The sequence below is a fragment of the Leptosomus discolor genome, chromosome 9 (assembly GCF_034619465.1).
Source record: "Leptosomus discolor isolate bLepDis1 chromosome 9, bLepDis1.hap2, whole genome shotgun sequence".
NCBI lineage: Eukaryota > Metazoa > Chordata > Aves > Leptosomiformes > Leptosomidae > Leptosomus > Leptosomus discolor.
In genome coordinates this window covers 29,958,067-30,019,014 of record NC_141399.1, presented here as the reverse complement: position 1 = coordinate 30,019,014, position 60,948 = coordinate 29,958,067, and the positions used below count along the sequence as shown (strand labels likewise).

At 44.0% G+C, this 60,948-nt stretch overlaps 2 protein-coding genes and 1 non-coding gene across 11 annotated transcripts; 2 read left to right on the top strand and 1 right to left on the bottom strand.

The window, feature by feature from the left end:
• Positions 1–1,227: 1,227 nt before the first annotated feature.
• Positions 1,228–16,530, bottom strand: LOC104340681 (P2R1A-PPP2R2A-interacting phosphatase regulator 1). Its single transcript, XM_086469934.1, has 10 exons — positions 16,385–16,530; positions 12,795–12,873; positions 7,876–7,932; positions 5,755–5,798; positions 5,621–5,675; positions 5,102–5,194; positions 4,473–4,561; positions 3,728–3,792; positions 2,585–2,681; positions 1,228–1,407 (listed from the first exon to the last, which is right to left on the bottom strand). Exons 1-10 carry the CDS (start codon positions 16,498–16,500, stop codon positions 1,251–1,253), a joined length of 852 nt encoding a protein of 283 aa, XP_086326060.1. The 5' UTR covers positions 16,501–16,530; the 3' UTR covers positions 1,228–1,250.
• Positions 16,531–20,468: 3,938 nt separating this feature from the next.
• Positions 20,469–32,319, top strand: PABIR2 (PABIR family member 2). Of its 9 annotated transcripts, none has more exons than XM_086470582.1 (10): positions 20,469–20,584; positions 21,061–21,139; positions 22,463–22,519; positions 22,899–22,942; positions 23,020–23,074; positions 23,301–23,402; positions 24,728–24,813; positions 25,387–25,448; positions 27,818–27,914; positions 28,819–32,319. In XM_086470582.1, the coding sequence occupies exons 1-10, from the start codon at positions 20,469–20,471 to the stop codon at positions 28,967–28,969; spliced, it is 849 nt and encodes a 282-aa protein (XP_086326708.1). In that variant the 3' UTR covers positions 28,970–32,319. The 9 variants fall into 9 exon arrangements, with proteins under 9 accessions (XP_086326708.1, XP_086326717.1, XP_086326714.1 ...); XM_086470591.1 differs by having other exon boundaries at positions 25,384–25,448; XM_086470588.1 differs by having other exon boundaries at positions 24,725–24,813.
• Positions 28,596–28,736, top strand: LOC147414905 (small nucleolar RNA U109). Its single transcript, XR_015183809.1, has one exon. It is a non-coding gene; the product is annotated as a small nucleolar RNA U109 (small nucleolar RNA).
• Positions 32,320–60,948: the final 28,629 nt, after the last annotated feature.

Here is a 60,948-nt window from a genome sequence, read left to right as displayed (position 1 = left end):
GAAACCACCCAGTACAGAGTGGACAAATGGGGACCCAGCTGGGGAAGTTCAGCTGTATAACAGGAGTCAACAAACAAAATGAGGTTGCCACTGGAAAATCTGAAGCATCTGTCTATGGTGGGGTCTGTGGATTATTCCTCCTGTTTGGGGAATTTCAGAATTGAGATCAGGATGCCTCAACCCACTGACTTTTCAAATACAGTACAAGAATCCTGAAACATCTCAGATTATCAAATTCTAGTCTTCCAATCGGCATCTGAAGTTTACATCAGCAGAAATAACTTGATGCCATAGTTTGAGGAAGTGACATCAGGACATTAAACACAGATTGAACATGTTTGCCTCAGCCTGTAAAAAAGGCATTCAAGATTCCTCACTGTATTTGTCCAACAAAAAGTCTTACATAAGGACGAATACTGTCTGTTAAAATAATGCACTCCTGAAGCGCACTAAACACTAAAACCTCAGGATGTAATGTTTTGTTCCAAACATTATTTCTTTTTTTACCTATTAAAAGATCTTTAACAGAGCATCTCACATCACAGTAGAAGAAACAGGGAAGAAAAAAAAATACCAAAACCCAGAAGAAAGTTCTACACCTAATTTGGATTTAGTCACAACAGCAGTCGTGATCATGAATAAAATCCAACACATAAATTTAAGTTGAAAATTCACCAACTTGTTCTTTTGACATCTATTAGAACACAGAATTGATTATCAGCCAGTCATAACAGAGCACAAGAATCAATTCCCCCCCCCAATATTCCCCCTTTCATATGAAGAACAAAACACATAAATGTCTAATGCTCAGGGAATAAAAACAAATTAGTAAGCTGCTTCATTGGTTTCAGACTGAGGACAAATGTGGAAGTTATCTGCTACTACACAAGCACCATTTCATGTCAGTGAGGACGCTGTCTGTTGGGAGGATGGAAAGCCAAGTCTTCCACAAGCAGAATGCGCCACGGTATTTGTAACTTAAGCCAACAAGACAATATCCATTGTAAATCAACAGCTTGCTTACTGGTGTTAGCATCAAATACGTTTGCAATTCAAATGCTTACTGTATTTTAGTAAATGTCATACAAACCACTAGAAACATGAATTCCTCCTCAAGGAACTATTCTGGAAGTTTTCTAGAAATAATGACATTTCTGGAAGTTCCTATGAGGAACAGAATCAGTTACACGCAACAAAGTCTTATTGATATCCAGCCTGTTTCTTGGTGTCCCTTAGCAGACTTCTGCTTCTCAATTAATAGGCAACTTGGCTGTAAGATCTACCGGCAAAAAAGGAGATGTGGAGTCAGAAAGTGAGACTGGAGAGTCTGTGTTGGTGCCGACTTCAGCTGGTGAGTCACAGGAAGAGCCTGCACTGCTTCTGTTATCAAGAGCACGTGACGACAGACTGAAAACAGAGTAACATCAAGATACAAGAAATGAGGTACTCTTTCTGTTAAGGTTCAAATACTACCTCCCATTCACTATAAAGCCATTTCAAAACCAAACGCACAGCTTTGAAGGAACAGTAAGCCCTGTGATTTGAAAGAGACCTGCAACTACACACCTTGCAGTCACTTCCAGACAGACAGATAACATTCTGCCAGTTTCCTCCTTCAGCTCACCCAGAAACAGCAGACAGAGTAGAAGCATTGGGCTGAGCAATCCATCACGAGCTTTACCCCACCTCCGATAAGGTCCTGGGCTTGCCTATAGCCGGAGGTCTCTTTTGCCAGGAGAGCCGATGATAAACTGTACATATTTTGGTTGTAGCATTCACTACAGATTTCACAGGACATGAAATTATAACTGTAGGTGATCTATCATCATTGATAGCATCAAAGTGTTTTCTAACATTACTATCTCCTAAACCAAGATGCAGCAGCTGAACCTGCATTGCTATGCCTACTGCAAATAGGGTGTGCAAAAGTAAAGTTCCTTTAAAACATCGATTTTTACTAACACCACTGCAACAGGCTCAAAGCTTGTGCACAGCTACGTACATTAGCTGATGCAAAACGGAGAGAAGTACTGCAAACAACCCTGCCTTGCTAGACCTGTGGGCGCACCCTATGTATTATTAACCTCTCGACTAAAATACCAAATCAAAATCCCTTGCTATTTCAAGTCATTACAATTTTTAACACAGTATTTTTTATCTCCTCCCAGCAGGGAGGGTCAGACAGACTAATTTTCCTACACAACCAAGAGCAATGAAGAAAAAAAAAAAACCAACCAAAACCACCACACAAAAAAACCCCAATCCACCCACAAGCATTAGCAATCACTTTTGATTGCAACTTGAAACTTGACTCCAAAAATTGCCAGCCACGAGGTATCTTTTCCTAAACATGCTCAACTCCTATATACATGAAGCATTAACAGTCAGTCCTAGAAACTGTAATATTGTAGTGAATATTACTGCGATAATTTCAGTGCTGCAAAATTACGAGCTGTCTGTATTGAAAAAAAAAAACCCAAACAAAACCAAAGGAAACAACTTCAAGCACAACCATTGCTAGATGAAAAAAAAAGACCTGTAATGTTTCTGATGACATCGACACGATAAATAGCACAGCATTTACCATCCCCCAAGGTCCGTCTGATGGGAAACTTCAGAGGTAAGCACATTGGTGGATCCTTGGAATAATCTTTTTGGATGATCTTCTATCTCTGTAACACCTTTGGTAAGAGATAAGGAGTGATAAAAAATTACTTCTTATTTAAACTAAAATCTACTTTCAATGTACATCTACAGAGCAAACAGAGGTTCAAGTTTATTACGATAGATCGAGTGTTATTTTATACGTAAATCATAGAAGTTCATGCTGAAATTATAAAGGCTGTTCATTTCTTGGAAATATTTTAATCCAAGCTTCAGTAAAGCTTAGTGAGTTATGAACTGGGGTTTAGATATCAGATATTTATTCCTCGGTAGCGAAAAATAATCTTTTTGTTTCAGTTTATGCAGCTACCAGGTCACTGACTAGCTCCACCAAAGCAGAGAAGCTGAAAATAAGGAAAACTTGTTTTCCTCTTGCAATCAATAAAAACAAGGTCCAGGATTATCACTAAACTTATATATTGACTTCGATTTCCAAATACTCTAGAATAAGGAAGCATAGATATACAGTTAAATATGCTATGACAGAACTCTGGTAAAGGTATTTTAAAATTTGTCATGGATCCAGAAGTGTTCTGTTACAAAGATGAAGCATGGCGATATAAAAACAGATACAATAAAATAACCAGAAGTTAAGCTTGAAGAAAAATGTAAGAGGATAGAGAAACATTTCCCAATAAAGCTATAAGGTGTCTCCCAGGTCTGCATCGCTTTTGAAGAGTGACTTTAAATCCACATTACCTGTGTGCTTCAGTTAGCCAGGACTTTCAAAATCCTTTGTTTGTTATGTTAAATATATCAATAGTTGTATTTCTTGTTTTGTTAAGCAGGTTACATTTATTTCTTATAAGATCTATATGACTACAGCAATGGAGAGGTGTTAGAACAGAACTACTATTAGTTTTATGGAATAGTAAAAACTAATTTATCAATCTCAGTTTTACCACAACAAACAGTTCTATTTATTTGGTCACCTGTAATACCTTCTACCTCTAGTCACTCTTTGAAGTATCAGCCAATTGAACAGAATTATGAAGAATGCTATATGAATTATTATAAAATTAACAAGTAGGGCTATTATATTAGTCAAAACCAAATACTGTACCTTTTCTTTTTATTGACCCAAGAACACTTGGTCGAATGCAGTTAATTGGACTCTGACTTCTCCTGCTAAAAGAAGGCATATGCTATACTGGTATCAGCATTAATAGAGGAAGCCTGAAAACATGTAAAGAATTAAAAGCTACTCAGATAAACTACTAAGTGGAAAACACTAAGAAAATAGCCATTAAAGCAGCTTATCCAAAGTAAGTCCTTTTTTTTTTTTTTTTCCTACCCTGACGAAAGACCTTAACAGAAAAAGTTTAATCACATTATTTCACAGCTAGGCAGTCTAAAAGCTCACATCTAGGCACTGACTAGATCTCAGTTGACAGACAGTCCTTTGCTGAACTGTTAGGGCCTAATAGAACTTAATTGTATGCCCACATCACTGAAAACAACCAATGCAACTAAAACCAGAATCAGTAACAAACCCTAAATCTGTTTGTTTCGGGGGTTTTTTTTCCACCTAGAATTCATTTCAATTACTTCAGACATGATTAAGAGCAATATAGAGACTACATTGAGAAGACAGATGCCACAATGCAGCCCGCTTCCCTAACGTTATGACATGAGGATTTTAAGAATTACTTTAGAGCACTGTAAAACCTAAGGTTTACATGAATACATAAAGTTGTATTTGTGATCAGAAATGAATTACGTATATAACAAATCCTGGTATTTAAAAAGCCTTTCCTCTGTCAACAAGCTATGCCAGTTTTCTACTATTGATATGATCTGGTACCTACCTTGAAAACCGCCTGGTTGGACTCGGGCTAGGACTTGGAGGTAATCCACTGCTGCTCACCAAACTTTGCAAAGATGGTGAGAAGCATTGCTGAGAGTAAAACAGTTTGCATTATTTATGTATAAACACTGTATCACACCTGTATGGTAACAACTGATCTTTATTGTGGGTAAATAAGCAACCCACTATCAATTCAAGCAACCAGTCAATACGGCTGGGGATACTGAGATACCATTTTTTGTCATGAGAAAAAAATAACTAAAAAACGGGACAGGTTCCATTTTCATGCAGAATACATGCAAAGTGTCAAGGATTTATTTCACTATAGTCTGGTTAAACAGACTATAGTTCACAGAATAAGAATGTCTGGCCCTTCCTCTTATTCCAAGAGGAAGGCAAATAAAGAATACGGTTTATTAACCACAGATTAACAGTTGAATACCCCACAGAAATGCACATCCACAAGATAGGCAACTGCTAGCTGGTATTTTCTGGTTTGGGGTTTTAGGCTTTTTTGTTTACTCTCTGTTTTCTTGTTTGCAGCTGAGGTAGAAATGAGCACGTGGCTAATTCAGTTGAATTTATTTAGCACTACTCAAGATAAAACCATTACTACCACATTTTTCTCACCTTCCCTATTCCTCTCGTAGGTGAAGGAGCTGGAGAAACTGGGACAAAGTCTACTTGCTTTGGTGATGATGATTTTTCAAAATCATTGTCGCTCTGTAAATAGTGCATATAATTAATCTTATGAGCAAGCACCTTAACATGAAAAGGACTGATTGGTGTGGAATTGAGTAAGATTCCAAAGTTATCCTCCATCATATTAATAATTTTTAGGTAGCCATTTACGACCTTACGCTCAACAACAACAGCCTTAAATGTTACTTGGTGAGTATCAGAACATGGAAGAAAATTTGAACAGGCAGACATCCATGCAATTTGCTTTTGACATACCAGCCCAAGGAACCCACCCTCGAACAACTGATAATTTTATGCCTTGTTAGTGTGAAAAATTGCTGATCAAAAGCAGTGATATACAAACACCTTAATGGTAGGTGAAACTATAAAAGAAAATGTTGACATGAGAGAGTCTCTAGTGTCCTGATACTGATAATAGAAACACAGATTAAAGCATGAATGCATTACCAGGCTTAAGCTCTCCTCCCATGAGTGGCTCATCTGCATTGCTACTTGCACTTCTCTATAAAGAAGAAGAGATATGTATTGTCCCAGGCCTACAGGAGACCGCTTTAAGTATTCTAGTTTGCCTTAACGCTTACCTTTCACGCACTGTTTCTCTGTTCATCAAATTCATTCCTTCTTCCTAAATGATTAGCAGGTGAAAAATTAAGACCAAAAAAAGGCTTTGCTACAGCAAACCAGAAAATATCATGTCACTTCATTTTGTTATATAGAAAATGTAATTCAACTCTGTTAAACAACAATAACCTTAATAACTCTCACTACATGAAAAGGAGCGAGGGGGAGAGGATGGGAAAGTGATGTAGAAAGAGACGCCATCACATAAGTAGTGCTTACGGGAGCTGGTTGTTTCTCAAGCAGCTTCTTTATTTTCATTACTATTGAAGACGGAGTTACAAAACTGAACAATGATAATATGAACCAAAAGTTCTGCAAATGCTAGAGTATCTTTATGAGTGTTGCATAATAATATTTAACACAGTGGAAACTAGTACAGATAATCCTCAAAAGCACAGCTGGATTCTTACCTTATTCTATGAATTAGTAACTAACTAGACACTTGTCAGCACTTCATTTGCTATACAGTGCACTGTACACAATAAATTTGGGATTTATTGGTGGTTTTTTTCCTAAAACATCCATAAAATATTATTAAAATGGATCAAAGATGCAAAATTAAACTAAACATTAACACCAAGTTAAAGTACAAATTTGACTCAATCCCCTCTTAGGTAGACACCATTCCTCAAAACTAACTAAATGCTATCCAATCTGTTGAGTAAATGAGTAGATTCCCTAATTCAGTCCAGTTCAAGAATAAAAGTTCAACTTCACAGTCTTCATCATATGTATGAAGAGTCTTACTAACATAGTTCAACTGTGCAATTATTTGCTAAGATTTGAAAGACATCAGAAATAAATCGCACAGGTTCCCATCTGTGCCAATAAGTATACAGGACATGGAATTTCAGTTTGTGAATTTAATCATCGAACACCAAATATGAAATGTCATTTTTTGCTTTAATAAATGTACAGAACAATTATGAACACAGAAGTATTTTTTAAAAAAAAAAGGAGTTATCAAACTTTACTTCATGTAATAGAGCAACAGAACCACAGTAGTTCATCCCCTTGCTCTCATCACATTTACATATTAGTCCTAACTTTTTTTAGGTTGATAAAACAGCTCTACAACTGACTGGTGTGCTTCAGAGTCTCTTTAAGCCTGTAAATTATTTACATAATGAAAGCAAGCAGTTACTGTCTTCAGGATTACTATGCGTGCACCTTAAATATCTGAGGCAGGAAGCAGAAGTGCCTTCCATCACTTCAGACATCATACCCTGAAAATGCCGTCCAAAGCATTAAACTGTTTTCTTACTTTTCACCCTGTAAAAATCAAGCCTATCCATTGAAAACCAGCAAGCTAAAAAAAAAAAAATAAATTGTATTTAAAAAATCACACATCTTCAAGCCAATTTTATAAACATTCTACTGTCAAAAAGTTGACAGCTAAAATGGAGGAGCCACAGGAGTTTGAGCTTGTTGATTTTAAAACTTGAGTCTTCAGACTGTGGTCTGTTGGCTGGTAGCAGTGCTATTTAAGCCTACTCAGATATTTGCCACCCGCCCCTACCCCCACTCCGCAAGTGTTTGCTCTTGTGCCCTTCCCCCTCCGCTCATGCTGTGACAGCACAAGTACAGTGATCTGGATAAGAAAATTATACAGACGAAAAATAGCCCAGCCAGAAGAGTCCAAACAATTTTTCAGCCAGAGTGCTTCCTTATCCAGTTCATTTTCTGGCTGCACAACAGTCTTGTGCCAACACAAGTTAAGGAACACTTTGTTATTGGCCCTGAATATTTATGCTGGCACTACTGCCAAAATCTTGGTGAAACTTTACCCTAAGGGTTTACATTAAAGGTTTCCTTTATAAAATGTCAATTTTAAGATTTCTCTTTCTGCTCAAATCTTCTTACTATAAAATACATTCTACTTTCTGAAATTTAGAACTCTGCAGACAAGATAATGCCTTTACTTTTGAAAACACCTTGAAGTGGTAGACTGCAGGAGACTGTACCACATTTTCAAAGTAAAATATATAGTCATTTGAAGGACATTATATATTAACCGCAAAAACTCCAACCACCTATAAAAAAATAATCAGAATTTCAAAAAAATTAGAATCTGTGTTTACCTGTTTGATTTGATGAAGACGGCTGCTAGGAATTCGGATGGGAGATGATGGCACAAACTGCAAAAGAAAGCCATGTCCAGTTGAAACACACTTAGAAACTACAGGAGAATGAAGGCAAAGGTGCAAGAATGCTAGTAACCACTCTACAGTGCTAGCTCAAACTTAAAAAAAAAGTAATTAAAACTCCTCAAACTGTTTCTAACGTTCTCAGTATACATAAACTACATTAATTACTTGCAAGAACATGATAATATGAATTTCCATATTACACTGCTTTGTATGCTCACAGACGCTAATTGGCATCAGCCTGGCTTTCACTTCATTTCCAGGCAACTAGACCTCACAGCCTTCTCTACAGAATGAAGCTGCATTTAACTAGCACACTGCTGCCCTTAATGTATATGGTTATGTAAATATTTTCATTTAAGTGATCCAGAATATTTTCATTTAATAAATCTAGAAGGCTCCCAAATAGATCTTTTAAAAATACAAAACCAAAACAACACATTGTGCAAAAAGGTTTCTGGATTGTTGTCTGCCTCTAAATGAGTACTTTGACAGGTGAAAAAAATCAGCTAGTAGAAGGCTAACAGAGTTAAATACCTTCTTTATGGTTTCTCAAGAGCTTCACCAATTCAGGTGAAACCAGAGAGGATGTCACTAAAACCAGTTGTCTGTTAATTTTGTCAGTTTTGCACCAAGATTTCACTGGAATATTATGATCTAAAACCACATACTCAAAACTACATAATTAAAAGTCATTTTATCAAAATAGAATTTCCTTTCACATATTTCCAATCCCTCAAATGTCTGACCCTCAGTTGACTTTTGTCATAACCCATTCAGGGATCAAAAATTTAATGCTAAAGCTTTGAATACAGGTTTAACTTTTGTAAGCTGACAACCCTTCCAAAATCAAGGTGTCCTTAAAATGGATGTGTGTTCAGCAAGTGAGGTTTGTATTATTTAAGTGTTTTTATCCTTTATGCAGAATGAGGCTTCATTAGCTTCACAAATCACTACTAGAGCTCTTCAGTATGCCAAAGTTGGAGAACTAACAAACAATCAGTTAACCATTTACTGCACCATCTTCTAGTCAGTGCCATGGATAATACAGAGATTTTGCTGTCTTACACAAAAGGTTATGGTAAGTTATCACAGACTGTTAATGCTTCATATATCCAGAATCCTCCCTCAAAAACAACTCAAACATCAAGACATCACGCCCTTCTTCCAACAAAAGATATTAGACTATCAGACTCACACAGAGGAAGTCTAACCTGATGTAGCTAAAGATGTCCCTGCTCACTGCAGGGGCTTGGACTAGACGGCCTTTAAAGGCCCCTTCCAATCCAAACTATTCAATGATAATGTTTGTGCCAGAATTTAGTCATCATAATATATATTACTAAAGTCTAACAGCTGTAATATTTTAATTTGCTACTTCTTGAGTCCAGTTTCATAGTATAGGTCAGCTTTATACCAGGCTCCCAAAAAATCCTATGCACCTAACAAAAGTTCCTCCAAGCTGTACCAGCCAACACAGACCTTGAGTCGACCTTGATTCTCACAGAGAGAAAAGGATTTGGACAATAGTACATTCCTGCCTATTCAGACTGTCACTCCACAGTAGAAATGCATTTGTTCCACTCATTATATTCTAATTTTATGACTGTGATCCACATACTTTAAGGTTTGACATTAATAGAATATATATAAAACCAGCGGCTCACAGCGGAAAGTAAAAATAACAGAGACAGCTAAGTGTTCCTCTGCAGGATCTAATGCACTAACAAAACCCACTAACTCTGAGGGTCCTACATCTCGTCTCCAACAAGTCACAGTCCTTGCTTTGACAATGCTTAAAATTCACTTTTTCCCTATTCATAGTCCTTTGATTTATTTTTTGTGAGAAGAAATCTTGGTACCTTTTAAAGGATGCTTGCTAAAGCAGACTGAACTCATTGTTCAAATTACACTACTCAAATCCTCAATGTTTTAAGAAAGCACAAAACTTAATAAAAACCATTACAAACTATTAGACTATCACATGGAAGAGAAACACCTTCCCCTTCTCCAGTATGTTAGACAATCTTTTTCACCGAAGGCGAAGTTCCAGAAGTGCCAGTCTGGCAGGCAGCACAGCCAAAGTAAGCAGTCACCTGCCCCCGGCACCCCTGCCCTTCCACTGCTGTCCTTGCAGTGCCCCCTGTCTTCTGCCAACACAAGCCTTTGTGGGGCCACGCACTGAACCATCACAGGGAACTTACCGAGCTTTAAAAAAACAAAACAAAACGAATTTTAAAAAAAGTTTACAAAATCAACTTTTGCTGAAATCGTACCTTTTTTATTTAGCATTTAACCACAGACTTTTAGTTTTGCTTAAACAACAAAACCAACCACACAAACAACACAAAAACCCCCAAACAGGTACTCACTAGATGCCACTGATATCTTCTGGAAGGAAATAAACAGTGGACATGGAGCCTAGTTGACCCTTCCTTGGCAATTGCATCTACTGTCAGAAAACCGCAGATTAAGCCCCAGCCAAAATGGCATAGCTTGCCCCTGTAGTCATCATTATAAAAGAGTTGGAGTCTGAGACTCAGAGAAGCTACTCGAACAAGAAAAGATTCTAGAATTCATCTGAGCAACTTGGACAACAGCAGCCCTGAAGATGGAGCCAGACAGAGCATGACCTTCAGTTATCAGAGCATTTTAACAACTCCCATGACAGTAAACACAACACAGATTAGAAAAATACTAGTCAATGTTTTTCGACAGTTTAACAAAACATAAAATTTCAGCTATACTCATAATATTAAATTATCAAAGCTTCAGTCACCTCCTGAATCTTTTCACCCTCTTTATTAGAGCAATAAAACTGGGATTAGTTTTCCTAAATACAAAAAAGTGGGTTTTGAAGTACACTTCATCACCTACTTATTGTAAAATTTAATTTACCAAAGTAGATGTCATCTAGCTCCTTAGAATATCTCTAACACAAAACTACACTCACTTCTTTGCTATAACAAGAATACTAGATGAGGTTGCTTAGGGTCCTTAGGTGTCGAAAGTTTAATTATTTTCACAAAAACATTTATCTGCAGATGATCCTGGTTTAAGACCACAGAAGGATGAGATAATCTCTAAGCTCCTTTCCAATTCCATCCTCCCTGTCATCTTCAACAGAACCATAAACCAGACCAAAATTCAAAGAAATATTTCCAAGTGGACAAAGGCACCGATCTAGCACTGAGCACTTGATTTTCAGCATAAGCAAAATTTCAACTGTATTTTGTCAGCATCTGGTCAGCCGACAGCAAAGAAGAAAATCAACTTTCAGGATGCTTTTTAACAACCTTAAAGCAAGGTGAAGGCTTAAGAACATCACCCCATGAAGATGGGAACACTGGTTCTGTCCAGAAGACTGCAACATCTATTAGAGGCAGCCAGAAGAGCTAGCCCTTAGTGAACTAGCTCCTGCTTCCCAGCAAGTTCCAGGCAACGCACCCTAAATTAGCATCTTTTTTTGCCCAACAGTTGAGGATGTTCAAAAAGTAAACACAATAAACTGAGCTTTCGCCTTTGTTTGTTTGTTCCTCCTTCCATCTGACCACAAGCATAAACAAATTTATCCCAGGCTGCCACCCTAAAAACTTACATGAACAAAAGAGACTTATTTAAAGAAATCTTTACCATGATGGGTTCTGTTGGGTTTTATACCCCAGCAGGAGAAAGGCTTTTCTACCAGTCTTCCTTGACTTTTACATAACTATCCACATTCTGTTACAGATGCAAACCTTTGCTGAAGCAGTTGTCTGTCCCAATTTTAAAACAGAGTTTTAGCTAAGGAACATCAGCAAAGAAAATAGGAGAGTAGTATTCTTCAACCATTAACCTGGGGCTAATAAATAATTTCTAAAGCATCTTCCAAAGGTAACTAAGAAAAACAGCATAATTGCTGCTAGTATTACAGGGACTTCATTTCCCATACTTAAAAGAAAATCGAGACTACTCACCTCCTACCCCAGCATAGCTTAAGTTTTCCAAAACATTAATAAACAGCTGAATGCAGCTGGAAGTTATCTTGTGTCTACCTGTTTCTTAAGGCTGTCTTAGGGGGAAGAGCAACATTTCTGGTTATATGTGAAAGTCTGACCAGAAATGCCTTTTGGTTAGAGGAAATAACTACCCCATATACACGAACCCTTTAAGGGTTAGCAAACCATGCTGTCTATGTGATCCTGTGCAAGTGGTCTAAACCAGTCAAAAATCACACTATTTGTACAATTCTGAAATACAAGATATGCAATATTTTCTCTGGGTTGAAGCATCATGGGTTTAGACTAGTATTTTAAAAATTCAGATTTGGGGAGCTGTAATAACAGAAGTCTGACAAAAGTTGAAATTGTGAATGAGCATCTCTAAGATATATGGAATCATTCATACTGGAAGTCTCAAGATTCATGTTCTATCAGCCAGTTCTATCCTGTTGCATCAGTTGATGATTACAACAGTCTATTCTGTCATTACTATATAAAAGGCAACCTAAGATCAGAGCAGCACTGCCCATTTTTTTTAAACATCAGAAATGGTTAGCACATTGATTACCGAACCACAACGCATCTACGCAATTAGTTTTCCTTGTGAACTACCTTCCTCGCTCTATCTTAGAACATCTGCTTGCATTCTATAAACAAAATTGTGATCACAATGAAACATAAGTACTCTCCAAGGCCAAATGGTCTATAAATAACATTTCACTATAGCTACAGCATATTAATGTCACAGTCTGGAGCCTTGTTTCTGAAAACATGCAGTATTAGTTTCACAGACTACAATCTTATTTTCTTCTTTAATCCTGTTTGCACATTTCTGCTTTGGACCTAATGTGGTTGGTCTAAGAGTTTTCTTACCAGACTATGACGATTCATAACTGTGGTACTGTTCCTGCGGGTTCGCAAAACGTTAGCCTGGAACACCTGTGAGTTATCGCTGTGAAAAGAAACACTCGTCAAATGCAAAAGCCATTTCCTTCCTATCAAAAAGTACCTCTTAAGTTTCAAATGCTACGACAACTATCATTTCAAGACAAAGCACTCAGGAGACAGGTACACAAGAAATCTTTTAGCTTGTTGGCAGAGGATGGAAAACAAATTGCTCTTCTCCCAAGTCCCAGCTACTTCAATTAATGATTTTGATTAATCATATTGAGTCTTCAGAATAACAGAAAAATTGTTAAGACTGATTATTTCTGCAGGATTTTATGATGTTTGGAATGGTTGCAGCTTGTGTATCGCTTCAAACATCATTCAACAGAACAAATTTATAAATGGTATAGCAAGTAACTGAAACCAGCTTCCACACCACAGATAAAATAGAATTAAAAACCCCACAGTACCTTGATAAATCTTATCACTATGAACATCTAATAAGATCTGAACCTTTTTGTAGGAGAGGTTAAATTAAACATACAGTAAAACCAGTTTTTAAAGCCCTAAGAATCTGACCACAGTCACACTTCTACCAGGAAGCAGCACATGCATTTAAATAATGCAAATCAGTTATTTTATATAAAATTAGTGCCTTTCTCAAGGCAATTTTAGTTCTATTAATTCCTAAAGTAAGTTTCACCGGTCACCACTAGTGTTATCAGCAGCCATTGAAGGTCACTTAATGAAGACAAGTGCAGAAACTAAGTAAGTTTTCTGGTCACTAAAATAAAAATTTTAAGCCACAATCCTACAATCTCCATGCCTAAAAATCACCGAGGAACTGCACAGGCAAACAGATCCAAAAGTAAGATTGTAATTAGATCCAAATTACAAGAACTCACTGGGTTGTATCTTTTTGTTTCAGCTCCTAACTTGGGATGAACAAAAGCACTACACAAATACAATTTCTTAAAACTAATCTGACAGATCGCAATACCTTGTTCTAAAGACTGATAATCAAAATGCACTTCAAGACACATCACTATCAGAATCCTCAAGTTTAAAATGCACTAGTTAGACACATAAGTTTTAGATTGCTTTTATCTAGCTATAAATAAAGATAAACAAAGCTTACTCTGCAAAATAAAAGCCAATAGCTTATGCTTGGCATAAGCACTGAGCTTTTCACCAAGAAGAAAGCATTGACTCTCTTCCTCTGAAACGTCAAGTACAAATGTCCAGACATCATTTACAATTTGCAAGAAAGTTTTGCTCAGTTTACACTCACAAGAGATCAAACAGTTGCCATTTGATAGGAGGTGGAACAGGAGAAATTTAAGGAATCCATGACATGATGTTTAGAGATGAGTTTTATTGGCTGAGGCCAACAGCTACAACTTCTTCTTAGTGCAAGTGTGGTGGTTGGTATGCAAACACGACACAGACAGTACACCCTGAAATCCAACGTTTGAATGGAGAAAACAGGTTGGAATGATTTTTTACACATTACCATAGGCTGAGTCCAATATTCAGTGCTATCTAGAAGAGAAGAGAGGGAGAGAAAAAAACAACCCTACAATATCCTTATCTTTAATCTCCCTTGCAAAAACACTAGAGCTGGTCAGATCTCAGACTTACTTTTCACAGAAAATTCTTACAGTTCCCATTAAAAATCAATTTTACTTGGCACAAAAACAAGAATCAAAAGTTCTGTGAAAGGTAACTTCTATGGTCTAAAATATTCCACTTAAAAATGTTCTCTGGCTCTATGGTAAATCATGCTCCAAGCTCCTTATTAAATCTGCTAATGAAGAAGTCAAACAGAAGGCAGAGTAGAAAAAGCAAGCTGCTCAAGAGCAAGAGCTTTTGTTTCAGTTTAGCCAACAAAGCCATTCTGGGAAAAAATGAAGTTTCTTGCCAAGAGCTGCAATCTTGAAAAAACAGTATTCTGCTGGAAAATTCCTAACTAACAGGCAAACCACTGCAACCACCTCAAATTAGTTCAATGGCATTTCACTTTGATTTGTATAAACACCTACCGCACAGTGCATGCACAGTTTCAGGCTCGTCCCCCTACTTGCCCAAACCCTGAATTAAATAATTTGTTTGCAGCATGGTTATGGGATACTTTTATTTTATTTTAAAGAGTTAAAGGTCTCACAGTTTGTAAGAAACAACTTATAAAAGGCTGAGACTATAAAAACATCTCGTCTCAGTTACATAATTAGTTTACCTGCTCAGAAATCTCCCTGTGGAACAACTGCCATTCACTTCTATATTGCATGGAAATGTAAACTGGTAGTTGTTTCATTATGATTATGTAAAAGAATCACAATTGTGTTTCCTTAACATTAAATCATGACTGAATAGGCAAGAATTAGCATTTCCTCTAAACCATAATGTACCATTAACCAGTTTGGTATAAAAGATTTATAAGATATGTTCATCACTTGGTATCTATTTCCTTACAGAAACATTAAGTTTAAGGAAAACAAACAAACAAACAAACAAAAAGTACTTATGTATTACACTATGTTTTATAAAGTTTATTATCAATATACTCTCCCAAACTGCAGACGTATTACTAGTAGCAGCACATGGACCACCTTGAAGTTAGATGTCAGCCACATTAAGTAGCAGATGGGGGCATCTACCAACTTCATGAGAGCCCAGAGGGGGCAAGAAATAACACTTCGAGTTATAAACTTGCCCAAACACAAACCTATACAAGAGACCATGCGTATCTGAGAGCTTCTCCCTAGCGCCTGCCTGGGACTGCCACTGTCTCTGCCCTGTCAGCTGAAGAGGGCTAGACCTGGAACACATGGCAAACGTCCAGCCACTCTTGCAAATACCACCTGCCACAGCTGGATGGCAATACCCAAGCAAAACCGTCTACACAACTCCTTGTGTTTTTCCCAGTATTACACAGTAACAAAATCAGTATAATCCAGAAAAACTGCAGGACATCCGATACGTTATTTTACATAAAATGTAAAACTTAGGTATCTTTCAAGGTCCCATGAAACGATCTTCACGGAATTCACCCGATTGTTCCGCAAGCATTTACTGTTGTAATCATACACAGTGCAGTGATTTTTTTTTTTTTTTCTGATCAGACTTAAATCACTACAGAAATCACAGAGATTGCTACTCTATCTATAACAGCCACAACCTTCACGCTGCGCGCTGCGTGTTTCTCGGCTACATAACACACAGCAGACCTAGACGAAAACAAACAAACAAACAAACAAAGCGTTGCCAGCGCGTCCATCGAGGCTTTCTTGCACTCCTCCGCACCCAGAGGGATACCTTGCCTAAATCCCTCCCCGCTCAGAGACCCCGGTCAGGAACCCGTTCCCCACTACGCCCAAGGCGCCCCAAAGCATCACCACCGCCCTGCGCTGCGGGCCGGGCGGTGAGGAGCACACTTCCCGGGCGGGCTGAACAAACACGGAGCAACCCCCGGGGCTACAACCGGGGCGGCCACGGGCCCCGCTCCCGATGCAGCGACGGCCAAATCCCCACGTACCGGCAGCCTGACGCGGGGCTCCAGGCCGGGCCGCGCTCACCTGAGCCCGTGGATGAGGGGGGCGCTGTTCGATCTCCTCAGGCCGCCCCCGTCACTCGGGGCCGCGGCGCTCCCCGGCGGCAGCTCCAGGTCCAGCTCCATTTTCTCCTGAGCCATCGCGGCACCGGCGGCTCCGGCTCCTCCCGCTCCGCCGTGACGCCCATTCACTGCCGGCGGCCCCCGCGGCTCCTCATGCCGCCGCTGCCCCCGGCCGGGCGCGGCGCGGCCGCCCCTACAGGCCCCGCGGGCGGCGCCGCAGGCAGAGGCCGGGGGCGCGCCGGGCCCGGCGAGGGGGGCGGCCCCAGCAGCGCCCCATGCCGGGGGGCGGCCCGTTCCCCCTCCTGCTGTCAACGACGGACAAGCTCCCCGCGGACGGTCCCGCCGCCAAAGGAGAGCGAGCGCCTCGGGCCGAGCCCCCCCCCGCCCCACAGCACGCATGCGCCACAGGGAGCCCCCGCACGGCGGGCCCGAGCCGGTGGGCCCGCGGCGGCAGGGCGCATGCGCGGAGCCCTGTTGCGCGGTCGGGGCCGGCAGTCCGGTGCGGCGGGTCTCTGTGCCGCCGGTCTCTGTGCCGCCGGTCTCTGTGCCGCCGGTCTTGCGGCCAGCCCGATGTGTGGAGGGGCGCGGCATTGGTGCTGCCGTTCCCGCCGAGCCCCTCAGGCGAGGACAACCAATCACTGGGGGACTTGCGGCGGGACGGAGAGGCGAAGCCCCCGCCGCTGAGGTGAGGTGACCGAGGGGCCGGCGCTGCCCTGTGCCTGGAGGTGTACAGCCGCGGCTCCAAGCGGTGAGAAAGCTTAAAAACCGCTTGCCCCCTCCCCGGGGTTGCTTGGTCCGGCTGCTGCGTGTGGGAGCAGCTTGGCCCGGCCCCCACTGCTAAGATTACTGAGGCACAGGCACTCGGTGCCATGGAAGACCCTTCTCTCTCTGTGCTCTGACAGTTTCTGTCAAGCCCAATCTAAGCGTTTGTGTAGAGAGCAACTCTGCCCTCTTGCACTTAGTGTCTTAGGTGTCAGTGTCAATACGTACCTGTCACCACGTACCCATCCATCTAACTGCAGTTAAATCATTTTATCTAACTGCAGCTAGGTACTTGCAACTCAGATGTAAATATATTAGGTGTCTAAAGTATGGTCTTTAGTACTGTCTTGCTAATGCTACAATGCTGACCTTTACATGTCAAAAACTAAGCATTTGAGTTGATACCTAGCCATTGTCACTCCTCAGAAATAAAGTTGGTGGGTTTTTGCAGGCCCAGACAGCTCTTCATCAGTTTATATTCCAGATGAGATTTTTCAGGCAGTCTTAAAGAACAAAAACAACCAGAGAAGAATGGTAGATAACGTAGCTAAAACAGTTTTTTCACAGATCACGCTTACTAATTTGTCTGAGGCTGATGGCATTTTGTAACTTTGAGTGGCTGTGTTTATTTGACCTGCGGGGATACTTCCCTGATACTATCGAATACCTCCCACTCTGTAGCCCACGACATAATTTCATGCCCACCAGTCCTTCTGTACCACTACACCCACCTATCTCATTCTCCCAGTCTGTTTCCCCACTTTTTATCTCCATCCTTCACCGGTATCCTCCAAGGCTCTGTTTAACATATTCTCTCCTTTCTTAATCCCTCTTGCCATGGTCATTTGCACTGTTTCTCTAACTCAGCAATTTCTGATTTCCTCTTTTCCATCTTTCACCTCATTCTATTCCATGGCACAACTCTCCAGAGGCACATCCCCTTTTCTCTGCCTCATTACCCTCCTTGGGCCTTCAAGGGTCACCCTGACAGTTCCTACTTTCCCTTGTACATATGCTCCCATTAAGGTTCTCTTGGCTATAGTAAACCCTGGGCGGGCAGTAGGTTGATGTGTCAGTGCCTGGCACTGGAAGGTTTGGGTACATGAGGCAGATGTTTTTGAGCCCTTAGCCAAATTTTGGATATTGGTGACTTTTCCCTTAATGGTATCCTTGCACACAGCATTTGAAGCTTTTTGCTGTCTGTAGTGGCAAGGACATAATATAATAACTCTACAATAACAATAAATAATAAAATCTACATAGTTTGGTGATGTAGTCAGATTTTGCAGGTGGCTTTCATATTCACACAGCCAATGTATGTGTGAGTAGGTTCAGGGCTAGGAATTCTGCTAGATGCTGTCACTTGACTTGTCTTTTGGGTGTCCCCCAGCTGTCGTGCAATGCCTGCACTGAAGCGCTGGCCAAGGAGAATGGTGCAGGTTCTGTATAAAAGCTCAAAAGTCTGGTGTGGCTTCTAGTGAATGGTGGCAGAGAGAGGTGATGAACAGCTTTTCCCTTTTGCAGCAGCGGATCAACTGATCATAGCAATTAGAAATTAAGCACAAGACAGTTTTAGGCTGTTTATCGTTGGAGGAGATGGCAATTCTCTATCATGTCTCAGAAAGGTGTCGTTACTAGCTACGATATACTGTCCTGTAAGCACTGTCATGGGGCTGTGAATGGTTTTCCTTCTGCAGTAACACAGGACAAGGAATTTTGTCTCCAGGTTTTTCAGTATAAATACATACTGGAAAATCCTGAAAATATTTGAAATGTAATTTTGTGGGGCTGTTAGCTCCTCTCAGGAATCTAATAGGCACAAAGGTCTTCATTAATAGTGCCAGTATAATGCAAGAAATGTTAGCATCAACAAAAGCAGTTGATGAGACATACCCACTGTCTCTGGAGGCAGAAAAAATGGAATATATCCAAGTGAGTCTTGAATAATAAAAAAATACAAGGAGGTACTGTAATGAATAGCAAGCTCTATAAGCAATAGTTCTACTCAGTTATATAGGAACATCTATGTTCAATCATTCTGAAGTAAGAGAATAATAATTCATGTAGCCACGTTCCCACTTAAGAAAGTTGAAATGATGAAAAATCCTAACTTTTCCATCTTAACTGTTTTTGTACCTAGCGCTCTGGAAAAAAATTGCTGATTCTCAGGAGAAAATGAAAACCTTTCAAAATTTGGTGCTGGTGCTGACCCTGACGACCCCTGCATATAAGAGACAAATGTGGATGTTGCAATTGTTATTACAGAAAAACATTAGAAAATAAAAATCAGTCAGCACAAACTTAGACACTGTGATCACTTGGAATGGAGCTGTAAAGGTCAGTCCAAACGTAAATACAGCCGAGAACAAGATCACACGTCTCATAACAAACGCTCTGCCGGATTTCTGCAAGCGGCGCGTGCATGAGAGGCTCGCGTTCTCGTTAAAGACACGTTACGTGCTTCAGCAGCCAAAGGCGGCTGGGAAAAACGCCGGGAAAAGCGGCGTGATCTAGGCTGCAGGGAGAGGCTCTCACCCTGAGCGCCGCCCGCCGCCGGGGCAGGGCAGGGCAGGGCAGGGCAGGGCAGGGCAGGGCAGGGCAGGGCACGGCACGGCACAAGCCCGGCCCGGGACTGTCCCGGTTAAGAACGCGCCGTGCGACCTGGCCGCAGTCGGACTCGAACCCTTGTCTCCCTCCAGGCCACGCCCCCGCCTGACGCACCCGTGCGCCCATTGTGGCGTTTCTAACACACCCCCGGTCTCGCCATCGCGAGCTCCCCCTCCGGAGACTCTTGGGACTCCGCGTGCAGCCGAAGTCGGTACTCGGGCCTGATGCCGGGCTCGTGGGCATGCGCGGCGGCGGGACGCCGTCGCAGGACGCATGCGTTGTGGAGGGCGGGTAGCTTAGCCTTCGCCCCGTATCCCGCGCGTGCGCGCCGTGGGGCGGCGGGCGCGGGGGTGGGTCCGGGCGGAGACGGTCCCTTGCCTGCGAAGGAGGAGGAGGCGGCGGCGGGCCCGTCCGCGGAGAGCTTGTTCGTCGTCGACAGCGGGAGGGGGAACGGGCCGCCCCCCGGGCCGCCCCCGGCATGGGGCGCTGCTGGGGCCGCCCCCCTCGCCGGGCCCGGCGCGCCCCCGGCCTCTGCCTGCGGCGCCGCCCGCGGGGCCTGTAGGGGCGGCCGCGCCGCGCCCGGCCGGGGGCAGCGGCGGCATGAGGAGCCGCGGGGGCCGCCGGCAGTGAATGGGCGTCACGGCGGAGCGGGAGGAGCCGGAGCCGCCGGTGCCACGATGGCTCAGGAGAAAATGGAGCTGGACCTGGAGCTGCCGCCGGGGAGCGCCGCGGCCCCGAGTGACGGGGGCGGCCTGAGGAGATCGAATAGCGCCCCCCTCATCCACGGGCTCAGGTGAGCGCGGCCCGGCCTGGAGCCCCGGCGGCGGCTGGGCCCGGAGCCCGGGAGCGCCCTGCCTGGCGAGGCTCGGCCGCTCGAGCAGCGCGGGTGGCGGCCGGGCGGGCACCCTGCGCTCCCGGACGTGCCGAGCCGCGCTGCTGGCCGCGCTTCGTGCAGGCCCTCAGCGCTCCCTGCGCTGTGGCTGGTGCGCGGTGGAGGCCTCTGAAACGTGTCACTTCTTTCTCGGAATGCTCGAGTCGAGGCGGCGAGTTACTTCTTGTAACTGCGGAGCCGCAGCGTGGGGCTCTGCGCGGGCTGGCGGGAGGAAAGTGCTTGCTGGGCTCCTTCAGTGACAGTAGTGCTTCTGTTGAAGTAAGATGAGCGTTTTTAGTGCACTGAAAACTGGAGCGTGCATCATAGCACTGTGTAGTTTTAAGTGAAGCACACTTTGGAAAGTTGTTCACAAAAGTTGTTGTTTCTTTTCCCTCCAGTGACAACTCACAGGTTTTTCAGCCCTATGTGTTGCGTACTCGCAGGAACAGTACAACGGTTATGAGCCGTCACAGTATGGTAAGGAATCTTAAGCATGTTTTGTTTACATCTAACAAGAAATAATTAGGCCAGAGAAATGAAGTTAGACTTGATTTGTAAGCATCCTAGCAATCTTCCAGGCTGCAGAATGTGCTTTATTTCCACCTGTAATGGTAACTTGCAATGAAATAATACTGGTGTATTAACTGTTTTTCCCCAGGAAGAGAACAGCAGCTGAAGCTATGTGCAATTCCCAGTATTAAGGTCTTAAAGTTAATTTGGACCTGACCATGTGTTGAAAGAGAAAACTGCTGTCACAATGAAAAGTCTTGAAAGTGTGTTTTAATTTGTTGTAAAAATGGGAGAATCACAAGTCTGCGTTGACCTGTTTGCTGTGGCTGCTCTTTTTTTGCAAAGACTGAACACTAGACATCAGAAAGTCATTTAAAGAAGAGTAATTTGTTTGCTGGGTGATATTCTGCCCTCTGTTACACGAGTCTGGCAGTGTACAGTACTGAGTTGTTTAGCTTTTCAAAGATGTTGCGTTTCTTTATTTCCCCTTTCCTTGTCAACTCAAGGATCTATATGCTCTTTTCCATTAAAACTTTTCTTTCTCGTCTGAGGGTAGTGAAGATTTAAGTATTGCTTTTCTGAAACCTGTAGAACCTAGTCCTGAAATAGATTTCTTCTGTGTCTTCTGTTCAGAGAAAGCAACATGGATTTTTAGTTCAAAATCTGCTGTTACGAGCTTTCTTAAAAATAAGAATCCAAAACTTTGGAACTCAAAGCAGTAGCTGTTACAGTAGACACATGGGTGTCCTGAGTGGGAACCGCTGGCCTGTTTGTGTGTGACGTTAGCCAAAGTTCTGGAGGAATTAAATGCACAAAATTGTATGCAACTGAAAAATTGCAAAAGTAAAGTTTTAGGGAGTGTTGTTCAAGACTGATCTGAAACATGGACATTTCTCCTTTCTAATAGCTGACTGGTTGACTAATTAGTACAGGACTTTGTTGTCTTACTCTAGGCGGTAGGGAATTGTATAATCGTCGTAGTTTCATTTATAACATCTCACTTGTCTAAGTGGCATACGAGCTGTTTGTGCATTTGAGGTGCCAAGCAGTATCTGCTTGCGAGTCTGAGGTCTGTGCCACTTGCTGAGTGATAGAATGGATCTGTAAGTGGTAATACAAGTCTTTTCTCTTGAAGGTCAGTGTTTTCTTTTTGTAACGTGATTTGAGTCATCCCCATGTAGTTGTACGTCTCATTTTTAATTTGGTTAAGATGTAGGTGATGGTAAATGGGATGTATGCAAGCTGCTGATGTGTGATTTAATCTTTGTGGCTGTCACTTTTTTTTTTCAGTTGTTGTCATCATCTCCTATTCGTATTCCTAGTAGCCGACTTCATCAGATCAGAAGGGTAAGAGTAGTTTTTAATCCGTATATTTAGTAACAGAATGAAAAGTATTATATAATATTGAAGTACTTACATAATGGGAGTTTCTTTCCTATTGAGTTTTTCACGTACTGGAGGAAACAGTCATTTTTAAGACTCAGTTTCCACAAGGAGGTGTTTTTGCAAGGCTTCTTGTAGTCACGTTTAAACTACCTTGCATTTCTTGAAGTGTTTTTTCATTCAAGAGAAGTGGGGAGCTGGGCTGGTAGCAGTCTTTTCTTTCTGGGGTGGTCCTACTGTTTGTATTTCAATTCTAATGGCAAAGTATTCAATCACGAGTGTTATTGTAAGTACCTGTGATGAATCAAACATTATGGGAAAACTTATGACGTATCTCCTGCAGGAGGAAGGAGTGGATTTAATGAACAGAGAAACAGCACATGAAAGGTGAGTGCGAAACAAGATGATAAAGTAGCCAGAGTTATCATCTTTGTAGCTACTGATGGGATTTTTTTGTATTCTAGGGAAGTGCAAACTGCAATGCAGATAAGCCAGTCATGGGAGGAAAGCTTGAGCCTGGTAATCTCTTTATGGATGTTTCCTATTTAATTCTACTTTTACACTCAACTGATGAATTTAAGGGGAAGAGAGGAATTAACTGTGAAAATAATCTGAGAAGAGCTTACGTTCATCTGCTTTAGCTATTTTGCACGTTTGGCCCAATGACTTTCCATGCGAAGGTTCTGCCTTGGATTCTAAGGTAATGTCCTGTGCCTGTGTTAAGTCTGAAACCTTATATTTACAGAGCGACAATGACTTGGACAAGTCAGAGAAATCTTCCTCCCCAAAGAGAATAGACTTCATTCCAGTTTCTCCCGCACCTTCACCTACAAGAGGAATAGGAAAGGTAGGATAAGTGAGATACCAAACTGAGAGAACATTTTAGACCAAGGTGAACTGTGAAGACATGTAACTTCCTGAATTGTTTGATAGTTTAGAGAAAAAACACAACCAAACAACAGAAAACTAACCCCAAACCCCATTTTATTGGTTTATAAGAATCAGATCGTTACCGTCTTAAGAGCCTGCAGAGTTTTAAGCAGTGTGCCAGCTCTGTCACACTGAATGTTTTCAGTTGCTGCTATCTGTGCGATATTCGGACAGGTTAGGGTTCTGATTCTAGGGAAGCTGGAAGAGGGCATTAGAGTAGCCAGGTTTGGACATGATCTTCAGCTGCGTAAGTGGAGGGGTACTGGGGAAGAAGCACCAAAACTGGAATATGTCATATGTGTAGAGTAAAAGTGTAGGCAAAGACCCACAAATCTGTGGTGCTGCAAATCTGTGGTGAGGAGGGTGAAAATCTGTCCATCAGTTACAGAAAGGAAGGCGTAAACTCCCAGTGAAGAAGGGCTCAGGCGTGCTGAACTCACGCTGAAGACTGATGGCAGATGCTGGAGAAAGGGAAGAGATGGATTGTAGATAAACTACTTTTTCCAGAGAGGATTGGAAAACTGAAATGTAGCACAGAGAAACTGACAACTGTGTTTAAAGATGGGCTGCTTGACCTTGTCTTCACCTTCTTTTGTGGCTCCGCTTTTGTACTGCTACTATTTAATTGCATACCTCTACCAGTATTGATGCATGGAGCAGCCACATACTGGTGCTGGGTGAATGTGTTCCTAGTATAACACTGATGCTGGCAGCTGGTCCGGTACCTTTGGAGCCACAGCTGTAAAGCAGTAGTAGATACCTTGACAGAAGCATTCTTGTGCTTAGCTATGGGCATTCGTGGGCTAAGCTGAGATTAGCTGCAGAACCGCAGATCTAAATACTCTGTTCTACTCTGGAATATTGTGTTAAATTTTCAGGTCAAATGTACTTTGAGTAAACTCAACTTGTTTGTTTAACAAACGCCTTGAAAAAAATTAAGGCCTGTACTGCTGCTTCTAAATGTAACAGAAAGAACAGAAACAACTGTCTCATTTAGAAAACAGTCTCTATTTCAAGTTCAGATTTCTTGAATTTTAGGTTATTCTGAGCAGTATTGCATTAGCCAGTGTATTTTTTGCAAGTTAAGTTTTAATGCTTCTAAGATTGTGTTTGATCATCTCTGCCTTACTCTGTTACTAGCTTTTCTTTATCTGGGAGTGTTTTATTTGGAGGGTGGGGTGAAACACCGAAGTATTTAAAAGGAAATTCTGAAGCATCTTAATGTGGCTTTTTCTGCAGCAGTGTTTTTCACCATCATTGCAAATGTTTGTGAGCAGTAATGGGTTACCTCCAAGTCCTATTCCCAGTCCCACAAGGCGATTCTCCAAGTAAGTAATATCTGCAAGTAAAGGGAATACATTGACTTAAATTCCAAAGCTAGCACCAAGATTAGTTAAAGCTGATGTTAAGGCATTAAAAGAGACTTTAGTTTTACAATAGCTGAAGTATCACCACATAGAAATGCTCTGAAAGTTCAGCCTTTAGCAATGGTAACTTTATGTGGGTGCTCTTACAGGAGCCTGTGTCAACTTTAGACTGAACTTGGTAACTTGTGGGGAAATTCCTAGGTACTTCAGATGAACTTGATTAAATTTGTCAGCATATCAGTTTTATGTAAATATTATGCACAGTTTAGAAATGGGTGGTAATGAGGATGTGATGCACTAAGGGGAGGAGAAAACCCTAGAAAATGTTCTACAACTTTGTGTGGCAGATACTCTGCTCTAATAGGCAGCACTTCTTTGTTATCTATGTATTTAGATTCCCTAAGCTTTCCAGTTGTGCAGGAATAGTTTTAATGAAAGTTTCTTATGCTGTGGTTGTGTTGATTTGATGCTAGGTAAAGTGGTGTTCAGGCTTAGAACCTTTCCAGGCCTGACGGAGTATTCTCTCTCTAGCAGGAGGAGTCAAAGTCCAATCAACTGTATCAGGCCCAGTGTTCTTGGCCCCATTAAAAGAAAAGGTATGTGTAGTTACATTACCAGGTGTTTTAATGTGGATATGGTTTTGCAGCTGGTTACACTTCTCTCTCCCATATTTTTTGTTATTGTTCTGTAAATATATTGCACTTACATCCACAGTGAGCTGGAATTTGCTAGTCATAACTTAAAAAAACAATGTAAAGTAGCTAGTCTAAAACACAAGAATAAAAAAATTTAAAAGCAGCTGCTGCTTGAAAGAGGCAAACTTTGTTCAACATCGAATTAAATGTTACAAATATTTGTAAGCTTGGACATTCCTAAGAATACCACTGTATGGTGCACACCCTTCAGATCATCTTAGGAATGTTGCTTATCATGCAGTATCTTCTAAACTTAGTACTGAATGTTTGGTTTTGCTCTGAAAGTTCAGAAGGTGAGTGTTTAGAGAAATGGATAGATCAGTGCCCTTTCCTCCTGAAGGGGGAAAACTACTTTCTTTCCTGGAAGTGTTCAGTGTTAAGGATATTCAAAATATACCTCGGAACAAGTCTGCATAGTAGAACTGAAAGATCAAGATATTTACAAGTGTGCCTCTAGCTATGCTTACCCTTTCTGCATTTTTTTTAACTTAGGCATTTTTAACTGCACCAAAAGCATGTTCTTTTATTTATAAGACTTATTTAGCCTTCAAGAAAAGTTACCCTTTTTTTTTTTTTTTTCTTTTAGGGCTGCTTGTCCTATCAGATAAAGAATGTTGCCTGATTTATAGCGAATTGACAGCAGGGAGAGACAAGTTTTCTCATAGATGTCATTTCTATCTTGGCTGTTATTTTCTATGAATTTGAGGCATTAAAAGTTAAAACAAAAGGCTCAATGATCAATAGGGAATAGGTATTAATACTGCATTGTTTTACTTTAAATGTTTTACGGTGGACTTTACACAGATTGTATTAAAAACAGTTCAGGTAAAGGGCAGGCTTTCCTCACCCTGTTCATGTGGAGTAACTTTTACAAAGTAGACAGAGGAGTTTGCCTTTTTTACTCAAAATATCAAGGAATTTCCAAAATGTTACTTAATTTTAAAACATCTAATCCATTTAAATGAACCTTATTTCTTTTCCTAAATACATGATCCTGTTATTTTCTGAATTTTAACAGTAGCTTTACTGACGTGACACCATAATATGTAACAAACTGACACCATGATGCCTGAAGGGAAGGAAGCTATGTATTGAAGATTTCTCTGCTGTAGGGAATTAATACTGGTAGACTGTGCAATGTGTTGTAGCAGTGCAGTTTTGTCTTTGTGAAATTTCGAGTGGCAAAAGTGTTACCTAAGTTGGTGGTTTTGGTTTTCCTCATTTTTGTATAAGACCAAGTATTTTAGAACTTTTTTTTGCCCGTTCTACTTGATAGAAGCTGCTATTCCTTCCCTTCAAAGAAGAGAATGTATCCACGCAGGCCGAAGGAAATACGAAATTTTAGGGGGGGATTGTATCAGCTTTTATAAAACAAGTTGCAGTATAATTCTCTTGCATAACATGTTAGTATATACTGGTTTGATATAATGCTTAACCTCCATCAGCTTTTCAAACTGACACCACAACTGCTGTGAAGTATAGCTAAAAAGCCAGAAAATTTATTTCTGTTTTGTATGTTTTGTGGCCAAACTAAAAATTAAAATACACTGTAGCTGAGAGGTTTTTCTTTCTTGAAGCTTGTTATGGGCAAGTTCATTATATTTCCAAATGTGTCTGTACAGAAGCTATTAATGAGCTAGCTCGTTGTCAGGGCAGATTATACTAAACAGATCATATGAATTCTCCCCATCATGTTTAATCTTTTAATGTCAGTAGATGATTACAGGTACAAAGACAGTCTGATCCATGATGAGTAAGTGGCAGTGCATACACACGCCAGGTTTTTTCTGTTCAGCTTTTCTGTAAAAATGTACATATGCATCAGAATTTGTTGTAGGCGGGAGGGTAAAACTGAACAAAGCTGGCATCCCTATTTTCACGATCGCATAAGAATTTTAATCTCTGTATTTTGTCTTATGTCAGCTACCTCCTCTCAACTGCCTACTTAAAATGAAGTCATAATCATTAGTTTGCTTTAAGTTATTTTGTCTGATTGTTGTCCAAGTAGCAAGTTTTATGTCTTGAGATCATTGTAGCCCCTCAGATACTGCTGAAGCATTAGTTAAATGGAGGATGGACTGCATGGTTAAACAACAGCTAGCATCAAATTAATGTCTTGCCCGAGTGCTTTGTTGGCTGAATTAGAGGACTTGTGTTAAAAATGCAACCTTACTCCATCATGGGACAAACCTATCTGTTACAGTAGGCAGATATTAAATGGACGTTCCAGAGACTCAAGTGAGTTTGATTATTTGTGCTATTTTCCTTAGGTGAAATGGAAACTGAAAGTCAGCCAAAGAGACTTTTTCAAGGAACAACCAACATGCTTTCTCCAGATGTTACACATCTGACAGATCTCAGTTCGTGGTAAAATATTTCATGTGCCCTCAAATGCCAAAACGGGGAATACACGTTTATCACAAGCTTTCTTTTGTTTGCTCTTCCGGAAAAAAATACTTTGTGTGTGTCTTGCATATGCATATTACTGGGATCTATTCCTGTGGTGGTATAGTGTGACAATATTCCTGCTCCTTTGATTGATTCTACCTGAGCAGACTCTAGCCTAGATTTTGTGTATCAGAATTTTTATGCTGAATGTAATTGTTACAAATCCCTGTTGGTTCATAAGCAAAGTTACTTCTCCTCAAAGATGCTTCATCATTTCATTGTGCTGTAGGCAGTGGTCATACAGTATCTGTGCTACTTATCTGGGTACTTAGACAACGTGTGTGTGAATAGTTACTGCAGTTACATAGTTCATGTTTATACAAACTGCCTACGAGTGGGTTTTTTATGTTGCTTCCAGCTAAATTGCGAAAGCATCAGTTTATGTGCCCTCTGGAATCTTGTATCGAGACTTCAAAAACCAAGCACAGGAATTCCTTGCTTACCAGGGAAAAATATATTTCAAAATCGTGCTTTGAACATTAAAGAACATAGTAGTTGATTCGATTCTTATTACTCCTTTCCTATAATCTTTTAGGGTTTTATTCTCATTAATTGTCACCTCCTTTCTATGTCTGATTAAAATCAGAGTCATAACTTATTCTGCATGTTAAAAAAATAATTCTGCTCCTCATTCCCGTAAGGAGCATGAATATATGTATAACATGCTATAGAAAACAAGGAGTTTTCAGGGCTGCCAGTCTTGAAGTAAAGACTGAGTGGTAGTATAGGTCTCCTACATCTTCTCTGCAAAGGCGAAAGTACGTTAGCTTGGTATACAAAGTCATCGTGCCTGTTGCTAAATAACCCTTTTTTCCCCCCCCAGCTTGTCTTCAGATATTCTTGATGGGAGTAGCAGCAGCGTTGGCTCTTCCTCTGATTCACTGACTAAAGGCAGCATAACCACAGAGTCTCCCGTAACATGCTCAAACTCATGCTCTTCCTTCATTTTGATGGATGATCTCTCACCTAAGTGACTTATGTTGCAAGTCAGTGTCTGGCTGTGCTGTTCCCTTACTGTACACTCGTACAGAGAAACGAACTCTGATCCTTGAACCATTAACATGAGGATTATTAAAATGAAAAATTGTTGTAACTGTAATCCTTGGTGACTTTCCATTGATTTTGATTTATCCATCTAATGGACATTGTAGACCATATTAATGTCTGGGTTTGCGAATTTATTTTTTAAATAAGATGTCTGCTCAGATTATACTAACTTTTTGCTTTCAAGAACTACACATATATTTTGATTCCAAGAATAGGTAGATACCAATTAGTGTTGCAATTTTTAGGAAAATACTTCTATCATTATCATGGTCACTATGTCTGGGGAAATAATTTGGTTTGGAAGGATTTGAAAATACTAATTTATTCTCTGGCACTTCTACTGTTGAGTAAAACTATTCTCCTTGCTTTTTTTTCAGTCACTAGCCTCAAATTCTCCTGTGGAAAGGAGAAAAAATATTTTCTTTTCTTAGTGCTGCTGGTTGTTTTTATTACAGAAGACCACAGTGGATGGGGAAATCTCACTCACTTACATTAAAAAAACCCACCACAAAATAACTAGTGACTGGCACTTTTGCCATCAGTGAAGAAATAACAATATGAACATTGACTAAAATAGCTGCCTAGTTCTCTCCCCAGATCCTTTGTCCTACAGGTTGTATGAAATAAGGTCAATATTCAACAAGATTTGGCCAAGGAAAATTAATCCATGCCTCGGTCTAAGACGTACAGTGCAGATAACTTATTTAAACTACTGTGTAGGAGAACCATGTATGGCACCATCGATGTCTCCTGTGGCATTGAGGTCATAGGTATTTTTGTGCCTTAGGGGACATTGTTACAGAATTATGGAATGTAAACCAGAGGGGGGGGTGGGAAAAGTCCTTTGTGTACAGCTTGTTTATAGAGTGCTGACCAGAATCTGTCGTCGATGCTGCTTTCCTTAGTGTTCCTTTCCGAGGCGTGTGCTCTGTGGCAAGGTGCCGTGGGCAGTCCCAGCTCTGCTGTGAGATGGTGGCCGAAGTGACGCCCTTCGCAGCTGCTGTGCGCCACGGTTGTGCCCTTGTCATGAGTGGGGCAAGCAGCAAAGTGAACATTCAGTTTCTGAGGAAAGACTTCCAAGTTTGAATTGAATCCGAGCTCTGCATATTGTTTGGCTGAGGAGTTTTATTCGAGCTATGGGTAGTCTTGATAGAGTACCTTGGTCAGTCTGAGGTAAGACAATAGATATTTTACTTTTTAAAGACTTTAACGGGGCAAAATAAATCCGTTTGTAATCTACTGTGTTATGCTATTTATTATTTATAACTATGTAAAAAGTCTGTGGTGATGAATTATAGTATTTTTTTATGATTGAATAAGTTTTTTATGTTCAGTAATTGCTGGCTGGTTTGTATTTAATATGCAACATTGTCTGCCAGAATCATAAGCTTCCATTTTTGAATGTTTGTAACATAAATGCTTTTGTTACCTAAAAGTACAACTTCTGATTTTTCTGAAAGAAAATAGCACTGAATTTAAAGTAAGATTATGTGCTTTAAAAGTGAGCACAGTCTCTGGCAATACTGTCTGGCTAAAAAGGGGAGGGGAGAACCATATTTTTTTCTGTTCTGAAGAAGTCGTTGAGTTTCCAGAAGATGTGTACATACTAGATTACTTTTAAAAGTGTTTCCATTAAATTGTAAGAAGTACCGTAATGGGCCAACAGTGGCACTACTATTTGTATTCGCCTTTTCATCTGTGGAGCGTTAGTTCCCCACCTCAAATAAATGTGCATATTGTAAAATATTGTCCATTGGTGCCATTTTTGAACGAGCTCTACAGTATTGAATGTTAATTTTATTTGTATATGCACAGTGCTATTTCTTGAATTTTTGATGTCTTAAATAGCTTAATTATTTTTTTATTCATGCTTGTATCTTCTCTGCCTTCTCGATGCTGGAAGGCGGCTGCTTTTACATTCACAAAATATTGATAAACAGTCTGTGATAAAATTCAACCTGTTACCTGTGCCCCAGTTTCGTCCATACTGTGCTTTTATTGGTACTGTGATTTAGAAATTTGAACAAGGGGTGGCAGAAGGGGGAAACCTGTTGCATGCTTTCTTAAAACTGAGAAGAGCATAGCTGTTGCTTATTTTTGGCTGACTTACCTGTACAATCGATGTATTCCAGATTTGTTTGTTAGTGGAGAGTCTTATATAAGTGCTGGCCTTTGTAAACATTAGAATGTAAGCTTCATAAAGCGAACGCACAAATATTCACTCTTGTTACAGCATTCTTTTTTAGTGTTCTGGCTATTCTTCAGTCTTCAGAAGACATTGCTCTTTTATAAAATATATATGTAATATGCACACGTGCCGTGTCTGTTGTTTCAGAATGAATGTCATTGTGTAATGTAATTGGTCCCATCTAGGACCGTGTTCTGTTTTGCGTAAGACCACTTGTTCATTTAAAACTAAGTTTTCTGATATTTCTCTGAGACCTGATATTTGCACTTAGCTGCATGTGGGTTGCTGCTGCTTACAGAATCAATCTTTGTTGCAGTGTAAAGGCTGGTACAGTATACCCTGACTAAAACTGACTAGAAGTTGCATTTCTGGGTTTAACTGTCTTGTCTGCAATGAATTAGATACTAGGTTGGGGAAGAAGGCAAGCTGGTGCTGGTAGTCAGCTGTGTAACTGTTGACACTTCACACTTAATGACTGTTTTTTTTATGACTTCACCAGACTTATTTGTGCTGAATTGCTATGATGAGTGTCTGAGAATTCCTGTCTTTTCTTCCCCTCCTTTTTTTTTTTTTTTAAAAAAATAAGGAACCATTAATATATGCATATTGCTGAGAATCACCAGTGATGACTTACCTTTTAATGTTGTGACTGTTGAGAAGAAAGTTAGAATACCAGCAAATACCAGCATAATTCAAGCAGTGTTTTAGAGGGATTGTTTTTAATATGTTAATTAGCACAGTATTACAATGTTGGTCTTTGTACGGCTCATTGACTAGCGCTGCCTTTAGATCATATCTGAAGCATGCTGAATCCTCATTTCTTGGGCTTAAAATGCTGGAAGGATTTTACCATTGGTTTAGAAAAATGTGTGTGTCAGCTGTGGAACTCTGTATGTTTTGATAGTATCAAGTGTTCTGAATCAGGAAATGGATCACAGTATGCATGTTTCATTCTCCTTCATTGAATTTCAAATGGGGAATCACGGGCCCAAAAGCCTGTATTTAAGGGGCTGTTTTTCTGACTCTATGTGATTAAATACTTTCTCCTACAAGGAAAGTAATTAAACTGTCAGTGGGTGAGGATGTAAATCTGAGTCCTGCAGACTTTATTGGAAAACTCATTGTTGAAATGCACAGGGAAGGCTATTCTGTATGAAAACAGTGAAGTGAGAGGGGTTTTTTTGAGTCATGATAAAAAGAGAATACTCATTTTAACAACTCAAAATGCTAAAACCATTTTAAATGTAAGAATATAAGGCTTCAGCTTGGCACATTTCTCTAGACAGAACCACACTGGGGGCTGTACACAGGTTAACTCGAGCGGGCTTAGGTGGATTTGGAACTCCTGTATTCTGGTACACAAACACAATAGTCTTGGGAAATTATTTTTTGCAAATGTTCATGTTCTTATCTGTAGACCCTGCTAATATATTGTGTGACAGCAGAGACAAGAACTTATTTTTCCTGGGGGAATTTCATCTGTATAATCTTCCCAGTAACTTCATAATAAAAAAGCTCTACATTAACATGGGTTCAAAAAATTCATGAAGTCATAGGACTGTTTCAATTGCCCCTTTGGAGTAAAGGCCAAGAAATATTTTTGGAGCTACATAAACTGCCCTTTATTCCAAGGCTATTACCTAAATGGCAACTGTCCATAGCAAGTGGAAAGGGACTTTACCTACCATTCAGTATTTCAGTCTCTCTTGAAATCTGTTATTAAATAATCCTTAGCAAATGGTGTTTGATGTAAGATTGGGTCACTGAAGGTTCCAGATGACCCAGTGAGAAGGATGTCGTAACTAGCTCCTTTGACTATAAATTAGACTTTTAGCCCTGGATGTAGACCTCATTTATCCAACTAATTTTCAAATGAAAAATGTATTTTTTTCAAGCAAAAGAGACTTTCGAGAGGGTCTGTGCTGTTCAAATATAGAGGAAAAGACTCCATGTTGGCAAGTCTAGGACTGTTTTGCTGGATCCACCCCCAGAAGAGCAAGCTATGCTTGCCAGTCAAAATTAGAGTACCAGTTGTCTCGGTTTCAGCCGTCTTTGGAGAGGGCAGGGAGTTGGTGGTTGGGTTTCTGTAAGGGCTGGTTATCTAATTCACGGCTAGGACCTTTGTATCAGGCTAAAATCAAAAGTAGAAGCTGTTCCAGGGCAAGTCTGTTTGCGGGAGTGAATAGGCTTCAGAGCTGGTTTAAGCATGACAGCCTGGGTTTGCTTCCTGCTGTGGATCAAGGGTCTTCAGGCGAGTGGGTTGCAGTCACCAGGCTGCTGACTTGGCGCTGCCCTTCCCATAGATACAAATGCACACAACTTCCACTCTTAACTTGCACATGTACCTCAAGGCTATCCTTTTTATTAGTGTACTGGGTACTTAACGGAAGTCTCTTGTTTCAATCCAAACCATTTTGCATTAAAGCTGCTTTTTATTACTTGCTTTTAGATCTTAAAGCCTTTTGATATGGGGCCTGTTGGGCCTTGGGTTTGAGTTGTGCCTCTGATGAGCATGCCAGGGCCAATGTTCTGTTTTTAAATCTAGAACAATTTGTTTTGTTCTTGTGTTATAAAATTTGGAGATGCCAAGTAGGTAGGTTCTTCCTATGAACAAAAAATGCAGATTATGAAAACTGTATTGTGCTAGAACTAGATTTTTGTTGTGCCAAATAATTTGCAATTTAAATTTGCCATGAGAACTCTGACAGTTTATCAATGCAATGCATGGTCAACAGTTTTTTCAGTATGAAAAAGTTGGGATCTGTAATACACAGGTGGGAAGCAGGTGGAATGAAAAACTGTGGGCCGAAGTAGCATAAAGAATGTAGCTAAAGTTAACTGGTCCAGGATCTAAATCTAAATGTTGGCTCTGACCTCTGACAAAGCAAACTCTTTGCTCTACAAGCCCCTGAAATTTTGGATAAAATCACCTACTGCCATGAACTTAGCAGCTCAGTCTCAACCCTAGGTATGTGTCAACATTTCTCTACTTAATGACCAGAACCTCCAAGAATTTTGAAGAAAAAAAATATGTGAAAGGGACAATTAGAATAAAAATGCCTCTGTGGCTATGATGTATGAGTACTGGTTTGAAAAATGATACAGAGAACAAAGTACAGTGAGTTGGGACAAATGTGCTTTAAATAAGAGTTGAGGATGTGCTACGTATAGTACGTGTAACATCTTGTTCGTGTGCAAGAACAGACTGTGAAAGAAAGAGTTTTGTGTGGGAGTAATGACATCAAAGAGCTTGAAAGAACTAGCACTGTAATAGGAAACATTTGCTTTTTGAGGATTGTTATTGCTGCTGGTCACCTTTTTTTCCTTCTTTTTTTTCCCTCCTGTATTACGACCCAGCAGTGCGAGCAATGTCAGGCAGCATGGATAGGGTGGGCGAGATGGGCAACAAAGAGGGATATGGAGGGCTAGCTGAATTTGTGTGGACTTTCACAGCTTTCCTCCTGCCTCCTTTACACTGAGTCTGCATCAGCCTTGAAGGTTATAGTTGCATTTGGCTGACCAAAGCAAGCTCGGATGCTCAACTTCTTGCCTTCAGCAGTGGAGTTACTGAACAGGATTGCCAGCTTCCGTCAAACATGTCCCAGACATTAGTGGGCAAAACTCTTTGGTGGGGGGAGAGGTGAAGTGTGAGGTGAATGGAGAGGGTGTAGGAGTGGGACAAAGATGCCCCAAAAGCTGTGGGTGCAGGGGGAGAGCCTGGGGGACCTGGTGGGACAAGGCACTGTGGAGAGAGCACCATAGCAGGGCGGGAGGAGGAATGTCACCCCGCAGGAAGCACATGGCATGGCAGGAGGCTGGTACACGCGCTTGGTGTGGAGAAAGTGGTGGTTTTCCTGTGAAGTGCACGGTTATCCTTGTTGCCAACAGAAGGCTCATGCTGAGGAAGGAGGATTGTGGTATAGCTGTATGCGGACAGCAAGCCAGCCATGCCGCAGCCACATCTTGCAACTTGCACTTACTGGCGTTTATCAGGTATTTTTCGGAGAGTATCTGAAGGCTTTCAGCCTTGCTTTGCATTGGCAACAAAGAGCATAGTGTGTGTAGTACTTAGGATGGATGACGATAAGAGCCAGCACGCACAATGCCTGTCTAGCTGTGTTGGGTGCTTTGGACCAGATGTGAGAAGTTCCTGGTGATCTGGATGACCACAGGATGGCGTATCGTGGCTTGCAAAGCACTGAGCGGTATTTCAGGAGCAGTGGTAATACTGGCTGAAGCGCGTCTAAACTGCGTTCATCCTGTAACTTCTATTGCTGGAAACTATTAATGTTTTCTTTCTTCTCACTAGCAATGTAACCTCTCCCTTTCAGAGTAAATGCTAATTTTTCAGAGTGAGATTTGGACTTAATTGTACTAACAACCTTAAAACTGATTTAAAAAAAAAAAAAAAAAAAAAGCAAATGCTCGTTGGTTATAAGAATAACACGGTCCTGTGCTAGAGGAGACTTTGATCAAATTTACTGACAGTGAAATGAATGAAAAGGCCCTACTTGCAGCAAGAAAGCTTTTCTAGGAGTATATTGCATATTGGCTGTTTTCCCAGCCCCGTGAGGTCTTTTAGAAGCATGCTATGACATATTTCAGTTGTTTTTAGTGAATTGCAGTGCACAAGCTGGAGTTTTACCTGAAGCGCTGAGGCTGCAGTGTTCCCATCAGACCGCACACAGAAAGCATCTTCCTGTTATTTCTCTGTGTGGGTACACACAGACCTGGATCTTGGGAGAATTTACAGCGTCTTCAGCTTTGTAACCTGCGGTGCAAGGGGAACATCTGCCTGCGAGGAGCGAGTGTCCGGCCACGTAGCTGTGCTCCGGGGCCTGTCCAGGTGAGTGCTTGGGTAAGGCTGGCTAGAACATGTCTTGGTGTCTGCCGCTGCTTTTGACATAGGTTGGATTATTTACTGAAAACCAAGATGTAAAAATAAGCAAGCACCAGCCGTGGGCTGTGTGCTGGAGAGCTGCCTGCAGGGTTGCAGCGTGGGTCTGGGAAGGTCAGGGTGCTGCCCTTCCAGCTCTACAGTCTAACCCAGCCTAGCCAGGAGGTGGGGGAAGATGGGTGAGCCTGATCTTCACAGTGTGCTTTGAGAGCTCTCCATGGCAAGTGCTGTGCAAGGGCTGAGTACTATCAGCACTGCTGTTGCTGGGAATTCTGGTTTGGCCCCCGGATCAGCCACTGGCCCTGTCGTGCCTGTGCTGCACGTAGTTTTGACTTCAGTTGGGAGCGGTTTCTCTGCTCTTTCATAGTTTGCCTTCTCCTTTGCACGTCTCCAACAGGAAGTGCAGATTCAGCAGGCATTGTATGCTTCAGCAGCCTGCCAGCTGCCTTGCTGAAGCTAATTCACAATTCAAGTCACTCCTGATAAGTTTGCAAACAATGTGCAGTGATTTCTGAGCTAGATAGCAGCTGAGCTGAACTCCTTCGTTTCCAGCCTGTCAGTTGAATGAAGCTGTGAATTTACTTTGTAAAACTCATGGGTCAAACCTGATCTTAACATTTTGTGTTGTTGTGATGTTTCATAAATTTCTTATTTGTTTAAGAATAACTTGAAGTGAGTGTCATCATTGTTATTAAAACTTCCAAATGAGTATGTGGAGGCATAAAGAGGGCATACGGTTAGTTTTGGTTTAATATGAGCTAGAAATTAAACCCAGGACTTCTGACTTGCAATTTATTTCTTTGATCACTGGATAATTCTGCTACCCCTTTTATAACACTCTGAAATAGCCTGGGAATAACTCCAGTGAAAACAAGAGTAACATTTTTTCTTAGACTAACTTCATGTGGTAGCCACTGAAAGTGTGCACTGAGGAACTGGCCCAGAAGAAGTGACTCTGCACTCATGGCTCATCAGCCCCGGCAGGAAACAGCAGGTCAAAGTCAGAAGGAACTTATTTAAAAGATAACGAGTGAGTGGCACAGCAAACATTGAGAGAAAGCACGGTTCAACAACCCCTAACCAGAGGAGCTTGAGGTTCTCTATCTCGGTCCTTATTCCACTTGCTCTCTGTTGGTTCACATCTGTTTAACCGGAGAGATACCAGGGTGGTGATCTGTCAGATAAGGATTTGTAGGTGAGACTGTGCTCTCTCCTGACCTGTGCACAGCTCTCCCTGGAAAATGGGGTCAGTACAAAACATACACTATTTAATCTGACTCAGTATGTTTGTATGAAATGAAATCCTCATGACTTTATATCTCAGCTTGGCAGATATTATTTTTTTCAGACCTGTAAGGTCATTAGTCACAAGTGTAGCAGCCTAGAACTGCAGATGAGTTTGACCATTCTGTGCAAAAATTGGTACAATACAATACAGTGTCAGAAGCAGGAAAATAGTGTTGCTCCTGCCAGATGACAGGGGGCTTTGCTTATAGGTAAGCTGGGGGAAGCTCACCTTGGTGCACTTTCCAAAGGGCGTGAGGTCACATTATAGGCTGACTTATGCTTTGAAGTGCATTTTGTTGCTGTGCCATATGTTGGGGTTTGGTTTTTTGGGGTTGTTTTTTGCTCCTGTTGTAGTACTGGAATTGGAAATTCAAGCTGGAAAAATGTGAAAGCAGTTGGGCCTAATCCATTCCTGTTGTTACTCCTTTTGTTTTCACTGGAGTTACTCCAAGGCTGAATTCAGCATATGATGAACAACTTGTTCTCCAAAGTTGGAACTTAGGGGAGAAAGTTTAGGGATGATCACACAACTATGAGGCTCCTTCTCAAGCAGCTGAAGCTCCCACAAAAGGAACTTCAGCATTCGGTTTACTGAGTTTAGTACAACGTTCTGGTAATAAGCCCTCTAGTCATAGTAAGACATTATTATCCATTAGAACAATTACTTGAATGAAACCCAGCTGCTAGCTCACTTAGATTGGATGGAAGAATCCTAGATGTTGAGCTTAATTGCTAGTTAGCTGAACAGATACTAACCACGAATAAAGGACAAATGGTTCTGAGCCTGGTAATCCCCTTCCCACTTCCCTTTGCTCTCACCTTTTCTGGATCCAGCTCCTCCAAGGTTGCCACTCGTGAAATGTTGCCTGCTCTTCATGCACTATCTCAGCTGCAGCCCAGGAAAGTCTCCAAAGAGGTTACAAGCCCTAGGTCTGTTTGAGTTAGATGGAGAAAGTAGGGTGCTATAAGCTATGGAGAAGCTGCACACTGCCAGCTGAAGACGAGATATTTATTTGGGTTTTTTTTTTTTGCAGGAGGGGGGATATTTCTGCTAAGATCTAAGATGAATCTCTTCACATATCTGCAAGAATGGACCAGTCCTCACTGCTGGTTAATCCCTCCTGTGTTCCCATGGGCTGTTGGAGGGCTTGTGGCAGACACGAGATCCCCCTGGTAAAACTAAGTTTTTCTTTCTTGGAGAAATAACCATTACTCTCTCTCTGGCTCACTCAATTTCATTTACTTTCTAAACAACTTAGATCACAAAGGGATCCAGGAGGGGTGCAGCGCTTGCAAAGAAAAGGCCTGGATGATATTCTCCATTTAAGAGAGTGTTGTGAAAGTTATGCTTCTTGCACTTGCCCAGAGAAGAGGATTTATAACAGATGCTCCTGCAGTCTTCACTGTGTGTGATTTGGAGGATGGAGGATCCACGAAGCTTGCCCTGCTTGGGAGGCCGGGATAGCTTTCTGTTGAACAATGTGAGTCCTGTCCAACTAATGGAAAAATTCCTGTCCCAGAGCCCAGCTGGCAGTGAGACAGGAGGTCTTCTTCTTGTGTCAGTTCTGCCCTGTTGGGGCATATCTCCTCTGCATCTCTGCTCAGACAGTTTTCAATGCCACAACCACAGTACGTCCCTGGTCTTGCTGAGGTTGAGCATTTCTCTGTTACCCTTTGGATGTCATCTTCTTCCTCCCCTACTTTGCTTCTGACCCAGGGAGTGGATGCTAGCTGCTCTGCCTACCGCTTCTCCTTCCAGACACTCTCTGTTTGCAGTGATCCAAGCTGCGGTCAGTACCACCCCAGCAAACTCCTCTGACTAGGGATGGTACAGAACATGCCAAGAATAGAAACAGCATTACAGGAAGGGGCATTTATAGTGTTTATTATAGCTAACTGGAAATAGAGGAAGCACTTCCCTAACACCTTGGCTGATGCACAGGGTAAAAACCTTTTCTTTAACGGTTATATACTTAATAAGCGGGGAGGAACAACCCTTTACTTTCCATCACAACTTCCGATCTTACTTGCCTTGACTTATTTCTTTCCACAGCAGAAAATGCACCACTAGTAGGTTGGTCAGTGTAATGGTCAATGAGGTGCTGCTTTGCTTAGATCTGAGGAGGGTTTAGTGAGAAGGCAGAAAATTTGATGTATTCCACACTTCACACACATTCCACCTCGAGGCTTAGTGGAGCAAACACCATATAGCCAAGGAAAACAGAAAGGATAGTTAAAAATCTTACAAACCACAGCGCAGAGGGATTATCACACCAAAGTTTGGTTGACCTTCACATAGCAAAGAGGATCTCTGTCTTTCTAGGGACTACAGCTGCTACTGTTTGTCAGACATGCTGGTCCAAGACATAATCTCTTCCCCAACTCCACCTGATCATCAGGAGTGCTGTACTTTGGACCAAGACTTTTGGAAGACTTCAAAATTAAAGCAAGCATGTTATTGCCTAGCTTAAGCACAGGGGAGGAAGGGGTGTATTTTCCTTTCTGTGACTATATTTCTGCAAGGCACCCAAACATGGTACAAATGTCTGGATTTGTACAATGTGGGTTTGACAGAGTTCGAAGGTGAGACCTGCTTAGCCTCCTGGTCTGCAAGCTTTGCCTTCTCTGAGAACCCAGCACCAGGTAAGACTGGAGGCTTGTGCCTCCAGCCCTGCTGTACTCTTATTTTGTCTTCTATTTGGGTTTTTGCCTCACTTCCATTCAAACATTTGGCTCTAGGAGTTGGGGCATCTTGTCTTTCACTTTAAAATTCTCTGTCCCTTCTAGCTATTGACCCACCTGGGAAATGGAAATCCTAAGAGTTTGGAAACTAGAAGATTAAAAAAAAAAAAAAAAAAGCTGTCAAAAAGTGTATTGTCTTATTTCCTGGAGGAGGCAGGTTGTAATTTATGTTCCTGGATGCTGCGGTTAGGTGGTCAGCCCATTTCTTCTGTAAGCTAAATATTTTTTTGTTTGTTTTACCCAATGAAATAATAGCCTAAGGACTTTCTTCTATTCCCAGGTTTGTAGTAATGCCTGTGGAAAAAGACTAACTGCTTCTTAAAAAACTGAATCAAATCTGGGTGGAGGACACAGATAAGCAGCCTGGCCTGGAGAGTTGGTGGGGCGTTTCGGATGACTTATTTGTCCTCAAGTGTCACTATCCCACACTGTACTCATTCAATTCAGGCGTGGGTTCTGGGTTCAGCTGTGAGAGCCAAATATCACTTTCCAGAAATGTGGAAATTGAAATAAACTCCTTGAAATAAACCGCAGTTCAGTCTTGGCCATCAAGGCACCAGATTTCTTCCTTGATGCTCCTCTTAAGCCCGCAAATGCCCCTGTTTCAGAGGGGCTGTGACCAGCCATTTTGGGGGCTGTTTGTCAGACCTGTCTGCAGAGGCTGCTGGAAACGAAAGCGTCGAGAGGTGAACCTCTGGGCCAGGCCCTGGCAAGTGCTGAGGTTTTTGGTTTTTTTTTCCCTTGAACTTTGCTGAAATGCATGGCCGTACTTCAGGACCTTCAAGGGCTGCTTCTCTAATCTCCCCAGAAGGATTACTGCTGCTGGAAATCATGAGGGCTTGGACTAGCTATCAACTTTATCAGGAAAGCTTCTTTCCGGCCAAGCTAGTAAGAGCTTTGCTAAGCGGGAATCTTGGGTTGAAGCTGCTCTTCTCGTATTTCACAGATGGCCTCAATGAATGATTTACTAGGAGAGTAAAAGATTAGCCAGATTCTTCCAACTGCATCTTGAGTCATATAAAGTGCTGACTTTTATTGGGGCCTAGGCAGTTCCTAATTCTTCAGCCTTGTTAGACTGTTTTACAGTGACTAATTGCCCAGTGCTCCCTTCCCTGAGAATCAGGTGGCTCCTCATGAGGAACCCAGGCTCCTCGCATGTGCCTCACCCGTGGCTTTGAAACAGCCGTGCCAGTGGAGGCTTCTCCATACAGTCAGGTACCCAAAGACCACAAGACATTATGTCTCTAGTTGTATCTTATTGGAGATGTTAGTATGCTTCTGGGAGGGAGATGGTAAAGGGAATACTTAAAATATGCAATGAGGTGTTTCCATAAAATTATCAAAAGCTTTGCAGAATCTCCCTATGGAGAAGAGACATTACTGGAGAGTTCACGTGAACAGTGGTTTGCGTAGGGCAAAACCTCTTGCTTTGATGCTTTGGCTAGTCTCGGGGCTCGGATGAGCTTTTCTGAGGGAAGGGTGGTTTCCCTATGTTTGCCTGTTATGGAGTTTCTCACATTTTTCTCCTTTACACTTGGCAGCCAGAACTCTCTGTCTGACTCTGTGGCAATTTCTACAGAGTTTGGCTGTTTTAAAGGACAGCAGTACTGATTTGGACATCCAAATTGGAAAAGCAGGGTTTAAAGTGGACCTACTTTTTCCTTTAGAGTGAGACTTGTTAAAGATCTTTATTAAATTATTTACCAGTGGACTCACAAGATCAACAGATCTTTGCATTTAATCATTTGCATGGCTTCCATCATGCTTTTCTGCTTTGTCCTCTAAATAAAAATACAATCACAAGATCACTAAAGGGCTTACAGAGATGGGTTGCCCATTGCTATTGATATATGAAGTGAACACGCCATAAAGTGTAAAGCAATATGGACATGTGCTGATCTCATGTAAACAGCCTTTGGTTTATAGCAGTCTGAGATGAGAGCTCTGAGACTCGCTGGGGGAATCAGCCCCTAGCAGAAATGTTTAAAATATTTGGGGTTTAGCCAAGAGGCTAAGAAAAGAGGTTTTTATATCTTCCTTTTTCACTGCTGTGATCTCCTCACATATGATACTAAAAGTTATGTAAGAAACAGGGATGAGAAGAAACAGCCCTGACAGTCTTGTTCCCAAGGCATCAAAAGAGGTTGAAGATGCTCAGTCTGTCCCAGAATTACAGGGATAGTAACATTTGCTACTTTTCTGATTTTTTGCATCACCATTTATATGCATAAATTGGGGCTGAACCTACTCCTCAGCGGTCCCTTTTGGTTGAACTTACGGCATAAAGGAGACAGAAGCAGCCCCTGGAGTCCCCTTGATAAAAGCTCCCCCACCACAGTTCTTCAAGGCTGAAGTTTTGCCACAAGCTATAGCAGGGTGGGGGAAGAATTATAAGAAGTACAGGAATGCAAAATTCTGTCCTTTTCTCAGTGGAAGTAGAAATAAAATGTGTGTGTTTTCAGGATAGCACATAATCTACCATTAGTTGTGTCTAGTATAAATGAACTGTGCATTGCCATCTGTTGTATGTACAATTTTTCAAGAGTATCACTTAACAGAACAGCTCCTGCACTATTAATTTTGAGATTACTATGTCCTCTCCACAATGCAACGGACCTGTAGGAACAGAGTATTACTATTAAACACTTTAAAAGCAAATGTGATCTTTTGGTGTCTAAAAAGAAAAAGTCAGTATTTGTCAAGCCTGTGCTTATGAGGACAACACCAAATCTCAGTGAATTACTCACCATGGTAATTTTTGAGGATATTGAGTCACTCACCCAGATTTTATGCATAGATTGCCAGACCAGGGGGATCCCTGGGGTTTCCTGAGTGTGATCTCCCACCAGGGACCATCGAAGGTCCTGTAAGACCTCATCAAAGACTCTGCCTCCACTTCTCATTGCCAAACAGATGGGGCCGTTGATAAGGGTTTGAAAAGGCACAGTCAAAGATGGGGCAATTAACAGGAAGAATTGAGAGTCATGAAAGTGAATTTCCTTGATTTTTGAACATCACTCTCATTATTTTTAGATGTACAATCTTTTTGCCAAATGCACCAAAATGGACACCTGGAATCCTGATGTCTTACTCTGCAAAGGCAGCAGTCTGTGATTCCAGCCTTTTGCTGTGCATCCCACCATGTTTACGTGTTTGGAAGTCTGTGTTGGCAATGGTGGGACAGCTGTGCAATATACTCCTATAAAACATTCCTCTTGCAATGTTGTCTTGCTTTTTGTTCTATTCTTCCTGGAAACTGTTATTGCCAATGCAACAGCAGATCTGCTCCTACAGAAAGGGCTGTTCTCTTGTGTCTGCCCTCATCCATGCACAGACACTGAAGATACCCCTTTACAAAACCAAGCAGGAATCAAAAAGAATAATGAGCTAAAAATGAAATGAAACTGCTAGTGAATTTATGAGATTCCTTAAAATGCTTATTTCTCACTGATTTTTATTGCACTTTGTCAATATCCAGTCTCAGCATGGCTGGGAGCATAGCAGCCCCGGCTTGCTCACTGCCATGGGGACTATTGCTCAGCAACAGAGACAGGCAAGGGTAAGAAAGGAAACAGCTGTAATCCCTTTTTGGAGCGTTTGCTCTTATTCATCCCCTTAGATGTATCCCAATGTAAATAACCTTTCAAAACCCTTTACAAAGTGATTGCTAAGTGGGATGGAGGAGAAGGTATTCTGTAATGTAATATTTTCTGTCTTTTCTCTTTATTTTCCTGCTTGGTCATAGAGAGGAATTCTGGCTGTTGTTAATCTGAAAGCATTTGTAGTGGTGATGGCATAATAGATATGAAAGTCCACGGGACCGTGGCAACTACTAATGTATTGAGGTTTCCAGACGAAAAAATGAAAGCTGCCTGTAAAGGATTCCTGTTTGTCATGAAAACCCCAGAATACCATGGGACAGCTGTTTGCCTGGGATCTGTATCTCAGATATAAGGAACCAGAACAGGCATGTGCTCCATTGTACAAAGACCATAACCCCAGAGACAGGTAAATCATTCTTTATAAGGAAAAAACATCATACAGAATTAACATTTTCTATAAAAGATGCTTTTCAGGTTTTGCTTGCTATTCAACATAATTGAAAACATTTAAAATGCATGAATTATGGTCTTTTATATTCTAGTGCCCTAGTAACTTCCTCTGGAGATGGATTCAGCCCTGCTGCAAGTGTGGCTGGATAGCTAGTGGGGTCTGTTTGGGCTCTCCCTCTCCTGTTGTCATACAACAGCACAAAGGTGAAGCAGGTGATGAAAGTTTCCTGGGAGATGTTGGGTCTAGAGTCTTTACTCCCTTCAAGCCAGTCTGGGCTTTGCCTCATTCCCCATATCAAATAATTTGATGAGTTTTCATTTGAAAATCAGAACGGGAAAAAAAAAAAAAAAAAGCCTGGGGCTGAAGCTTCACCAAGGAGCTGGAAATTAGGAAAAGCCAAGCTATTATGCAAAGGTAACACAAATTTAATGCAAAGGGTGAGCTCCTGGAAAATCTCCCCTTGCATGTCTGGGTGTGCTTTTAGGTTTTGCTTGGTATCTTTGCCATGGCTTCAAACACAACATTGGGCTTAAGTGTGATCAGGTTGCCTGAGAGTCCATCAGGCAAAGGTCTTTTACCAAAACAGAGGTACTGCCCCCTGAGCTCCCCATGAGTGTCCCTGTTGGTATATTTTTAGTGATGACTCTTTTTAGCTCATTCTGTGTCAGGAAATTCTGCACTGAGCTTCCCACTGTGCTGGTACGTCACAAGGGCAACGCGCGTCTGCATCGAAGAGTTTAGCTAATATGAATTAGACCCAAAGATTTCCTCCCATCCTTCCTTCTCTCCACTTTTTGGTTATTGCCTCAAATGAGCAAGGTAGCAAACCTTGTAAATAAGGGATGACAAAAATATACAAATAAAATGGCAAGATTAACTGAACTGTGGGCTCAGTGTGTGCAGGCATAGGAAAGTGAAAGAATCATGAACAAAGCTTTCAAAACTTTGTTGCTTTGCCAGAGCTCAATCTCCAGACACTAATTTAGCTCTACTAGTAATGCATTTAAGTCTGTTCCTCTGTTCAGCAATATATTCCCTACAGAGCAGCTCTGGAGCAGCTGTTAGCTACAGGCTTTCCGCAGGCTGAGGTGTCTGGGTCAGAAACGCTGTATCTTTCACCAGCACATCCCCCTGCATGGCTCCACACGTCAGTGATCTGTCTTCAGGCAAGGTGAGTTCTGGGTTTCAAAGTGCTTTAGCTCAGTTGGCGATGCAGAGGCTGAGGTCAACTCAACCACTTGCTGCTCCTGCCAGAGAGCGCCATCATGTCTGGAGACTCAGCACTGTCTCTTGTTGCATCTCAGCTGAAAATAATGCCGACTTTGCTGCAAGGAGCTATGCTTGGCTCACCACAAGTTGCATAAGCCGCTGCTCCCATGCGTTCAAACACAGACACCTTATTTTCTCTAAGGTGGTACAAGATCTTCCTTTTCCAAGGTCTTCAGGCATGAAGTCGTGTAAGTACACTCCATGGCTTGCAGAGTGCCTGTAGCAGGCTGAGACACCAGGGCTGAAGGAGGACAATCTTGATTTTGTTGCTGCTAAAGACAGAGATTATTTTTAATGTAAAAGTTATTGTCTCGGGCAGCCTTTATCTCACCAGTGCACAATTGCAGAATGCTTTAAATTAAGTCTGGAAGCTAAAAGTGTGTTAGTCATTGCCCATACATCTTAGGGAAGCAGCGCTCTCTAAAGTTATTGTTAGCATCAGGCATCTGGTTTATGTTTATAATGATTTATTCAATGATGGGAGACAGGTAAGGAACCATCATGGAAGACAAACTAGAAAATATTGGGGTTTTTAAAGCTCTGAAGCCATTGTTAAATCAAAGTTGTCTGACTTCAAAAGGAATACATAACTTGATTAGATTCTTTAAACAATGTACAATGCTCACAAAGTTGGCAGATATTATTAGAGGCAGAGTTGGTAGCACAGCCTGCTCTGGAGGTTGCTTGTCCCTTCTAAGTGCAAGATTCTGTTCTTTTATCACGACACTGACTTCTTCCTTTTTTTGAGACTATTTCAGCCAAGTATTTCAACCGCCTGTGAGAGCCAGGGCAGAGAAGAATACATTGTTTTTTCAGTGTTAGAATAATTCAGGAAATCCTTTCTTTGGAAAGATCTAATGCTTCCATACTTTGAAACAGGGACATGAAATCCAAGGGGGGAAGATAGGCTTTGTGCTAAAGATGGGCATGTTGCCATTGCCAAAAGCATCTGACCATGGCTGTTTCAGTTTTATGAGCCTCTGAATAAGTCTAGTTTGTGTATGTGAGTAGGGCTTTGCAAGAGCTTAGCTAAGATTAAAGAAGAGTCTCTGCTTGTGTCTCCCGGTGCCTAGCCCTCACCAGCCTGCATGAGTGGTGAAATTGGTCTTTCCTGGTAAGGACTAGCTCTTGTTAAGAGCAGGACTTTGGGAGGGAGAAGAGAAAGCCATCTGCTGCAGTTTCAGGCATGCTGGAGCAGAGATAGGGACTGTGCCTGGAAGCAGGAGCTGGTGGGACAGGGTAGGTTGGAAAGAGTAGGCTGAGGGGTGATGGATCCGTGCCCATTTGATCCCCTCTCCTCAGCCTGACAGGGTATTGCCTTTCTCTCCTGCCAGAAAACATCGGTGACACTCACAAGCAATAATCCTCATTCCCTCCAGGCACAGATGCAGGCGAAGGGTAACGACACCACTGCTGCAGGCACCCCGAGTCATGGAGTACCCACCCCAAGGGGGCGGAGGACAGCCCCAGGCATTCAGCGGGACATAGGCAAAAGCTGTATCTGGAGATCCTCAACTCTTCCTCCAGCTGAACTTATCTTTGTTCATCTCACCCACTTTTTTGGATAAAAGGTGCTCTCCTGGGTTGCAGCCAATGCACTCAGCAGGTTCAATCCTCCACTGTGGCACCCCCAAGCTGTTGGGCAGGGGCTTCTCACTTTTCTTTCTGTAGCATAGAGTACATAAAACATTGTTATTGCTCTGTCCTCTGCCTTGTTTCAGAGCAACTCGCCTTCCCGCTGCAGAGACACGGTGAAGGGATGTGTGGGGCTGGGCAGCCAGACATGCCAGCTGCCAGAGCAGCCTGGAGATTTCCAGTCCTGCACTTTTCCTGCAGGATAAAAAACAGGTCTACACAACTATAACTGCACGCAGGCATGTATTTTTTTTTTTTTTTTACTTTTTCCAAAACACACCTTGACTCAAGGGATGACCCAGCTGGGGTTTACCAACCTGCCAAGGAAAGAGTTCAATGAAAAGTTGTGGATTTGGGGGCAAAACACTGCTCATGGAGAACTTTCCAGGGCTCTGCTATAAACTCAGCACCCCTGTCCTGTCAGGTTCAGCCAGGCCTGGGTAGTGTCACCTCTTGCCATGCTGCTGAGATCGCAGCCATATGCACTCCCCATGGGGACAGGTTGTTTGGGGTGACTAACATCTGCCAGACCTGCAGCCACCCCAAAATGGATATAAATAATCCACATTTTGCATTGGTGCCATCCACCTGGGGCAAACCCTTCATGCACCAACCGGCCTGTTGCTCTCTGCCCTGGCCAAAGCACTATCTGACAGATGTGCCTGGGTTGGGGAAGAGCATGAGGCTGGGCACAGCGCACACCCCAAACACCTCCGAGTGATGTGCAGGCCATGCCACACGTACGGTATGAGCACCAAACTGACACTCCACATGGGAAGTTTTGGGAGCTGCTGGAAGAGAGTCAGCAGCCTGTGTCTGCTTGAATTCGAAAAACGTCCCAGCACTGGATCCACCTAACTCAGCTAGAGCAGGGCTATTTGGCCAGACAACAGGACTGGCTCTCTCTCCAAAGTGGATGTGTGCCAAAGGGGATTTTTAATTTCCAGATGCTTTTCAAATAAAAATAAAGACTCTGCTGTAAACTGGCTTTGAATGGACGCCTCTCCTTCAGCCAAATAGTTGACTGATATGGACTAGATGACTGGGCAATAAAATCTTTCATTGCAATCTGGTGCATCGTGAGTATGGCAAGCCCCTTACCGAGCCAGGCAGCCCAGCCGTGGCTCCCTGCACAGCCTGCCCTCCCCAGGCGGCTGCTCTCCAAGGGCCCTCTGTCCCCAGATAAAAATCTTTATGCACTAATTGATTCCTTTTTGTTCTTTTGGAGGGAGGGGGAAATGCTTTGGGAGAAGACAATTGGCAATAGCGGGATGGGAATTGAAAGGTTTGGGGAGGATATTTTCCTGAACGTGCTGCAAAGTGCTGCTGGGAGCCAGGCAGGGCTGGTGACAGGGTGACGTTGCAGGATGCCTCACTGTGTGCCTTGCTTTGGAACTGGCCAGACACATTTCTAAGCAACCCCTGGGTGAATCCCTCTGCAAGTAACTTGAATCTGGCAGCTTCCAATCAGCATAACGAGACTGGTGAATTGATTTCGAGTGTCTGTAGGGGTGTATCTACTGGGACAGTCACCCAGCTCTGCTCTGGGGCCCTGGGAGCTGGGGCAATTCCTCCACAGCCCCCCCATAACCCACATTTTACCTTCACACCAGGTATTTGGGCATCCCAAGCCTGCAGAGACAGCTGTTTCCCATAATCTCATACCTACAGCTCAGCTTTGTGAATGCAGCCTGAGATGTACGCTATGGCTATAGGATGGTAAGGGAGACGGCTCCCATCTCTGTGCAGGTCATGAAGGGCCGTGGCGGGGAAGGGGACGCCCAAGACCAGCTCTGTAGGCAGAGGACCCAGCAGCCCACTGCCCGCTCGCTCACCTCCTGCTGCCAGTCATCGCCTGCCCGAACTGAAGCTCACCCCCTCCCCAGCAGCGCTGCCTGTTGCTTTATCAGCACAGATCTTGATTAATTCCATACTGCTGCAGGCACGATTGCCTTTTCTGGCTGTCTGTGTTTCTCTGTGCCATGTTTTATCCCATTCCCGGCACCATGCCGGCCCGCGTGGGAGCCAAGTGAGACTGGGGCAGCGGAGCCAGAGATGCCAGCATGGAGGGAGCACAGGGTGATGCAGGGTGACATGGGGACAAACAGGGGCTGGAGCCTGTATGCAAGCCCAGGAGCTGCTCCCCAGCAGGTGCTCTTGGAAAAAAAGCTGATTTGGGCTGTTTCCACACCCCGTGTCTGGGTGCAGCAGGCAGGGAGCGAGGACGGGCCTGTTGCAGGCAATACCAAGGCTGTTTCAGCAGCGCTGGGGCTGGCTGAGCTTCCTGATGGCCATAAGAAAACAGAGCAAGCCTGAACCTGCTCTACTGTCCTGGAGTTCAATGGTACCAGCAGAAATGCCTATGATGAACAGCTTCACTCACCCATCTCACTGATCCAGAGGAGGAAACACAGCTATTACTGATGGCCTTTGGGAGACAGATCCAGCTTGGTGACACAGCAGGACCACCAAGGACCAGTCCCTCTTGCCGTCCTCTTTCTTGTAGCTATTTTTTTTCTTCTTAAACTAATTGCATAGAGGCAGTTTTTACAACCTGTTCTCTAACTTCTTTTATTCTGCATTTCCTGTGGTGATTTTCAAGTAGAGCCAAGGCAAGTTGCTCTGCTTGATGCTTGAGAGGGAGTGTGTTCACACCTGGATGAGACCACAGCAGAGGAGCATGTCTCTTTGCTTCTTGCCATCACCATCTGCAAGACAGCCTGGCATGACATCGAGCCCCGGGCAAGGACCAGCCACATTTTTCCCCCTGGAGAGCAGGGAGATGTAAGGAGTCATTGCAGATATTTTCTTCAGCAGCAGCAGCATTTTTGGTGTCTCTATGGCATCTCTATTTGGCATTACCTTTCTGTGGGCCAAGGTGTTTGCACAGTCCTGGTGTGATCCAGGACATGTGTCCGCAGCCATGCAGCCCCACGTGGAGCAGACATCCAGCCAGGAGCTGTCCCTGAACAGCCTCTCACCCGGCAAAACGGGCTTTTGCCCCTCTCCCATGGTTTGGGGCTGAGCAAATCTGTGCAGCTCAGAGACATCTGTTCAGGTGTGAGGGAAGGCAGAGGTTGAAGGCAGCACACCTGGGGTGCAAGGTCACTGTGCTCCCCTCCTGCAGCTAAGGTGATGCCGGGGTGTGCGTCACCTCCTGCAGCTACTCTGCCTGGACATTGTGCAGCTGACATAGGGGGTTTCTAATCCTCACTCTTGTTTCAAATGTCATTTGATTCCTTGTAGTATCTCACAAAAGACTGAATGGGCAACAAGCATAAAGGCAAAATAATCCTTATGCTGGGAATGTCTTTGAACAGCCCTGACCTGCCTCTGCAAGCATCTGCCAGCACAGGGGATGCCACGCAGCTGTCATGTGTCTCTAAAGTTTTGAAGATGAGAGACAAGATCCTGCTTAAAATATTTGCATCTGGATTAGACTCTCAAATGCCATAAAGGGCATCTGTGTTTGTCCATTTTACTCATTTCTTCCTGACTTGACGTGCCTGGTCATTGGGTAAAAACCACAACAAATTTGCTTTTTCCCCCCCTCTTGTTTGGCTTATTAATTACATCTCCTGTTACACTACACTCTGGCCTCAACAGACTCATTTGTGATTCTCCTGAGATAAGCGTACTGGAGCAGCAGATAGTAGCATATAATCATTTAACATATGAATGCTGTCAAACAGTTTAATCAAATCTGAAATTGCCTGCCTTTGTGCCCTGTGCTAACTCGTTGTGACTGCAGAAAGTGAGCCCGGCTCCCCTAGACAAAAGAGCAATTGCAGCCCAGCTCTTTGTCTAGTCTCTTTGCATAATTTCCTGAACCCTGCCCTGTTCCACCTGCTCACTTACGTTAAGCTTATTTATGGATAATTTATATGCAGCCCACTCCGCAAATGCATGCTGGCGTGCCTCTTGCCATGCATGTTCCCCTCCAGTTTGTAAGACCCAAAGTCCAAATGTTTCATCAGCACTTCCTGAGCCTTCCCTGAAGCAGGACTTGCAAAACCACAAATGTTATGGTCCTTGCACTAGCACCCCCCCGCCAGGCGGCTGGAAATTCAAACCCTCTTTTGGGGGGCTAAGTAACAAATCTTTTTTAAATTGTTGTTATTTTAAACAAAGACGCCGGCAGGATGGCTTGGCGGGATGCTCACCCCTCCAGCTCGCCAGCCATGTCGAGTGCAGGGTGTTTCTGCGGCACCCGTAACCCTGACCTTGGGGCTCTCGGAGGAAGCGCACGGTTCCTGGAAAGCATTGTTCCCGCGTTTGTTTGTTCCGCGTCCTCCCAGCAGCCGCTGAGAAGAAGCAGAATAAAGGGCAGTGCACAGGAGCTGGCTCCCACAGAGGAGACCTGGGCGGGCCAACAGGACTGCATGGCCTGGCTGAGCCCCCGTGAACTTTCTTGGGCATAGCCTGCACCAGCACCCCTGCCCGTGCAGCACAGCCGGCACATCTCACTGCTGGTCCGTGTGTGAGCAGATGCCTCAGTGCATGGTGGTGCCCATGGGCCCTGAGGGCTTGCCTGCAAGGAGAACAGGCAGAGTTTTGCTGCCAGAGGGTCTCAGGTATGAAGACAGTGCAGCTGCTGCTGCATTCGGAAGAGTGCTGTTTCTCTCCCAAACTGCCTCTCCAGGTGTGCCTGGTTCGGTCGATCACACTTTGCAATGTGAATGCAACCTCAGAGCTAGCCGGGCTAATGCTGGTTGTGTTGCAGGAAAGCCCTGCTCTTTCCTTGAAGTAATTCTTCAAGGTGCCCATCACCCTCCTGGGACACCAAGGAGGAGGCTCCCAGCAGCTGCCTATTTGATCCATGCCCGGGGGCTGTGCTGGTGGCCTCCCACTGTTTGCCTGGAGCAGGGCGAGCCCTGGCATCCTCCCTGTGGGGAGCACCTATTTCAGATCAAACAGTAGCCAGAAGCAGGACCGCCAAGCCAGAGGTGAACGGGTGTCTCCTGGCTCCCCTGCCACGCTGCAGGGATGGTTAGAAACAACATGTGTGGCCTCTGCCAGGGCCCGAGCTAACTGCTCCAGGGCTGCCGGTGAGCCCTGGGTCACCTGGCCAAGCTCCAGCCCATGGACAGCAGGACGTCCCTTGGTTAGAAGGATCTGGCCACCCTCAGAGGAGCCCTGCCAGTGTGGGTCAGCCCCAAGGTGGCCGTTGCAGCCAGAAGTGCTCATTAGGAACTGTCTTTGCAATTAGCCCACTGGTTCTGTCAGCATTTTTGGGAACAAGGCTGCCCCAGGATGGTTGCAGCAGAGGAGGGGGGTGGCCTGGAGGGATGCTTGCCCAGAAGCCACCATGGGATACCGCCTGCCAGGGCTGATGCAGGAGCACTGCAAAGCTCCTTTCCACACCAAAATATCCAAACCTGACTCCAGCAAACATCTAAACCAGGTGCGGATGGTGCTGCCAGGGGGAGCATTTCAGACGCAGTGGGGTTTCCTACAAGGCAGAGCCCAACAGTGGCCCCTCCACCCACTCAGCAGTATTTCCCACTAGTTCCCCCGGTTTGCTGTTGAAGAACCATTTGGTGTTTTCCAATGATCTCTTCAGCCATCCTACCAAAAACTGGCCCGGTAACATGCCCCATACTTTGAATGCCAATTGCTTTTGCTCACAAGGTTTTACAGCCCAGTGAGGAGCCCTGCAAGCAGCAGCATTGGTCCCTGCCAGGGGCCGGACACTCCCCTGTGTCCCCCAGCCCTCCAGGCACCTCTCCTCACCTGGGGGCTGCAGGATGAGAGCTGGCAGTCAGGACGGAACCCTGGCACAGCTCTGCTGGTGCCTGCCTGAGCCAGGGAGTATAAGCACATCTTGGCATGCGGAGCGACGCATTGTACCAAAAATAGGGCTCCCCCATTGTATTGTTACGCAAACAAGTTCTGGGAGTAAATCAAAATCCCTGGGATTTTCCAAGCTGACTGCCTGGGACTTCTCATGGTCCTTTCACCCCAGCTGCCAGGCACACTGAGACCCTAAAGCACAAAGCAGCCCTGGGAAAGGGTGGCACAGAGGAGGTCTCCTCGCTTGCTGGCCTGCCCCAGCGAGCACAGAAGATGCCACGGGTCCCATCAACCTGCTGCCAAGGAAATGCAGGTTTCTGTTTCTACCACTGGTTTGAGCAGAGCCTGTCAGTGCCCCCCAGAACACACATCTCCTCCCAGTCCCCCAGGCATCCTTGCGACCACCTCTGGGATTTCAACATGGCCCCGAGCAGGCTCTGCAAAAGCTGCACCTCCTGGGATTCTCACTCCAGGCTAGTAGGACCAAAAGAAAAAGCCCCAGCCTTTGCTGAGCAAAAGGTCCAGGAGGAGGAAAAATAAACACAGGAAAAGCCACAACGTTCAAGAACGTTGCTGGATACTTAAATGATGCCAATGTCCTTAAAAGCTGTTTGTGTTTGCAAAAATGCTTCACAAATGGCATGAATTTTTCATTTAATAAAATATTAGCAAACGAGATAGTGTCACAGACAGTGTCACAGCACTGGTGATGCGGTGACCTCCAGCCACAAAGCTCCCAGGTTCTTGAATGTCATGGTCATACCCACTGAGAGATGGGGAAACTGAGGCACAAGCATGGACCAGAGTTTTTCCCACCAAGCCAGCAGATACTGGCCTTGCACCCCATCCTGCCCCCTCCCCATCCCAACCCACTCCGTCCCAACCCATCCCACCCCAATACCAACCCATTCCATCCCACACCATCCCACTCAATCCCATCTCGTCTCATCCTATCCCATTCCAACCCATCCAACCCTACCCCATTCCAACCCATCCAACCCCACCCCAACCCATCCTATGGCTCTCCATCTCCCGGCCACATTGGATGACAACCCACCCACCATGCTGGGGACCCTCAGGAACATCCTGCTCCCACTCCAGATGCTGCATCAGTGCCAAGGGAAGGACTGACAGCAGCTTTTGTGTACTGGGGAGCTCTGCAAGGAAAGCCTGGACTTGATGCAATGCAGCACAGCCTCTGTTGAGTGTGCACCCAAAACTTCTGTTTTCCAGTGCAAAAAGAGCTTCTTCATGGTCTTTTATGTGTAGGCCATGAATGGAAGTACAGGGGAACTAGGAAGGCCTCTTGTTCCCAGTAATTGCTGGCCTGATGTGGCAAATGCCTCCTTAAAATATTGCAAAGACTATTAAAAGTATTACTGATAAAAGGCAAGAATCTGGGAAAATGGACTAGACCAGACTATTTTTAGCAGCAGTGGCATCTGGACAGCATGAGAGTTGTTTTGTACAAATTTAGTACAGCTGATGTTTCAACAAAAAGTTTGCTGGCTAAGCTGAAATCACCCAGCACAGACACCTAGAGAAACAGCGAGCGGCCCAAACCAGCAACTCAAACAAGCAACAAAAACCCACGGCCGCGTGTGCTCAGGGCTACCTAAAACAGCGACACGAGGTTCCTACCTGGCAGTCAGCACTTAAGGAAACTCTGGCCAAGGTTTTGCCGTGATGCCTCTCATGGTGGCGAATGGGGACAGCTCCCATGTCCCTTGGCAGCCATGTCACACCGTGGTGCCACTGCAGCAGTGCCTGTGCCGGCAGCCAGCTGCACTGCTTCAGGTGGATTGGGAGGGGGAGGCTGTGCAAAGCTTGTGGCCTAACAAACAAACACTGTCAGCATTTAAAATAGCCAAACTATTTAAAATCCAAGTGCTGGTGACTCGTGACCCTGGACATTTTTGCCTGTCTGCATTTCTGCAGCAGCTGGGCTTGGAAGAGGGAGAAGCCCTGCAAGTGCGGTGCCACGCTCCTCAGTAAGGGCATGTATTGGTCTCACATCCAGAGAGCCATTTAAATTGCTGAAGGAAACCAGACATTGCCTGGGATGTATTTTCTCTCCACCCATGCAAGGAATGAATCCTTCTCATGTTGTTGCTGATAAATCCCTCTCACTTCCATCTAGCAACAATTTGGATTTGAAATCAGTCTCCAACTGACTCCAGGTGTAACTGAGGAGATGTTGGCCTGAACCAGCGATGTTTGACACATCTCCCCCCTGCAGATTTGTCCCTGGGCAAAGTCCAGGGCAAGGGGTGAGGAATGTGGGGAGACCCAGCCGGGCATGGCTGGTGGGTGGGCAGCTCCAGGGGTTGCAACCCCCTGGTTTGCAGGGCAGCAGGCAGCAGAATGGCCAGTGCGGTTACCCCCTGCAGTGTGTTGGACAGGGTGCTGTGAGCACTGCATGAGGCCTAGGACCCTTTAGCTGCCCCCACTAAACCCAGATGCCAGCCTGGATGCCTATGTGCCCCAAGAAGTGGGGTGGTCCCTGCGTGATCTGGCAGCAAAGTCTTTCTATAAACCTGCGTAGTCAGGGCTGATGCCAGGGGTCTGGGGAACAGCAGTTTTGATACTGTGATGGGCTCACGAGTGCTGGGCCCTGGCCTGGTACATCCCCACCCCCACCAGCTCCATCACCTCCCTGTGTCTCTCCCTGCCTGGCCCATCTCCTTCCCCATTCCTATGGGAAGCAGCTCTCAGACAGGGCTCTTACTCTGTAGATCAGACCCCCTGCACTGCCTTCCTCTCTGAACACCGTAGCCCCTGCACCACTACTCCCAGTATGGCTGTGTATACAGTGTGCCCAGTCACGGCAGCGAAGATGCAGGAGCTGCCTGCAGACCCCAGCCAGGGCGTGGCATGCCACCGAGCTGGGGGCTGAGAGGGACCCCAGCCCTCTGGTTACAGAAAAGGCAGCAGAGATGCTCCCGATGGCTGCATCATGATAGTGGTAATGAAAAAGCACTCGAGTTAAACCCCTGCCATCTGTCTTTGTTTTGCTAACCCACTTCTCTTGTTGGAGCCGGCAGCTTGAGACTCGGCTGGCTACAGCCTCTTTCCAAATGTTATTGAAGGCAGTATGAACCATCTTGCCATGGCCGAGGTCTCCCAAGGGAATTTCTTCATGTAAATAGCTCTGGTCGAGTCCTAGACATGGCACTTGGACACCAACTGGGCAGTTGTGTGCGGCCGGGAGCCCCTCGGAGCCAGTGCACCTGGGTCTGCAGCCCACCAGCAGCAGAAGGGGCAGGCATGGGGAGAGGGAACTGGGAACTGGTGAGAGGTCTGGGCACAAAACATCCTTTGCATGGCCCAGACACGTGGTAGCCACAGCATCCCCAAGAGACCTAACAAGTCCCTGTCCTCTTGCTTGCTGACAGAAAGGGGAGACAGAGCAAAGCCGGCACTCCCCTTCCCCATGTGGTGTTTGCTGTGGTTCCTGTTATTCATTGTTTGTATTTGGACAACTGCTGGGTACTGGTGAAAACACTGAGAGCCCAGACTCACAGAGTCTCATAAATTTCAACACCAATGATTATTCATCCAAAAAACTCAGACCAGAGTGTGTTATTCATTATTTGTTACTCTTCAGTCTCCTGTTTAAAACATTCCAGTCCAGGCACAGGAGCAACCGCCCTGTGCCCAGACAGCCCAGCACACAAGCGCCCGCAGCAGCACTCACCGGCAGTGCCCTGGGAGAAGGCACCATCCAGGCCTCTCAGTGAGCATCCAGCACGTGAAGGCAACCCAGCTCTGCTCAGAAACCCTTCTCTTGCCCCAAAGGAGACTGCTACAGTTATGACCTCTGCTTCCATTGACCATCATTATAATAGAGTATTTATTCTATATCTTCTTCTGTTTACCCTGGAGGACATGACTGTGTCCTTGGGTCAGCAGTTCAATAATTCCTGTCCCTGCACACTGGGACCCCATGAGCAGGAGTGATGTTGTCCTGAGGAGATGGCTCCAGCTGATGGGGAAAGCCCCTGAGGAGGGACTGGCTCCTGCAGCCAGGCAAGGGAGATTGGGCTGGCTGGAAGGCAAACGTGGAGCTCGTTTTGGGGTTGAGGCTGCTCTGCTGAGTCAAAGTGTTTTCCTGCACTTCCCTGCCTGCATGTGGAGGAAGAGCGTGAAAATAGTTGATGCAGAGTGATGGTGCCCTGGTTTTTCAACCCCTGGTTTTTCCTATATAGAAACATAGAATGTACTGGGTTGGAAGGGACCTCTAAAGGCCATCTGGTCCAACTCCCCTACAATAAGCAGGGACGTCTCTAACTAGGTCAGGTTGCTCAGAGCCCCATAAAGCCTGACCCTGAATGTCTCCAGGGATGGGGTTTCCACTGCCTTTCTGGGCAACCTGTTCCAGTGATCCACCACCCTCATATTAAAGAACATTTTCCTAATGTCCAACCTGAATCTACCCTTTTCTAGCTTAAAACCGTTACCCCTCATCCTATCGCTACAAACCCTTGTGAACAGTTCTTCCCCTGCCTTCTTATAGGTCTGTTTCAGGTACTGGCAGGCCGCTATAAGGTCTCCCCAGAGCCTTCTCTTCTCCAGGCTGAACAACCCCAACTCTCTCAGCCTGTCCTCATAGGGGAGGTGCTCCAGCCCCCTGATCATTTTCATGGCCTTCTCTGGAACCACTCCAACAGGTCCATGTCCTTCTTGTGTTGGGGGCTCCAGAGCTGGACGCAGCACTGCAGGTGGGGTCTCACGAGGGCAGAGTAGAGGGGCAGAATCACCTCTCTCAACCTGTTGGTCACACTTCTCTTGATGCAGCCCAGAATGCGATTGGCCTTCTGAGCTGCAATTGCACAATGGTAGCTCACATCCAGCTTTTCATCCACCAGTACCCCCAAGCTTTTTATATACCCTTTGACACCACAGAGCTGCCACAACAGAGGCGTGACATCAGCTGAGAGCACGAGGAGCTGTATCTGAGAGCAACCAACCTCCACGTCATTTGCAGGCTTCCAACATCCCTGCACATGGCTTGTTCCCCATGCCTGTCCATCTCTGCAGGTCCAGTACAAGCAACTTGCAGCTCGGAAGCTGCACGCAGTGCTGGTAGCTCAACAGAGCCTGAACAGAGAAAGAAGGGCAGCAGATGCCCATCCTGGTGCCTTAATTGAACTATCAGCCCTGACCCCACCCAAGGATGCCCTGAAGAGAAGGTAAGGCTGTTGGATCTGCCACCTGCCCTGATTTTGCATCCTTCCGGGTGCCCGGCATGTGGGGAAGAGCTGTGCCACCCACCCGCCTTGGGCCACTCACAATGGCAATGCTTAGTCAGTTCCTGAGAGCACATTTGGGCTCTGAGCAGAGGGAACAGCAACCCAGCTGAAATGTTATGCTAAAAATAGCCCAGTGTCTGGGTGGAAGCACACTGTGGTTAGCTGGGGGTTTCACATCCCTGAGAAAGCCTGTGCTGAGCAGCATCCCTTCGCTCCCGTTATTGTCCACTTTCCCCCTCTCCCTCTGGAGAAACCCTGGGGATTAACCAGCAAATAAGTGTCTTTACATGGGACGACAATGGCTTCTGTGATCAATCTTCATGAAATGTGGTTTGGTAGCTCTGCAAGAATCAAGCCAGCTGCCAATATGGCCCAGAGTAAGTCAGAGGCTGTGACAGGGCTGCGGGGACGGAAGGGCAAAATGCTGGGGCCAAGGAGCACATCCTGGGCCACCTTGGGGGCATCACAGAAACACAGCTAGCTGCCTGGAAGGGAGCCAGGGACAGGTGGCCCCGGGGAGTTGCAGCATTGCTCGGCTCTGAGGATGCTGCAGAGGGAAGAAAAGCAAGAAAAGACCAGGTTAGGAAAGTGCTGATGAGAGTAGCTCAACTCAGGGCACTTAATTTTAGCAAAGCGTCAGGCTACCAAGTTCATGAGTGCTTTTTCAGGAGTGTCTATAACTTACCCTGATTTGACTTGGCTGGTTTGGATTTTCATGAAACTCCTTCCCAAGCCACAAAAGCCAAACTCCACATTAACCAGAGTTTGCTGCTGCAGTTGTTTATGTCAAGTTATAGCACTCAAGCTTATGGCTGAAGTCTGCACCAGACCTCACCCGTGTGGCTTCCCCATACAGAATCCCCCGGCTTTTCACTGTCCAAAGGGAAAATAAAGATCAAGGTGGATGCAAAGTAACGTAAATTGATTGCCTAATTTCCCATCTGGACAGCCTCAGTCTCTGCTGGTACCTGTTAGCCTCCACCTGGGAACCCTCCTGCCCCACCAGTGCCCAGTGTTAGACCAGCCCCATCAGTCTGTCTCTCCCAACACCCCAAACAGCATCCCTGGAGCTGCCTGCAAAGCCCTCATTACCAAGGCTCATACAATGAAAAATGAAGGAGGTGGATTAAGATTTCACAATCAGCAATACAGGTATTTCCTACCTTTCCAGCACTTGTCTTGGAAGTCTTACCCCGTGCAAAGGAGGGGTTTCTGTGTGCTGCTGAAGGTTGGGCACTCACCTAGCAGTGTACCTAGATTCAGCACCCGTTGTACCAGAGATTACTGTTTCCTAGGGACGGTGCCTTGCTGTCACAAAATATTATTATTGCTGGTGGAAAAAGAAGTTTGTTGCTTGCTCAAGAAAAATAAATCCTTGACCCTTTGCAAGACCTGTGCAGTAGTGGCGCCGTTGACTCCTTGTGAAAGTGTGTGGGTGGGAAAATAGTCTACGCTGACGTTTCTGCTAGCTGTGTGAGCTGTGCGAGATGTATAGCCTTTCGATAGACGGCTGATAATGCTCAGCTACTCCTCTGCTCACAGCCTGTAAGCCCCTAAAGAAACACCAACTGCAAGCATGGAATTAGAGTCTCCCACTCACTATTTGAGAAGGACATGCCTTTCACAGCCAAGTGGCCTCTATTTGCTTGGGGGGAAACATGTGCTTATCTCTTATTTATGTGATTTATTTCTTGAGATTAATGCATTAAATTGGCTTGCCCCCAAGCTCCCAGTAAAGTCTCAGTTTTCAAGGGACTGTCCCAAACCACACGAAGTTTCACTGCTTGTTTTCTGAAAATGAGAGAAGGATTTTTTATCTCAATCGTAAAGCAGAATTCGGGGGGTTTGCAGATGTAAGGCAGCCAGCATTGTTTTGATCTGTAAGCAAATGATAGCCTTCTCAGAGTTCAAGGAGGGCTATTAAATCAGTCCTGTGGAGACAGAGCAAACAAAAACAGACAGAGCAAAGGAGTCAAGGGGGAATGTTCCCATTCATATGAGAAGGCACAAAAGCAAAGCAGGGAAGGCAAGTTAATGATCGACTCATCTGAGGTGTTTACTTTTACATGCCACTACAGTAAACAGAGCCATGTCATCCCTCCAGCCTGCCCTTGTTTATAAATATACAACATTTACAGCTGAGCTGGCTGGACTCCCCTCGGTCTGGGCTGGAGAAGCTGGAGGGATCTTGTCTCCCACTCCTGTGTGGGACAAGCCCTACTTCTAGAGCTCTCCTGCTGCAAATCCACCTTCCAGCTCTATGTTTGCATCTGCCTGTGCTGGGAAGCCACAAGCCCATCTCCCAGTGCAGCCCCTTGAAGATGTCCCATTGGAGATGTCCCACTGGAGATGCCCCATTAGAGATGCTCCACCAATGTCTTTCCCACCCGATTCATGTGGCTACTTGGAGCCATCCCTTTGCATGGCTTGGTTCAGAGCAGCAGCAGGTCCCAGAGCCCTACTGGTGCTTTGCAACAGCCTGAGCACACAAAGACCGACAGGCTGGTAGGTTGACTGACACAATGACAGTCAGAGAAAGGTTTTGCAGTCATTGGTGTTATTGACTGCAATTCATAGTTATCCTTCCAAGAAATCACATTTCAACTAAAACATAAATTTCCTATAAATGCTATGTACATGTATAAAGTTCCCATTAATGCTATAAAGCTCCTGTGAATGCTACTATTCAGTGAGATCCAATGGGGGAAGCAGGCAGCAACCAAATGCCTGGTGATTAATTTACTGCAGCTGAAGACTTAGGGCAAGTTTTTTATCCTGGATTCATCAATC

Bases quoted from the DNA above. Each gene is read 5' to 3' on its own strand.
- LOC104340681 (XM_086469934.1), bottom strand. From the start codon at position 16,500: ATGGCTCAGGAGAAAATGGAGCTGGACCTGGAGCTGCCGCCGGGGAGC. The intron at 5,195-5,620 runs GTAATGCATTCA...CACTATTTACAG, and splicing joins GGGAGGAGAGCTTAAGCCTG to AGCGACAATGATTTTGAAAA. The intron at 3,793-4,472 runs GTAGGTACCAGA...GCCTTCTTTTAG, and splicing joins CCAACCAGGCGGTTTTCAAG to CAGGAGAAGTCAGAGTCCAA.
- PABIR2 (XM_086470583.1), top strand. From the start codon at position 20,469: ATGGCTCAGGAGAAAATGGAGCTGGACCTGGAGCTGCCGCCGGGGAGC. The intron at 23,075-23,300 runs GTAATCTCTTTA...TTATATTTACAG, and splicing joins GGGAGGAAAGCTTGAGCCTG to AGCGACAATGACTTGGACAA. The intron at 23,403-24,727 runs GTAGGATAAGTG...TTTCTGCAGCAG, and splicing joins CTACAAGAGGAATAGGAAAG to TGTTTTTCACCATCATTGCA.